Source organism: Stegostoma tigrinum, chromosome 25, assembly GCF_030684315.1.
Source record: "Stegostoma tigrinum isolate sSteTig4 chromosome 25, sSteTig4.hap1, whole genome shotgun sequence".
NCBI classification, from domain to species: Eukaryota; Metazoa; Chordata; class Chondrichthyes; order Orectolobiformes; family Stegostomatidae; genus Stegostoma; species Stegostoma tigrinum.
Genome location: NC_081378.1, coordinates 42,749,537 through 42,811,937, shown reverse-complemented (window position 1 = coordinate 42,811,937; position 62,401 = coordinate 42,749,537). Strand labels below are relative to the sequence as shown.

Sequence of the window (62,401 nt, the reverse complement as noted above, 5' to 3'; positions counted from 1 at the left end):
TAAGTAAAAGAATATTTTTGTATCATGCTGATCTATAAAGTTTAATACAAAAATATTTCATTTGCATCTGACATTTTCCTAATGTAATGTAGCATATTCCTTAATGTTGAAATGTTTGATTTAGAAATTGTTTACATTTGAAAATGATGGAGAAAATTAACAATAAATGCACTCGAGTTCAAAACTTAGTGCTGATGCATTGTTGGTACGTGGAATTTATAGAAAGGGTCTGACGTTCTTGAACTTATGCAGTTTCAAAGATCAAGTCTTTATTAATTGTGACATTCATATGCATTACTATTAGTTATTTTGCAACGACTGGAGCTAAGATAGAATACTACATTTAAAAGCTCAATGCTAATTACAGTTCTGAGTGAACAGTCTGATCAATTACCATTACAGTCAGCTTCTGTTTATGTCTGGGCACTGTCACCATCAGACACCTGTCTTTTTTTCCCCCCTGAAATGTATCAATATGGCTATGCAGAAAACTTTTGATGGCATGTGTTTCTTGTGGCAAGGAGCTATTTGCAGTGAGTCCATCATGATTCTTTAAAATAATATTCTCTCAGTATGTTATCAACTTTCAAGAGAAAGCCACAGTGGTTATGCTTTCTTTCATTAATAATGATGAAATCGTGACTTGGAAGTGTCTTCTGCATTTTTGTGTGTTAGGCATCCTAAGAAATGGTGCATGACCAGAAATGTGTGTTCACTGCTATCCACATCAGAAGAAACCAAAAATTGCATGATTAATTTACAGCATAACAAACTGTGAAATAAATAAGAACAAGGCCCCTTTCAATTACTAATAGGTACACCTAAGACGTATCTAAGGTGAGGCTTCTGTTCAGAAAGGCTTCATGTCACTAAACATTGATATATCACTGTTCCTCCTCAGCTCAAGACATAAATAGAGTTTGTTCTTCAGCTTGCAGAGTTGCTTCTGCACTACATTATTGATCAAGTCATCCGAGTGTCTACATTAGTCAAGGCTTATATATTACAATTAAACAAATTTTATTGATGCAACTGAATCGCTAACAGTTGAACCTGTACAAAGCATGGTGTAAAAAGATGACAACTCATATACACATCAGTCTAGGGAAAATGAAGTAGAACAAAACTGCTGACTGAGCAAATGCTTGTGGCTAAAGGGCACTTGACCTTTGTGGTTGCAAAAATTATGAAGTTAAGGGCACAGATATTTCCTGTTTATCTGACTCCATGATTCCAGGGTCATGAGGATCTTGGGCAGGAAAAGTTCATTAAACATTCTGGAAGAGTGGAAGAAATATATAAAAGGAACTTTAGGGACATCGGTACTAACAACCTGGGAACAACCATCATGGAAGGAAGACTTCTGAGTTTGGAAGTTAGCAAAGACTATGATCCATTGGAACGAACCTGGCCAGTTCATCTCACACGGATATGTAAGACCAAGCCATGAGTCTTGTGATATAGTATAATGTGTTTCAAGCTAGAATAGTGAGTTAAATGCAAGGTTATTAAGTAAACTAACTGAACAACTTGAGTGCTAATAAAGACTAAGTTATGCTGGACATAAGTTTGACTGCTTTCTTATCTACCATATCCATTGACGCCCTATAGAGGCAACAAGGTCAACATTAATCTATGAACAAAATGGCAAAATGATGCACAACGAGGGATTTGGTATTGAAAAGGTTCTGTGAACACACTAAACAATTGTACAGCACACAACGTACCACAAATAACGCAGAAGGTCTATAGTCTTAACATTTTATTTTAATCTCATGATGCAGGTTGAGGGAAGACAGTACACTGGGAGAACACTTCTTTTTAAATAACAGAACCACAGGATCTAATATATCAAACTGAATACTATACTATCTTGCATTGAGCTTAGTCAAATATTACAAAGTTTGGTCAGGAGGTATGTTGTCAGGGGTGTTTCAGAGAGGCCCAGGGAGAAAATTCCAAAAGCAAGTGCCCAAGGAGTTGATCAAATTGCAAAAGGCACAGGGATGTATGAGAGTGGCGCTAGAACGAATAAACACGTGTGGCTCAGCATTTAGCACTGCTGCCTCACAACACCTGAGGCCCAGGTTCGATTCCACTCTCAGGTGATTGTCAGTGCAAACTTCACACATTCTCCGTGTCTGCATGGATTTCCTCCCACAGTCCAAAGATGTGCAGGCTAGGTGGATTTGCCATGCAAAATTGCCCATTGTATTCAGGGATGTGTTAGGGTTTAGGTGGGACACTGAGGGTTGGTATGGACTTGTTGGGCCGAAGGGCCTGTTTCCACAAAGTAGGGATTCTAAGATTTTGCCTGGATGGATGTCACAAGATAGGAAAAGATGAGGCCGTGAGAGACATGAACATAAAGAATGAGGTTTTAAATTGAAGACATTACCAGACTGTAGGAGATAGGAATAAGCAAACACAAAGGGGATGGATTAACAGGATTCAGGACATTAGCAACGGAGTTGTGGATCAGGCTAAGTGTACAGAGATTTGAAATTTCTCCCACAATAAGTAAAACAAATCACACTATTCAAATATCCATGATAAATCAACCCACATTCAATGTGGGGAATGCACAGTAGCTGAACAAATTGTTCCTCAACACAGCACTGTTGCCTAAGCTCAACTATTTGTATATAAATTTCACTAGTTCAACATTTGCAGTTTCCGATCCACTGTTTCATAAAACTCTACTCTTTCAGTTCATTGTAATGGAAGAGGTGTACATGTAGGATAGAAATCATCTGCAAATCAATCGGCACATCTCTTGAATTCTGTCAATGGTGTAGGAATGTAATGTCACCTCCAATAAATTAACTCTATATAACTGGTACCTTGGAATTAACCATTTGGTGACACGATATACTTTGGGGAAAGGTTCAGTGAGGGGTCGATGAAAAAAAATATGTTTCTATACAAAGCAGCACCTCAGAGCCTGCAGACTAACTGGGCATGCAAATGTCCAAGTATGAGATAATGCAAAGGATTCGGTCCAAAATCTTCCCAGATCCCAACACTGAGGGAAGAGACGTTTCCGTCCCGTCCACTCTGTGCCCAAAATTGCCCATTAACACACACCCAAACTGTTTGCCAGATTTGTTTGAAAATCACATTTCTACCCTATCAGGCTATTAACAAACTTCTTACAGAGCTTCAAAACCTGTCATTAGTTGATGCCTGTTTGTTTTTGTCCTCCCCTTTGAGAAACAAGGTACGTCCTGGAGGAAGGTGCCGGGATCCAGAAAGCATCCTCCAGGAACACAGCATTTAAATTATTTCCGCACTTGCTCCTGATCCCATTGACAATTTACACAGCTGGTTGATAACTTCGCTCCAGACAATGGTGAAAATATCTCTGTCCTTTCAATAGTCAGTGTTTCACTGTTTCCCTCCTCTAATTATTCTTAATTTGGAGACTCAGAGCTGTCAAATACTTAAACTATTATTTCCCAATGTGACAACAGAAATAACAAGTCTCTACTGCAGTGCAATGTGAAATACAAAAAGATTTTTGTTTCCCTAAGAGCAGAGAGTACAGGAGGTGGAGGTTATTCTTAGCAAAATTCACATAAAGATGTGTAATGCATTCGCTGTGGTTGGTGATGGGGTTGTCAATGAAACACTGAATTTAACATAAACTTATCAGTAACCCACTACTCACGGGAACATGGTAAATGTGCCTATATAAACTTAGCCAATTGAAATTTTCACTTGGTGCTGCACTGAATCATTTAAAATATCTTTGGTCAAGAAGACACCAAGCACCCATTTAAAGCATTATTTTAATTGAATGTTTCTGCAGGTCAGGAATATTAACACTGGAATTAAAACACATTTGCATGTTAAAATTCAGTCTTAAGGTCAACACTCTCACAGAATCATTGAATCTACACAGTTGGGAGCAGGCTATGCCCCCGATCCGCTCTATCCCTGTAACCTTTCATTTCTATTAAACCACCTAGCCTGCACATTCCTGGACACCATGGGCAATTTAGCATGGCCAATCTACCCAGCCTGCAAATCTTTGGGCTGTGGGAGAAAACCCACGAGGACACAGTGAAATCTGGGAGAAACCTCTGCCAAACTGCATGCAAGCTGTCCTTATAAACATCACCCCACACCTCCATGATAATGCATTCTTGATGTTAAAGCTCTTCCAAAAATGGAAAAACACTATCCTTCTTAGCCCCCTCTGTGGCTGCAATCAGCCTCTTAAATTTGCACTTTAAATAATAAGCTTTAAAAGTTGTTATTACACCCTGTCCAATCTATTGAAGGAGGAAGGTTGTGATTGGGGGTAGAAAAGCACTTTGATGTTGTCATAAAGCTCACCAATGGTGGGAAGCTGGATTGGCACTTTATACAGGATAAGGAGAATCTTGAAATCCAATTCTTTTCCCCCACAATACTTTCTAAAAACATTTTCCAAAACATCAACAACAAAGTCAGAAAAAATTTGCCCCATCATCCAACCATATTTGGTTGACTTAATGTAGACACCTAGAGTAGACTTAAAGTAACCATTCAAGGCTTGTGGGTTTGTAGAGTGGTACGCCACCACAGGCTTAAGCCTTAAGTCTCTTCTGACATTGGCACCCAGCAGCGCAGTCACACAAGCCTTTACCACCATTAAAGCCTGGAGCGTGTGTTTCACTCATCACATGCAAATTGAAAATTTGACCTAAGTTGTAGCCTCCTTGATCAATTTTTTTTCACTATGTGAGGCAATGCCATCGCACACTCCTCGTCTGCACTGGCAGCTTCACACATAAGTTTACATTTGTGAAAAGCATAGCACTGATGGAATCATGTTATAGCCAACACAAGTTTATGTTTTAGAAATAGCATTTTCCGATTCACAAGCCAATCCACTTTGCCGGAATATGCATTATATAGCAGAACCGACTGTAATCTATTGCCTTCCACTCCTTAAGGTAGCCATACTTTTGGATCAAGTGTCAAATTGCGGCATGCATGTCAGAAAGAGAAAGTGTCTTGACTGAAGTTCAAGTTTGAGAGATGAACACAGTGTCCTAACACATTGCATATCTCACTGCCGCTGCACAGAAATGTTTAAAATGGTATTCACGCGTAAAACTAGAGTTGTGCTGTATTCTGTCCTCTGTTTTGAGATGAATGAATTCCGGAATAAGCAGCTTCAAGACAAGCACAATGGGCTGAATTGCCTCTTGCTAAAATTGTGTAATTTCTAGGGCTTTGTGAAAATTTACTCACAAATAAAATGCACGTTATATAACACCCTTTGTTCATAGGATGTGGGTGTCGCTAGCTAGGTCTGCGTGTATTGTCCATCCCTAATTGCCCAGAGGGCAGTTAAGAATTCACCACACTGCTGTGGGTTTGGAGTCACATTTAGGTGCACACCACGTATAGATGAAAGATGTCCTCCCCTAAAGAACAACAGTGAACCAGATTACTTTTCACAACAACAATGGTTATTTGTTCACAACTAGGCAAACCCCTTATTCAAGAATCACAGAATCCCTACAGTGTGAAAACAGGCCCTTCGGCCCAACAAGTTCACACAGACATTCAGAGCATCCCACCCAGACCACCCCACCATAACCCACCTAATCTACATATCCCTGAACACTACGAGCAATTTAGCATGGCTGATCCACCCAGCCTGCACATCTTTGGACTGTGGGAGGAAACCGGAGCACCCAGAGGAAACCTATGCAGACACGGGGAGAACATGCAAACTCCTCACAGACAGTTGCCAGAGGGTGGAATCGAACCCAAGCCCCTGGTTATGAGGCAGCGTGCTAACCACTGAGACGCCCATTTTCTACATACTAAATTCAAATGTCACTATCTGCATCATTGATATTTTGCAAATTATTCTGGCACTTCATGCTAGCTTTGCATGGAGTTGTAAATTCTGCAAGTAGAAGACTACGATTGAACCTTTGAACCAGAAATGACATAATCAGAAATAGCAGGAGACAAAAGAGCTCTGCTGGAAAACCCTGAATATTAAAAGGGCTAAGAATTGATACAGCCTCTTTACATTATTGTTCAAGAGGAAGCCCCAGTCATGTAAGGCAGTTAATTACTTTTGCTCACAACTCCCCTTCCCCAGGTCTATTCTAGCCCCAGTAATTACCATTTTATATTCAGACAGCAGTAATCAAAGGCATTGCCCAAATTATTTTCTTTCCTGCTTTTGACAACGGCCTGGTGACTTCTATAGGAGGGTTGTTTCAATTTCACGCCTATTTTCTCACATTATGATATGGAAGTCTCCCAGATCACTGGGTTCACAAGATTTAGGCTTGAAATGAGGTCGGAGGATCAACCTACCTGTCACCAGCATGTGTTGTGGAAATTCAGTAGCAGATGGCTTTATTCACACCAGCGACACAAACACAGCAAGAACATACTTCAAGACTCTTAAATGGGGCGGCTGCTTCCATGCTGTGATCCAGTACACTGTACTATCAAGAGGCCTGGTTAATGAAGTGCCTGCTCACCCATCTTCCAAACCACACAAACACACCCACCCCAGGATAAACTACTGCCTGCAACATTTTGACAAACCATTCAACGATAGATTCAGGGATAATACACAACCTCAGGTGAGATTTGCAATAATTCCAGACCGGCTTGCTTGAAAAGATTTGAAAGCAATTCGGAGCACAATATTTGATCTCTCCAGAAAACCCAGCAGCACATCAAAACACTGGAGTCACTAACAATTCACTAGTTTAGTACCTGTACTACTGATTTGACCAGATAATCATTGTCCTGAATTCTTTTTGCAGAGATTGGAAGTGGAGCTTATACCAGCACAACATCTTCTCCTTCTCAAAACAACCACTACTTTGACCTCGAAAATTAAATTCACATCTTCACCCCACAGCAAACAGAGTCTATGGCAAACTTGTAAATGTGAGAAGTTGCCATTGTCATAGTTTTGTTCTCACCTCCTATCAGAGTTAGCGAACTGAGAGATTTTGATTAAATTGATGTTGACCAATCCAAACCTGCAATCAAGATGCCTGCAGTCATGATCAAAGTTTTTAATAAAAGCCAGTCACAGGATTCCAGTAAGTCTTGTTAGTAGGTTATACAACAGGTAAGTAAAGACACTTGATCTTGTATCACTACTTTTTCTGTTAATGACATCAAACACTTTGAATGGTTTGAAAGCAGAAGAATTTCAACACCTGAGAATAAAGTTCTTTCTGAACAGTTGCTGTCAATTTGGCAAAGTTGCTAATGCTCTCACAAGCTGCTTAAAACGGAGTAAGTTCAAGTTACATTTGTGCATAAACACTTGGACAATTTTCCAGTTCAATAGCAGGAAAATGGTGCATGATTGTAGAAGCCTTTAGATAAGACATTAAATAGACTTCAGCTCTATAGAAGCCAGCGATCTATATAACGGACCTTCATGAACTATGGAGGCTAGGCCACTCCTTGCATCTAATTCATGAAGAACCTTGAGATTTTATTGTTAATTCACACAGAGCATAACCACTAAAAACCATTTTCTATCACAGGCATCTCCACAGCCTTTGTCTGCAGTCTGCCAGCGGGCCTAATTGGACAAGAATGTCTTTGTAACAAAAATGAAACATCCATTTATCAATTGTGTACATTTTGCAAGTTGCTTTAAAAGTGTTGGTAACAATTCTGTAATGGCTCATGGCTGGAAACTAAAATGGCCTCCTCAAGGTATCTTGCGTAGTTTGCAACTAGAGAATGCAGTTTGTACAAAAACATCTTTTTCAGATGCCTCCAGGTGCGACACACCAGGTGAAAAATGTGATTTCAGGTCATGGCAAGTTAAAATAAGCAGGGATTACAAGAAATGTAAGCATCGCTGGTCATATGTATTTACATTTTGCTTGCCTGACTCCTAACAAACGGCTTCAAATTCAAACAGAAGACATCTTGCAGCATTTGATTATTTCTGTGAACTGTGCCTCTAGTAACAAAGATGGTTGAGCTTTACAGGGAACCACTCTGCACCAGAGAAATTAATTTCACTAGTAAGGAAGTTTGATGGTTTCTATAACGAGTAGCCAATCTGAGAAAGCGGGCTTACCTCTCAGATGGAAACTCAGAATCGCCCTCTGCATCTTGGAGAGAGTGTCATGAATATAGTACAGTATAGCACAGGAACAGGCCCTTTTGGCCGCTATGTTTATGCCGGCCATATTGCCATTTTAAACTAACCCATCCGCTTACAAATAGCCCATATCCCGCTATTCCCTGCCTGTTCATGTCTTTAAATGCCTTTTAAATGTTACTATTGTATCTACTCGTACCACCTCCACTGGCAGTGCATTCTAGACATCTACCATCCCCTGTGTAAACAAAAACTTGCCTCACACATCTTTAAAGTCCCCTCCCCCCAACACTTTAAAACTATGTCTCCAAGTATTTGATATTTCCACCCTGGGAAAAAAGATCAACTATCCACGCTCCTCATAATTTTAAATACATCTGTTAGCCTGCCACCCAGCTTCTCACACTCCAGCAAACAGAATCCAAGTTGGTCTAATAGCTAATATACTCCAAGTGAGGCAACATCCTGGTTTCTTGCATCTATTCTGTGAGATATAGATTCACGTGCTCACAGAGCCAGTGGAGACAAAGTCTTGGAATCAAGTAACCTAAGCTTTATTACGAGTCTGCAGAATCGGGTGCCCCCCACCCCGTTGCCTGAGGCACACACAGGCCAGGGAGCCTGCCCTTTTTATACATCATTTATCCGGCCAGATCCTCCCCTTTTGGCTCCATCCAATCTGAGCTCCAAGGTGCACAATCTTCCCGTTACTTCCCTTGTCCCACCCTCTTCATACATGTTATGCTAATTAAGCAGCTTTGCAAGCATGGGCGTAAAAGTTAATATGCATTCTCTCATTAGGCATGCGCTTCAACTATGTCTATTGTGCAAGGCTTAACCTTTTCACCCTCTGGGTATCTGCTAGCAGTTTTGGACCGGTTCATTCTGGTTTCTAACCACTTGGCCCTCAACTCCTTTTCTTATCATTCGGCTCAGTACTAGATGTCTTTTTGTTCAAAGCTAAGTAATTCTTTTCACTGCAGTTTAATCATCCTTATTTCTCACAATCCACCCTTTTTCTTTTTGCTACGCATTATGATTAAACTGCACCTTGGGATCCCGTCCCTCGAACCCCCGGAGCATCCTCTGAATCTCTCTCTGCTGCGTACTATACTCCGATTGCAGAAGCCTTTGGCGGTGAACCTGGATCCCCCCTTCAAGGGATGTCATCAATCAGCTCAATACACATTTCAGGACATTGAGCCCCACCACCAGACCCACTAGTATCAACAATCCATAAATGGCCAAATTGACCAGCCAACTTCCCCAACCGGTCAATCCCCATTCCCATCCTTTTTCGTTCCGGTACCTGTTACCAGCTTCCCTTATTTTGGCGACCTGGTCTCGCACGTGCTGGGAGATATCAGTAATATTGGGGGAGGCATCCGGTATGTATGTACAACGTTCTACCCCAATTAGGGCACAGGTACCGCCCTTTTCGGCTAGAAGAAAGTCTAGGGCCATCCGATTTTGAAGAGCCGTTAGCCTAGTGACAATCATCTCAGTGGTTATGGCCTCCACCTGGGATAGGGTATCGGCTAACGCATCAGCAGTGTCGTTGGCCAACTCCTCCAGAGAGGCCGCCAGCTTCTGTATCTCTCTCCCTGATTGGGCGGTCCCATACATGGGTAACAGGGTCCAGAGGAGACGATACCCCTCAGTTACTTTTCGGAGGATACGTCTCCCTCCTCCTTGTCTCTGGTTTAGCTTAGGGGCCCGCCCCAGGAGTGTCATATGTGGAACCAAATAGGCTAGATAACAACAGCCACTCCATCCCTTTTGATCATGGAGCAAGGATCTCCCCCACCCGGACCCCTCCTCCCCTCGGTGTTGGTGCATGACCCTGGGTAGATATGGATACACCTTTTTATCGCAAACCCAGTGCGTCCCATTCAAAACTCGGGGTAGGGTGGTGTCTGAGGCTAGAATGTTTAGTTTACAATACAAATTCCCCAATTGGAACGGGGCTCTATCATTCCAGTTACAGAAGCACGTTGAGTTAACCTGTCCCCCAGGTGGCGAAACTCTGAGACCAATCAATTGCAGCTCGGGTCCGTGGGGCCGGCCGAGGAAACCATCCCTTGAAACTATAATTCCCCTTGCTCCTGTTCCACCTTCCCCAGCACCAATTCCCGTATCTAGAATTCCATGCACCCCTGCCCGACTCCCACATATCATTTAAAGTGGAGTCAAATTGCAGCACCTCTCCTACTTCTTCTTTGGTCAGAGGTACAACGGTAAGAGGAATTCCGGACTCCCCGTAATGTGGGATCGCAGCACACACCCAGCAGTTGATACGCCCCGTTTGTCTAGCATAGTTTTGACATAAAGTGGTAAAAATTATTCTTTCCCTCTCCCCAGGCTACGATTGACAATAAAATAACAGTACAGTGTAAACCCTTCATTTTATCTTCTTCTTCAGTTTTAACGTCACTGGGGTAGCCCCCTCCCGTGCCTCCCACTCTTCCTCAGCCGGCGGATCCACTGGTCCCTTTATCCGTGCCGCATGCATCCACCCTTTTTCTTTCGGTCGGACTGCTGTCTCTGTTGTCAGCAGCACCAGGTATGGACCAGTCCACTGTGGCTGGAGTTTTTCTTCCCTCGACAACTTGACCAGAACCCAGTCTCCCACCTTGACCGAGTGGATAGAAAAATCGAGAGGAGGACTCTGCGCCAACAGCCCTTTGGCCTTTAACTCTGTAAGGGAACTAGAGACTGCCAGTAAATAGTTCCTTAGAAATACATCATTACCCTCAATAGTGGGCACCCCTTCTATCTTTCCCATGTATGGGAGCCCGAACAACATCTCGTAAGGGAAAACCCCTATATCTCTGCGTAGAGCGGTGCATATCCTGAGCAGAGCTATCGGCAAACATTTAGTCTAGGGAAGCTTCGTCTACTTCAGTTTCCGTAGTCCCGTCAATGATGGCGTATCCACTGTATCTCTTTCCATCAATGCAGCGGGATGACCCATCTATAAACCACCTACACCCCTCTGCGAAGGGTTCCTCCTCCAGGTCATCCCTGCTTTTTGTCCGTAGCTCTATTACCTCACTGCAGTCGTGCTCCGGGTTCCCAGATTCTTCCCCTCCCTCAGGCGGATATGGAAACTGGGAAGGATTTAAGCTCTTGTCTGTGACGATGGTTAAGTCGTCTTTTTCCATCAAAATAGCCTCATACTTTAACATCCTGGAATCTGTCAGCCATCGATGAGATTTCTGGGCCAGAATCGTTTGGACAGTATGTGGGGTGGACACTACCAGGTTCCCTCCAAAAGTGAGTTCCCGACTTTCCTCAACCAGGATGGCCGTAGTTGCAATCGCTTGAATGCACACCGGCCAGCCGCGGGATACTGGGTCCAGAACCTTCGAGAGGAAAGCCACGGGGTGCCGCTGCCCTCCTCGCTTCTGAGTTAGCACCCCCAAGGCTACCCATTCTTGGCATTTACGAACAAGTGGAAGGGTTGATTGACTGAGAGTAGAGCCAGAACCGGAGCGTTTATCAGGCTGTTTTTTAAACGAGTGAACTCTTGTTGCTCCTGTGGAGTCCATGTTATCTTCTCATCTTCTCCTCCTAGTTTGTCATACAAAAACCTGACTTGTCGGGCGTATTCGTCAATCCACAATCTACAGTACTCAATGAGCCCTAGGAACCTTCTAATTTCTGTCCGACTCTTCGGTAGGGGCATACTAGTAATTCCAGCGATTCTTTCAGGACCTAGTCTTCTTTTCCCTTGACTGATTAAATGACCCAGGTACTTCACCTCCTGCTCAACAAATTGCAGCTTGTTCTTAGACACCCTCAACCCCTTCCTTCCCAGGAAGTTTAATAACGTTATAGTGGAATCTCGTACTTCTCTCTCTCTCTTTCTCCTGAGACTAGAAGATCACCCACATATTGTATCAGTGGGGTACCCGGGGCCCCAAGGTATTCCTCTAATACCTGCTCTAAGACTTGACCAAACAGGTTAGGGGATTCAGTGAATCCTTGGGGAAGAACTGTCCACCAGTACTGTTGCTTCCTCCCGGTCTGGGGGTCCTCCCATTCGAAGGGAAACAGGTCCCGGCCCCTTCGGCGAGCGGGCAACTCCAAAAAGCGTCTTTCAGATCAACCACACTGAACCACTCACGATTGGGAGGAATCCGGTTGAGGATGGTATAAGGATTTGGGACAACTGGATGTCGAGTCTGGACAATTTTATTTAATTCTCGGAGGTCTTGGACGAGGCAGAACGTCCCATCAGCCTTCCGCACTGGTAGGACCGGGGTATTATAGGGAGACATGCATCCTTCTATCAGGCCATCTCGCAAGAGATTTTCAATAACTGATTGGAGCCCCTTCCATCCCTCTATCGATATGGGATATTATCTAACTCGTACTGGACCACATCCTTCCTTCAGGGTTATCTGAAGCGGTGGTATCTGCAGGCCTCCCCTGTTCCCTTCCCCAGACCAGACTCGGTCCTTGATCTCTTGTTCATCTTCCTCCCTTAGGTGATATAGCTGGACCACAATGCGTCCTTCCATGGGGGTGGTCCCTACCCTCAAACGGATTTGTAGATCCCGTCCCATGAGGTTTACCTGGCTTGCGGGACTAGAATCAGGTCCTCTACGGTCTCTCGGTCTCGATATTTTACATGTACTCCTTCAATCATTGGCATCTCCATCACCCTTCCCCCGACTCCAGAAATTTTTATACTTTCCTTTCCTACCGCCAGACCCTGTGGGATTTGTACTACGCTCGATCTTTCAGCTCCGGAGTCCACCATAAACACCATCTCTTCTCCTTGGGGTCCGATTTTTAAGTTTACTAGGGGTTCTTGTTGATATCCCATTGACCCCAAGGAAGGGAACCCCCGACCCCCCTAATCTTCCTCCTCCATCAAGGCATAGGAGCGGGCCTCCCTCCTTAGTTTAGGACATTGCCGCTTGAAATGTCCCTCCTCATTACAGAGATACATTCTAAAGGGTCCCGTCTTCCATATACGTTCTCTGTCCATTTCCCTTCTTTTGCCTCCTGCCGCGCCCCTTCCTCCTCTTCTCGGGGCCGCCCGCTGTTCTTCACGTTCCCACTTCTTTTCAACAACTTGGTCTACCGCCTCCATCATCATTTTTGCTTTCCCTTTTTGTTCCTCGTCTTCCCGTCGGACCCACACTCTTTGGGCCTCCTTCAATAACTTGTCTAGGGGTTTTTCATTCCAATCATCCATCTTTTCCAACTTCTGCTTAATATCAGGCCAGGATTTAGTAACAAAGTTTGCCTTCATAAGTTGTTGCTCAGGCTCCGAGTTTGGATCGATGCCTGGATACTGCTGCATATTCCTCCGCAACCTCTGTAAAAAGGCAGTCGGGGCTTCATCCTTAGTCTGCCTATTCTCAAATGCTCACTCGAAATTCTGACCTTTCGGCGCTGCTTCCCTGATCCCTTTTATTACCAGTTCCCTAAGGTCTCGCATGTTCAGCCTCCCTTCCTCCTGCTGCTTATCCCAGTTCCGTTGAACACCCGGAAATGTGGCCTCGGCGGCAACTCCTCCTCCTCCCATTTGCAGTGGATGCTCTCTCTCCCAAATTCTCATCCCTGCTTGTCGAATCATCTGCCTCTCTTCTGCGGTGAACAGGGTTCTCAATATGGCCTGCATCTCATCCCAAGTATAAAATTGGGGCTCAGGAACTGGTCAAGTTGCTCCGCTAGGCCCAATGGACCTTCCAGGAGAATCTTCATCTCCTTTCTAAAGTTTCTGACCACCATACTCGTAAGGGGAAAATGAACAAACCCCAAGTTTCCATTCCCCATCGGCACTTCTCGGAGGGGAAACATCTGCAGGACTTGCTCTGTTCCCTCACTCCCCTTTTCCATGGGATAGGAGACTAAATCATCTTTCAGAATCTGTACTTCGTCCCTTCTCTTCCTACCCGGTTTCCGTAACGTTTCCTCCCTTATTTCAAGCGCCCTGGCATCTCCTCCCCCTTATGGCAAGACTTGTTCACCTGGGTCCTCTTCTTCGTTGGCTCTATTGGTTTGGGGTGGTCTCTGTACCGGGAGCGCATTTATGGTATTTCCCCCGTCCATCGGATTATAAGGCGGGGGCAGATATTCCAAGGGATCCCAAACGGGAGCTTTTGGTCTCTCCTGTTCGGTAACTATCTTCAATATTTTTGTCATCGGGATCCAACACTTAGCATAATCACTTTCTTCTTGACTGAAGGGATTTTTTTTGAATTTACAATTATATTTAACTTCTGACATACCCAGTCCTCGTCGGAACGGAACTGTGGCCACCACACAGATGATTCCAGGAGGGGCGTTTTTGGCCACTCAAAATAACAATATTTAATCATAGTTTCTTTACTCTTACCCCGAGTCCTTCCTCGCTCCCAGTTTTCTAACATCTGCCCCAATGGACTATCAGGCGGGATCTCGGGACCCCTTTTTCCCGGCCCCTTCTCCTCTTCCCGGGGTCTTTCAGCTTTCACGCGCTGATCCCCCATCCCTGTCGAATATTTTCCCTCGACAGATTACCCCTGATTGCCCGGATAATACTGAATAGTCAATTTTCTGACCCGGGTCTTGTGCACAAGAATTGCTCGATCGACTTTCATTCCAAGGGCTCTTAACCTAAACCCATTTGTTTCCAGAGTCTCCTATCCGGATACCACTCGCTCGAGCTGCCCAACGGCAAGCAAGGACGTCTGGGACCGCTGAACTCAGCGGGGCGCGCCTTCCCTTCTTCCGAACCCACCGCCGGACGACTCAGAGTGTGGATCCCGGACGAGCCCCCAAGCTTGTGAGATATAGATTCACGTGCTCACAATCACAGAGTCAGTGGAGACAAAGTCTTGGAATCAAGTAACCTAAGCTTTATTACGAGTCTGCAGAATCGGGTGCCCCCCGTTGCCTGAGGCACACACAGGCCAGGGAGCCTCCCCTTCTTATACATCATTTATCCGGCCAGATCCTCCCCTTCTGGCTCCATCCAATCTGAGCTCCAAGGTGCACAATCTTCCCTTGTCCCACCCTCTTCATACATCGCATGTTATGCTAATTAAGCAGCTTTGCAAGCATGGGCGTAAAAGTTAATATGCATTCTCTCATTAGGCATGCGCTTCAACTATGTCTATTGTGCAAGGCTTAATCTTTTCACCCTCTAGGTATCTGCTAGCAGTTTTGGACCGGTTCGTTCTGGTTTCTAACCACTTGGCCCTCACCTCCTTTTCTATTCACTCGGCTCAGTACTAGATGTCTTTTTGTTCAATGCTAAGTAATTCTTTTCACTGCAGTTTAATCATCCTTATTTCTCACATACTCCAAAACCCCACATGCCCTACCAGAACTGCTCACAAAATTCCAAATGTGGACCAAGTTTTTATGCAGCTGTAACTGGATTTGTCAACTTATATACTCAACGCTTCGACTAATGAAAGTAAGCATGCCATATGCATTCTTTACCAACTTGTGTTGCCACTGTCAGCAAGCTAGGGACTTGGACCACAAGATCTCTATATATATCAATGCTCTCAAGGGTCCTGCCATTTACTGCATATTTACCTCTTGCATTAGCCTTCCAAAAGCATCACCTCACACTTGTCTGGATTAAATTCCATTACATCATAAGAGACAGGAAGAACTCTGGACAGTTTGAAAGTCAACAGATTGCAGGTAGTATATATGTTGCTTTTATGAATTAGGTAGCTGTAAAGAGAAATACATTCCATGGTTTAACCTGTAGTAAATGGTCAAATGATGCACGATTTCAATTGACAGGAAATACACTTCAGATTCTCCTGCACACTGACTGGGGTTAATAGCCAGGTAAGACTGTGTCAGGACAGCAGATAGTAAAACGTGCAGTTTACAGTTCATAAGGGAAGCAGTTTCTTTTGGAATTGTTCACAAGCAGAATGTACCGTAAAAAGTTCAAGTTGTAACGGACTTGTGTGGAAATCTGGTCAAATCTCCTTCAACAATATTTAAAGTCTGAAATAGGCTAGAAATAGCTACACATTGCACATATTGTGAATGTGTAAAGTTGCAACTCCACTCGAGCATTTGGATTCTTTGTCTACATAGGACAGAATTTCTCGTTCTGAAGAAATATCTTTCTGCACTGCTGCTGAACTTAACAGCAACAGCTGTGTAGATTGCAGGAGCGGTTTGCAGTAGCTCAGAGCTCAGTCAATGGACTCTACACCTTGTCTGTCACAGACATCTGCAGGCACATACCTTGCCAAATACTACTTGTGACAAAAGTATGTTGCGAGAGCAAATCTCCTGAAAGATCAAAGAAGCAGGCCTTTGTGTGAACTGAAGCCGTGGATTAGCACTTGGGAAGAGCACTCCTGCGGTACCAAAGAAACTCCAGGCAACCTTTGTACTAATGTGTCATAGCCATAACCAAGGGGGTCTTACGCCATGTTCTTGTGATTTCCCTAATGAAGTGGGTTACCAACAGAGAAGTTCCAACCTTGTATTTCAAACTGGGAGCTGGCAAGTTAAGGACTCCTTCACCATCGCAGAAGAAAGAATCTCCATGGAAACCAAACAGTACTGGGTTGATAGGTTCAAAGAGTTGGTAATTCGTCATCAGTTGTCTCCAGGAGGAAATAAAACATTTTAGTATTGGTAGTAAATAAACTGATACTATCTAAACATCTTTTAACCAAAATCATTTAAAAATAAAAAATGTACTATTTACATCCTTGAAAAATTCTTTCGTCTGGATAGAGGTTTGAAAGGCCTTGTTTAAATAAAACTAATATCCAACAGTACTGAAATAGACAGTTTACTATTTGTGAGATTAAGGTAAGGAAAGAATAGATTTTAAGAAAACTTGATTGCAAATATTTTAGTAACTTTCATTTTTCAGTTGTGAATAAAATTCCAATCAAAATGTATCAATGTCTGTGGTCTAGTTTACCTGATACTTAGTGCAAAGTTCGTGAAATTGAAAAATGGCTGCAAAGCCTAGCTGACATTAAAAATTTCTCAGACATACAATGAATCCAATCACACTTATTTATTCACTTTGCACACATCAAATCCATGTTTAGGCAGTCCTGGTCCCATGATTAGGCAGTCCTGGTAACAGCTCTGTTGATGGAAATGCTTGAGATCAGAGTGAAAATTTCAATGTCACAGTCCTGCATGCCTATCTTATTGTGGAAGGATCTCCATTTGCAGCATGGGATTAGTGAATTTACTGTATAGGGCAGACAAAATAAAACTATATATATGCACCTTATTCAAAATAACTTTTCACAATACAAAGCATTTTAACTCAGAGTAAAATAAGCCTCTCACGTCACTGTTTGGACTTTGTCAAAAGAAAATTCCACTTTAATACTTTTAGTATAAATTAATATAATCCTGAATTTCTAGAAACTCATCACATTGTGTTTGAATCATTTATATTTTTAAGTATATTGAAGTGCATTAAAGTCAGTTAGAAAGTGTTAAAGTTGATCTTGTGGTTAGGAAGAAAAAAGTTATTTTCAAAATTTCCAGCGAAAGGAACATACACAGAGGTGGAGAAATCTTATAGGGATCATAAATCAGGCCTATTTCCTCATGAAAGTAGCATGTAGTCCTTTAAGCCATTGGCAATTCATGAGCTGCTGCATACCTTCCTGTCACGTGATGGTAGATCTGAAGAAAATTAAACAGAATTCAATATTTTGAGAAATGTGAAGTTCCCTCAAATGTGTTTTGAAAAAAAAAGCATTTAGAAGAAATTACCAAGAAGTGTAGATCCTTTTTTAAAAGCAAAAGTACAAAAATTTCCTGTTGGAATCCTAACCTGTCTTTCAATGTCAGTAAGTAAAGTGCTGGCACCCAGTCGGAACAATTCTGGCTTTAGCCAGCTGTTGCCCAGCTCTTCTTTGATTAGTGACAGCCAAGTCAATGCATCCTTTGCACTGCGGATACCACCTGCTGGTTTAAACCCGACCTGCAAAACAGAATAAAATATTAATGAAGCCACACCAGAAGTTTTATCTCAGGTATGCAATTTCTACTTGGACCATGGGTACAGGAATAGGTCTGTTCTGCTTTTTAATCTTATCATAGCATAATGAGGTAACCTTCCACACAATACCCATTGCGCAGCTTTCACAGAACTCTGTCTTGCAACGGACTCTTAACAAAATAGCCAGGTTAGACTTCATCTAATTCTTTGCCTGGCAACTTGTGATGAAGCTGGCACCAATATGCCAACCCTTAAGTGCAGTGAACTAATCTACATTTTATTTACAAAACATTTTTGCTGAATTGATTCAGAATACAGCTGATGTGAAGTTGTTAAGGAAAGAATATCTGTCAATGCAAAATACAATGCAATTTGTTTAAACTTAATTACAGGCTTAGAGAGGTGAAAAAGTAGCTTCACTTGTTTAAGGCTTACACCCTGTTTTCTGAACTTCACGAATGGTGAATACTAAAATAAACAAAAATCACTCAAGTAGTGAAGGATGAATCATAATAATCAGGTTTTGCAACTAGTCCTTATGTCCTTACTGTAATTAGTTTGCCAGCAACATCTGTTTATACAAACTGTTTATTATAGTATGTTGAATATATCTTACTTTCAGGATCCAACCACTCCAAAGCCAGGACACAGGAAATAATAGCTTTTCTCAAATAATTTATGCATGACTGGCTGATTTAATAAAATTAAAGCTCTTATTCCAGTTGACCAGCTCATCTGTGAGACAGACGGACGACTATGAACTTGCTGTATCATTATCACCCTGGGGAAACTGGGTCAGGGAACAAGCAGTTAGAATTCAGGCCCCTCAGGCTGAAGTAAGACAAACTGGCAGTGCTGAGATCATATACAAAATATTATTAACAGGGAATTATTATTATCCAAAAACATCAATCAATTTTTAGCGGGGAAAATAAATATGATGTCATATTTTAGACATAACACTATGTGGTTGGAAAAATATATATTATTTGTATGCAGATCATTTGACTTATAGAAAGCATAGGTTTGAATCATTATTGACAATTGATTGGGATCACATAAAAAATACTTTCGTATTTCCACGACAGCTAAAATCTCAACAGTAGTGTAGAACAAGGAGTTCCAGTTAAGAAGTACAAAGTAAACACTGAACCATGCTGGCAACCTTCCTTTGTAATCAGAATAAAACAAGCTGGTCTTTTAACTATTAGTCCAAAATCTCTTGTTATTAATATTAATAACTCAATCATATAAATTGAAGGAAACCAAGCAAGTTCAAGAGGGGAATAAGTACTTATTTAATGATTAAATATACTTGCAGCAGCTGCATACAACATACAAATCGAGAGAGGCACTTCATCCAGCTTTTCGAGCTTGCTGCATCATTATTAAGACCATGGCTGACCTGATTGTAACCTCAAATCCATTTTCCTGCCTACCCTGCTAACTCTTCATCTACTTGTTTAACAAAAGAACAACATCTGGAGAAAGAATATGCTCTTTTGAAAGGAATACATGACTCAAAATATTGCAATATTAACAAGCCAATGGCACATAAACACATAGGTGTAGTCTTTCAACTTGAGATGCAAATGGGAATTCAAGTCGAAATTTGCACAAGTTTTGAAGCATATTTCTCTCGTCTAAACGTTTCCACTCAAAGCATACTTTCATATCTGTAAGATTGGGCAGTATCTCATGAATGCAACTTTCTTTATAAAAAAAACTTTTGAAATATTCTTTCATAGATGAGGTGCCAAAAAGGCGCTATTAGGTTTATACAACTGGAAACAAATTTGTCATAAAAAATAAGCACTTTTATTCAGTCAACCCACCACCTTCAAGTACTACCAAAAATGATATTTAAAAAATACAGAACCATTTGCAAATTTTATTAGGGAACAATAATAAGTTTCTTTGTTTAAAAAAACCCAAAAGCTGTCAAAATACACATGTTAATGTGCTTGCACCCAAATGAACTAGCAGGTTTTTTAAAAAAAGTTCTTCCCATAGGCACATAACATTTCCCAATGATTAATGAATTATGCTGGCATGGTCAGTTTTATGCAAAGGAGCACAATTTTGTTTAATAATTAGTACAAATCATCACAGAACCTCATTTTCCAATGAAGTAATTTGTACTTAAAAGTTCAGCAATCTTTTGAATGAGCTACAATGGCAAAATGAACGCAAGGATATGGAAATTCTAAATCTTCCCAATTCAGTCTTTGGGGAAATGACATGAAAGCAAAACAACATAGTAAGGCTTGCAATCCTTTTGAAATGACACAATGTTGAGGGCTAGTGGTCACCTATTTGTTTAGAAAACAATTTGTTACTTCCTTCAGAGTGAATTAAGCCATAATGTTGGGCTACAAATTTGATATTTCCTGGCAAAAATATAGCATTAAGCATAGAGTATGCACCCTAGGAGTCCTTGCTAAGCATTCACATTCCAAGGAAGCAATTATATTATTAATTGCATACAGATTTGACTTGAGGGCTGTTCTATAGCTCTAGTAATATAATTGAAATTTTGCTACAACTGCACTTTCATTCTGTAGCTTTACATGTTATTTCTGTCCAATTTACTTAAAAGCCCATCTAAACAGCACCCTTGATCTTTCAATTAAACCAGAATAGAAAAACTTGATTTTCCTGTATCTTTCACTCAAGTCTGAGTACTCTCATTTGAAGAATTCAATTAATTCTTTCAATCCAACAAATCATTGGCAACTGCCATTTTAGGAAACTGCAGATATTCACTGTTATCGTTCATTACACTGTGCTTACATTGTTAGTCAACAGATTATTTTTATAAAAAATTGAATCATGCTGAACAAGGATGAATATTGGAAATTCTACTCCAAAATATTTTGAAATTGCAAGTATACCTTGTAACCAGTCTTTGAATAAAAGTCTCTGATGGCCCGCACCATCACTAGGGCAACTGGGAATGTCGCATTTACCCCTTCTTTTCCTGTAGACGTTTTAATGAAGTCAGAACCTAATAAATAAATATAAAGAAAATTTAAAGCAATGACATTACTTAATTGAAAACAACTCTCATCATTTGGAGATGAACCTTTAAACAAAAACATCAGGATTTTTGGGTGCAATTCTCTGCCTAAATATTCAAAAAATTTGGCTACAAAAAATGCTTTCTAACAGCAGCAACAAAAGTACTGCTAAAAATACTTTGATAAAATTAAATGTTGCAACGGTGTTTTTCTTTTAAAATAGAAATTCTACAAGAGACTGGTGATATTACAAAATAATCCTGAAGAGAACAAAAACAGAAAACCAAACTATAATATAGAGAAAACAAACAGTCAGAGTCTTACAGCATGGAAACAGACCCTTCGGTCCAACCAGTCCATTCTGACCATGCTCCCAAATTAAACCAGCAAACCCTGCCTGCACTTGGCCCATTTCCCTTCAAACCTTTCCTATTCATGTGCTTATCTAAATGTCTTTTAAATGCTGCAAAGGTATTCAAATCCACCACTTCTTCTGGAAGTTCATTCCACATATGAACCACACTCTGTGTAAAAAATAGTTGTCCCTTATGTCTTTTAAAACCTTTCTCATCTCTCCTTAAAAATATGCCCCCAGTCTTGAAATCTCCACCCTCTGGAAAAGACACTTGCCATTCACCCTATCCACACTCATCATGATTTTATAAACCTCAATATGGTCACCCCTCAAACTCCTATATTCCAGTGAGAAACGTCCCAGCCTATCAGCTTCTCCTTATAACTCAAATCTTCGCGGTGGTAGCAACTTTTCCAGAGTCAAAGGTTGCGTTGAAGCACGATTGTGATTAGGGCAAACAATCTAGGTCATACTTCAGTACAATAGCTTTTGAATGCTACATTGTTTAAGGCATATAACTGAGACGGAAAGTTAAATCAAGGCATTGACTCCTCTCTCTATCCACAGATGTGATCTGACCTGAGGTTTTCCAGCCGTTTTAATTCTTATTTCTGACTGCTCTGTTTAAGTGGATGCAAGAATTAATCATGTCTATGATGTTCAGTTATAAAAAACACAATAAAAGTAATCAAAATGGAAGGACATTTAAAAGAATAATATGCTAGGAATCAGAATCAAATTCATAAATTGCTGGAAAAGCTTAGCAGATCTGTGGAGAGAAAGCAGAGTTAATGTCTTGCATCCAGTTCTGAAGAATGGTCACTGGAGCTGAAACGTTAACTCTGCTGTCTCTCTACAGATCTGCTGAGCTTTTCCAGCAATTTCTGACTGGGAAAGATATTTATTTGGTTGTTGGTGAAGAACAGCAGGAAGCGGTCTTTGTTCTGGCCAATATTTGTCCTTTAACCAATCCCAGTTTAAGCAAACTTAATGGCTTTGTTGTGAGATATTGCTGTGTACATTCAGTACCATATGCATCTATACTGCTAGCTACACTTGCAATAATTAACCGGATGTGAAGTGATACATTCCATGGCAATGGAATTCATTTTCTGAACAACCTGTTTAGAGATGTTATTACACACGCCTAGAGCGAATCAGACTTGAACACAGACCTCTTAGCTCAGAGTCAGGGACATTACTACTTAGCCACAAGTGCCTTTTAAAATGTGATTTAAAGCTGGGCAAAAAAACATGCGCACCAATCAGTCCTGAGCAGAAATACCTTCAGAGGCAACCCATAATGAACTAATAACAAGAACTACTTTCAGTGTAGTCAAACGCATGGCGGCAACCAAAGATTTATTTGAAAAGTAAGCACGCGCTTGCTCGAGATGGTATGTATCATCGACTTAATCCCTGCTGAATGTGAGATTACTGGCACTATAGAAGCATTCCAATCTGAGCAAAATGTGGTATCAGGAAATTCCATGTGCCATTTCTGGAAACATCATATTTTGAAAAACTTGAATTCTGGTCAAGCATCTTGGAAAAGGTCCTAAAACAGCACTATCCAAATTCCAAACGCAATGTGCTACTGGATCCCCGTGCAGGGAGTGAAACTCATTTACTCATCATGCAGAAATGAGCGTAAAGTGACAGATTTTAGTGCAAGAAATGTGAAGTCACGAGAAGCCATCTGTTCAAAAGGGACTATGTCAGTCTGTGGAAGGCAGATTTCAGTTGTGTTGAGGTCTTGTGCTCCCAAGCAACATTCATAAAACACCATTCTGCTGGACGCTGTCCACCAGACGTGCCCTCTGTAGGAAGGTGGAAGCTGACTATGGCTGCCAAGTGAAGCCTTTAAGATTTGGGTGTGATCACTGGAGAGTGATGCTGTCGGGCTGAAGTGATTGGAATTTGGCCACAAATTGACTTGAACGAAATTCTAAAGAAATATTATGAAGAGCTTTTTACTAGCAGCAGGTACACCAGTGTGGACAATAGGAGCAGCTGAAGTGAGGAAGGAATCAAGAAGGTAGATCACATTGTGGATGATAGGTACTGCAAGTACACATTGTGAAAGAAGCAAGATCATGTGACCATCATCATTTTGACTGCAGCCCAAATCTTTGTAAACAAGCAGGGTGAATAAACGATTTCTGGGATTTTGCAACTCGAAAATCAGAGTTGCTCTCTTGTTACAGTTGTTATTCAATACTTTCCATACGCAAAAATTAGTAACACCACTTTAAATATGTACATTACTAATAGATTACAGAGCTACTTCATTTTTTCAAGGTTCAAAACTCTTAAGAGAAGGAAATAAATTAGAATACTTCCAGCACACACGGCTTGGTGGCTCAGCGGGTTGGCACTGCTGCCTCACAGTGCTGGGGACCCAGGATCGATTCCACCCTTGGACAACTGGCTGTGTGGAATTTGCACATTATCCTTGTGTCTGCGTGGATTTCCTCCAGGTGCTCCAGTTTCCTCCCACAGTGCAAAGACGAGCAGGTTAGGTGGATTGGCCATAGTATCCAGGGATGGGCAAGCTAGCTGGATTAATCATGGGAAATGCACGGCTTCAGGCTTGGGGTGGGTCAGGTCTGGGTAGGATGCTCTTCAGCGGTTCGGTGTGGGCTTGATGGGCCGAATGGCCTGCTTCCACACTGTATGATGGTGGTCAATCATTTGTATAACTCTGCTTTAAAGGTGAATGAAATTATTTTTTAGAAGCATACCAGTGGCCAAATATTTCGGAAATTTGAGCTTGAAGTACGTGTTAAAAATATGGTGCGTACATGTCTTAACTGCATTACATGGTGCGCAATGCAGCGATCAACAGACCTCGACATTTTTTTAAAACCCCACGCCTCTTGAGCTCTTCCCAACAAAACATGCAAAGTAGAGCAATGGTCTAGGGGCCTAGGAGTTAAGTTCCATTCTCCCACAAAAAAGACCTCACCTCCATTCCAGATGGGGGAGAGACACGCCAATGGAGGAAGAATCCTGTCAGAATTCACTGAAGGTGGTACAATTCTGAAATTGCAATTACACACCCTCTATTACAAATAATACAGCAAACCACTTGAACAGCGTTTCTGCCTCTCTGAAATCCAAATGTAACATTTCAACTACAAATTAATATTTCTGTTTAAAAAGATTCTTTTGTCAGGGATTTTACAGCAAAAATATGGGATTATTTTTTATGCTGTCTCAGTAGACTCTGTTCATCATTTTTACACAGGCAAATTCATCTTCTATACAGTCTATAATCAGATTTTCCTTATGACTTTTAATAATCAGCTTTTGATGAAAAAGATAGATAACATTCTTATTCTCGATGCTTCACAATGTGTCTTAATTACATCCACTACTGAATTCATTTGCTTCAATTCTCCAAGGATTTTAGCTGCAATTCTGCACTTCATCACTAAACAGGACAAGATTAACATTTTTCAGTTCATTAAAGAAATGTTCTATGTGTTATTTCCTTTGTAGTCATCTTTCTTAATTATCACTTAATGGCTAACGCTTTTTAAATACATTTTCCAGAATTAAAGAACTATTCATTTGCAAACTAAAAGACTGTGCGAAGTGTTATATAAAATTACTGACTCCAAAGATTAATGTATCAAATTATTACTCCAACTTTAAAATTCTAAATCACAGATATTTAATGAGAAAAGACTAGAGTAAAAGAATATATTATTTGGATAAATGTGTTAAAGCAATTTTCAAAGTAGATCAGTATGCAATTAGTAATAATCAGCTTTATCTTCAATTATGATAAAAAGACTGAAATTACATTTTGGTTTTTCTTTGAGGACTTGCTTTCTGTTTCGTAACTGATGACCAAAACACGTGGTTCTGTTCTCATATTGTTGGAAAGAATAAACGTTCCCAATCAGAAATGTCCTGTTTAACCTTACTGGGAAAGTAATAGTGACATTGGTGCTGGGGGTGGAAAATATTCAAAAGAGCACGAGTTCAATGTCATAAGGTTCTACTGACTTGTGCAATTATTAAAAAAGATACAAGATAGTGCAGGGGACAATTAAATTCAACTGTGGGCCAGCATATTAGAAAGTAAAAATGAAAATTATTACATTATGTTACACAGTCTAATGGCAGCCGGCCCCTGTTACATCACACTTGACAATTATTGTTGTTTTATAGCCTATATAAAATGCGTGGTTTGTTGCTAAATCTGAGTCACACTGTAAACATAACACATAACTTTATAAGCATCCCCTTTTTGGGCTATGTCTCGAAAATACCCCCTCCATCCCACTCACAACTCAACTGAATAGTTACCCCACAGGAATGAATGACATGAAACAGGGCTTGAAACTAGATCATCCTCATTTCCCAAACGTCAAGTTAATGAAATTTCACAAAAGATGTGGAATAGAAGTAGTCAAAAACCCAGACGAAGAGCAATTCTGGAAAGCGTAGGATAGAGTCTTTCTGCAAAGAAGTTTGCAGGAACTGGAATTCAAAAAAAGGAATGACATGAAAGTGATGGAAATCCAAAATTAACACAGAAAATGCTGAAAATATCTAAGTCAGTCAAGTATAATACAGGACAAGACATGGTTCAATTTCTGAGGAGTGCATCCTTTACTTGTAGTTTTCTCAGTCTGACCAAAATGCTCACTGACTTTGCTGGTGAAGGTCTGCACACAAAGGTTTAACCTATATTTCTACTTGCACTGACTGACCTGCTGTGTACTCCCTTTAACTAGAATCATGCATCCTGGGCAGAGGAAACATAAATAAGGAAACATAAAACTGCTATTGAGTTGAACATCTTCACAGAAAGTGAAACAATTCAGTCCAAAACTAGGGTGTTAACTCGAAACAAAAGGTTATGAGGAGCGAGTTGGCTGTGAATGACTGTATAGCTTCATTTAAAAATGTAACAGATAAAGTGCACAGGCAATAGCTAGTACTTAAGGAACAAATACATGCATTGCAGCAGCTATACACTCCTTTTGGGTGAAAAAGCAGAACAGAAGAAGTGGCCAACCTTGGTTAACAAAATAAATTGAGGACAGCATTAGATCCAAAAGGGAGTCCTATAAAGTTGGTATAAAAAGGAGCAAGTCTGAGGCCTGGGAGCAATTTAGAATTCATGAGGACCAGGAATGGAGGTCAAATAGGTCACAAGGATTAAATCAGACTGTTCAGACTTCAATAAATAGGCAAAAAGAAAAAGATTAGACAAGAGAAATGTGGGCCTCAAAGTCCAAAAAAGGAAACTTGGTAATGGAGATCAAAATTATGGCAGAGCAACTTAAGATTTACTTTTGGTCTGTCATCAAGATGAAGACATAAAACATATCCCAGGAGTGCTGGGGAAGGAGAAACTGAAGAGTTCATATTATTTTTTAAAAATAGCCAGGGAAATTAATGTAGCTAAAAACAGATAAATCCCCAGAATCTGATCATTTACATCCCACGGTAAAATAGGCGGGATGGCTAAGGAAATAGTGGACGCATTGATTTGTTATACATCAAAATACTGCAGATCCTGGAACAGACCTGGTAAATTGCACAGTAGCAAATGTAACCTCATTGGTTTAAAACATTGAGGGGGGCAATGAGACTAGGAACTACAGATCAGTCAGCCTGAAGTCAGTGAAATGAGCTAAATGCTGCAGTCTTTAACAAAGGAGATGATAACAGGATCTTTAAAAACCAATCAAATTACACAAAGTCAATACAGACACATGAAAGGGATGGTGAGATTTCCAAAAGCTAAAAGTGTCAAGAACTATGGGACATTACAGATCTGTGTTATTGAGACAGAGGATCATCCACGATCATGGTGAATGGCAGATTTATCTTGATTAGCTGAATAATCCACTCCTCCTCCTATGTTCTATGTTTCTAAACTGGAGGACATAACATAGGTTTGACATCAGATTTGAATAAGTATGTTACTGACAGAAAACACAGCAACAAATTAAAATCAGATATTGCAAGCTATCTTGCTAAAACCCTGGAACATGAGTGCATTAAGTGTTAAATACAAGCATCCTTACAATGCAGCAGGAAACATGAGTACATCACATGGCTTTTAAAAGGAAAACCTTAAAGTGGGCAGGAATCCATGAGCCCTTCCCTTCCTATTCTGATGGCAGCACTTGGTCTATGGAAAATATATGAATGTGGAAGTGTGACGATTTCACTCCAGCTTATCCACATTAACATCAAATTAACTTCAACTCTTTAGGTGATCTACAATTTTTTCTATTCATTGTGGGATGTGGGTGTCACTGATTGGGCTAACATTTATTGCCCATGCCTCGTTTCCCTTGAGAAGGTGGTAGTGAGCTACCTTCTTGGGGTCCTGTAATCCATGTTTTACAGTTAGATCCGCAATGTCATCAGGGAGAGAGTTCCAGGATTTTGCCCTTGTGACACTGAAGAAACGACGATTATGTCCAAGTCAGGATGATGCATGGGTTGGAGGGGAGCTTGCAAGTGATGATGTTCACACGTATCTGCTGCCCTTCTAGATGGTAGTGGTATTGGTTTGGAAAGTGCTGTCTAAGGAGCCTTGGTGAACTTGTGAGTAAAACAGATCTAAAGCAAAAGTAATTTTTCACAGAATTGTGATATACTCTTCTGCTCTATTTATAAGTCATAATTTCAACATTTTTCTTTGAGTAAATGAAATCAAGAACTTATTTTCCAAGGCAATTACAGTGTGATTTTTCCTTGACAACAGTTTTATCATTTTCATCTCAATTGGTTTTCCCTTCACAAAAATTCCACTTGTTCATCTGCTCAGGACATGTAAAATGGTCAAAATAAAACTTCAGGCAAACATGAAAGAGTGCAATAAAGTGATATTAAATACGAGATCAGAATTTTGAAAAGCATTTAAAGGCAAACATTTTAGCACTGAACAAACTACAGACTGAGCCTTATACTAAAACAACTCAGGCGCAAAGCATGCAATGGGATAGAAAAAACAGCCAGTGATCTCTGAGGATTAGGATTACAGTTTGGAGAGTAAGAGAAGAGATCCTGGCTCCCAGCTTTATCTCAGAAATGCCATGTTCAGCACTGGTTAGGTGTCTCTCCTGTAGCAAAGAAATAAGGGCCTTGCTTTTATTTTCCTCAGCAAGTCCCAAAACACTCTGACCAGCAGTGTTCCACAGGGATCTTTACTGAGTACACTTTGTCAGTAATATAAATGATTTGGATAAGAATATAGGAGGCATGGTTAATAAGTTTGCAGATGACACCAAAATTGGTGGTATGGTGAACAGTGAAGAAGATTATCTAAGATTACGAAGAGATCTTGATCAATTGGCTGAGGAGGTAGCAGATGAAGTTTAATTGAGATAAACACGAGGTATTGCATTTTGGTAATACAAACAAAGACTTGCACAATTAATGGCAGAATTCAGGGGGTAGTGTTGTAGAACAGACAGACATATTACTTTGAAATTTTCGTGACAAGTAGACAGGGTGGTTAAGAAGGCATTTAGCATGCTTGCTTTTATTGCTTAGACCTTTAAGTTTAGGAATTGTGACATTGTTGAGGTGTAGCAGGACCTATTCTGGCGTACTGTGTATAGTTCTGGTCATCCTCTTATAGGAAGACTATTATTGAACTGGAAAAGGTTCAGAAAAGATTTACCGATGTTGCCAGGAATGGAAGGTTTGAGATATAAAAATATACTGGAAAGGCTGTGCCATTTTTCACTGGAGTATAGGAGAACGAGGGGTGACCTTATCGAGGTTTATAAAATCATTATGGGCACAGATAAGGTGATTGACAAGGGCCTTTTTCTCTAGGTTGGGGGAGTTCAAAACTAGGGGTCATGATTTTATGATGACAGGATAAAAATTTAAAAATGATATGGGGGCAACTTTTGCTTTTTTACAGAGTGGTTTGAGTGTGGAATGAACTACCAGAGAAAGAGGTAGTTGCAGGTACAGCTACAACATTTAAAAGACATTTGGATAAGTTCATGAATAGGAAAGGTTTGAATGGACACGGGCCATGCACAGGCAGGTGGGACTAGTTTAGTTTGGGAATGTGGTTGGTGTGGACTGATTGGACTAAAGGGTCTGTTTCCATGAAGTATGACTCTATGACTTTACAGCAATGAATTGGTGATGTACAATGAGTATTAAGGATCAAATGCAGCAACAACATGAGTGCAGCAATGTGTTATGGACCAGGCCACACCTCCTCACAATAGTTTAATGTAGTCTAGGGTCTAATGTTTTCTTATTTTATAGGTAGATGTGAACTGTGTCGTCAAGATGGTTTGCAACTGGTTAAGTCAACGTTAAGCAAAATACAATTTAGTTAAACACTATAGTTAAAATATAAACACAAAAGGAGGAGGAATTTAGAATAACTTACTGGTTGAAAACTTAACCGAAAAATAGATACAGTGCCTACTGCTAATTAACTGTTTCAATATAGTACCATCCTATAAACATGCCCCTTGGAAAAAAGGTAAATATGGATACACATTCATACATCCAGTTTCCCAATCAAGGAGGAAACGACATCGAGAGGGGTTTCGGAGAAAGTCACAATTAGGAATCACTGAAGCTTATGTCCCTTCTAGGTCCCAAACAGTTTCTAAATGCTACAACTTTTAAAAAAAAGCAAGAAAGCCTGACATGGGAGAACTGACCACTCCCTTTCTATTATGACAACTGCTTTAACAAAATTTAAAGGCCTCAAACTATTGACTGAGGCCAACTCAGTACACACTTTGGTACCTCTTCTTTACAACCTCTCTTCAAAACAAAAAGGGCAGCACAGTGGCTCAGTGGTTAGCACTGCAGCCTCACAGTGCCAGACACCCGGGTTCAATTCCAGCCTCGGGCGACTGTCTGTGTGGAGTTTGCACATTCTCCCTGTGTCTGTGTGGGTTTCCTCCGGGTGCTCCGGTTTCCTCCCACAGTCCAAAGATGTGCAGGCTAGGTGGATTGGCCATGTTAAATTGCCCATAGTGTTCAGGGGTGTGTGGGGTATAGGGGGATGTGTCTGGGTGGAATTCTTCAAGGGGCGGTGTGGACTTGTTGGGCCGAAGGGCCTGTTTCCACACTGTAGGGAATCTAAAAAAAAAACCAGGACAAAATAAACTTTTTTGTCGGGTCATCATCTTCACAAATTTCACAAAATACAAGTAAGCAGCTAGTCTGTTCTTGACTGCTAATCAATAAACGTCAGCGTAGAAATTGAATGAACTTACCTGCACTTTTACAAGTTGTGTTACAATCTTGGACGTGTGCTTGAATAGGTGGTCAACATCTCTCTCTCTCTCTCTCTGTCTTGAAATACCAGTCTTAGTGACCACCCTTTGTTTAGTTATATTAATGCTATTGGGTATATGGAACACAGGCTTTATACAGTCTCCTGCCTAGCATATCCACCAAAAATGCCTATCCTAGTAGCTGGTCTTCACTGATATTCACAACTTTATTTTGGACATTAGCAATTGCACTTTGCTAAATGGCTACAGTAGCTTGATTAAGAGATGTAATGGAGACAGCCGGGAGTGAAGCCACCTTCTTGTCCTTTTGGTTTAAAAATCCATAATAGACCACAATACAAGGCAGGTAGCAGGTGGGCATGGGTTAGTGAAAAAGTGGTAACAAAACATAAACAGGGGTTATAAAAATGCATTTCTCTATCTTGTGTTCACTCCGGCATACAGGTCTTTAATAATATCAATTTCTGACTTACAAGGCACAGAGACCACAAGTAACAGCACCACCTACTGCAAAATTTTAAAACTGCAAAGCTAATTTACAATTACTTAAGTGAAACATTTAAACAATGGCTGATGCATGATGCTCGCAAATTGAAAACAATATCTTTTATACTTCACCTCATGTCAAACTCTCAATATATTTAAATCCAGTATTGTTAATGAGTTTCCGAGAGGCACCAAATAGCAAAATATTAAGATAACCTCTATTCATACAATACCTTTAGCACAGTAAAATGAACTCCATACAACATTTATCAATCAAGCCACAGGCAATTAGGAAGACGACCAAAGATCATGGACATGCAACATTAGTGGTGGAGTATCTTAAAGCAGTGGCTTTCAATTGTTATCCTGTGGCTCACTGGTGCTTCATGTCAAGGTGAGAAGTGTGCTGCAAGATCTTCAAGAAACAGCACTGTTTTACTTGCCTACTGGAGCTGTGTTCATGCTTCAAAAGATCTTCTCCTTTTGGTGAGTATTGCTGAAGGCTGTATCTGCTGACCTTTGTCACTCTACTTGCACAGGAAAAGCAAAAACCACTCAGTTATGAGGCCTGTTTGCACATGTGGAGGGCTAAACATTTAGTATGAGCATGCGCAATGATTGTGTATTATATTTCTGCTCTGAGAAAAAACTATACATGTGCAGTAAAGAGGCACACAATTATTGAATGACTGTTAATCTGGACACGTTTCCACATTAGCACATTTTTGGAATTTGGAATTTTCTTTAGCTATGCCACTGAATTAAGCCTCAGATTCTAGGAAGAAGTGGTGTGGAGGTGCCAGTGTTGGACTGGAGTGTTTGTTTAATAGGTCCTCATCAGTGGTGTCTTTTATCTTTGATCTTTTATTTATAAATTCTGTGTCTGATTCCACCTCTCACTAACACCTGGAGGAAGAGCAAGGCTCAGAAAGCTAGTGTTTTCAAATAAACCTGTTGGGCGATAACCCGGAGTCGTGTGATTTCTGACCTTGAAGCAGAAATGGGTAAGTTTCTTGTTAAAAGAGGCGATTCGATGAAACACCTGAACTCAAAGAAAATCAGTCAATAACTGCTGAAGACGTACAATGAGCACTATCTGGCCTCTGGGTTTTCATGGACAAGCAATGCCACTTGCTCCTTATCTGAATGTCTCACCTGCAGGGAGAAGCTGGCAAACGCTGTGGTGGTACCAAATCACTTAAGACGCCATTCACAGATGAAGCATTCTCCTCTGGAACAAACTTATTCATTACTTAAAGAGCTCAAGGGAACAAAACATCAAGCAGACCCAAAACCTGATGGAGTGTGTGCAAGTATCAGATAAATCTCAAGAGGCCAGTTACCAGGTGTCTGCGCTTTCAGCAAAATCAAAGATGCCCCATATGATTTCCAAAATTATAATCAAGCCTTTACGTAGAAGCCAGGTCTTGGGTGTGATACCAGGGGCTGATACTGCAAAAGAAATTTGCAAAGTTCCACTCTCTCACAAAGATTAACTGGGAAATTGATGACATATCAGCTGACATCAAAGAGGTGCAGAAACAGACATTAGCTACAAATGGGAAGTTTGCTCAAGTTGACGAGTCTACCAATACAAGCAGACACTGCCAGCCACTGGCCAACATTCAGTATGCTGATAAGAATCCCAAAAGGAGACTTTTTTCCCCCTCTCAGGAGCGACTGAGTCATGTGTCTACTGAGAAAATATTTTGGGTAACAGCTAACTACTTGAAGAAAAAATAAACTTATTTGGTCCACATATCGAGCATTTTTACTGATGGAGCAATCTTCATGATGGAGGAAGTCAAAGGATTTGTCAGCAACGTGAAAGAGCAAAATCCTGGCATTCATATCAACCATTGCACTTCCACTGTGAAATCACCAATTACATAAAATTGTGGCCGTTGTAATGACGTTTTTCTTTTCATTATTTTGGGTGTAGAGATGGGAGCCGAGAGTTCACTGTCACATGCAGAGGTGCAATGGTTACTGCTGCTGAATATTCTCTCCCATGTTCACGAGCTCTGGAGAGAAATGATGGCGTTTTCAACAATGTGTGAACTGCTTAACAAAAAGTTACTATCTGATGGTAACTGCTGGGCTAAGCTGGAATATACTGCAGACTTTTCCAGCTGTCTGAACCAGCTGAACACTAAAATGCAAGGGAGGAATGAGATGATTCTGACCATCACTGACAAACTGCAAGCTCTCAGGTCAAAACTGGACCTTTGGCAAGAGACAGTGGTAGTGTGTTCATTGAAGTTGTTTCCACTAGCATCATCAACTGCAGTTGCAGCTGTCAAGATGCACAGCCTCGTATTCAAACATCTCAGTGCAAGAGAAGTTTAAATTCAGCTTCTTCAACAAATGTGGAAGAGTACAACTTCATGTATGACCCATTCAGCCTTCTGATTCATCACAAAAGCTGATGTTAAAAGAAATTCTAGGAATATGCAGAGTTATGGAAGATTGCATAATGAAGCTGAAGTTGGCAGATTGAGTGTTTTTTTTGTATGTGTTTTGGTTGACTGTGGTACATGAATACCCAACGATCTCTGACCACACTATTGTTGCAATCTTGCCATTTGTGACAATATACCTCTGCAAGCTAGCATTTTCAACTCTGGCATACAGGAGAGCATGCTTTGAAAAATGGCCCTCTCATTAATTTCTCCTTGGATGAAAAGGTTCTGTACAAACTACCAGGCCCAGGTTTCCCACTAACCCAGTAAACTGTGATTTACTTAACTTTGCATTTTATTCTGATCTACTGTTCACGAATAACTAGAAACAGTTGAGTTCATCAGATTTTGAAGTTGAAGACGGTGGATTTGAATCATTAATGCTTTTGAATCATCTTTCGCTTGTTGCATGCATTATGTTGCAAACCTCTCCAGTCAGGCTGTAACCGCAGTAAATGCAAGTAAATGTGACATTTATGAAAAATCAATTCAGCTGAAAGAAGTGGGTATGTCATGGAATTTATTGTCTAATTGGAGTGTGCCTTCAAACTGAAAAGATTGGGAACCACTGTCCATCAGGATGGGGAGGCAGAAGGAAAGAGATGATTGAAGGGAAAATGCTTGAGTTTGGGTCCTTGGCCCCTGGAGGTATGGCTGCCAAGAATCAGCAAAATTGGATAAGTGAGATACTTCCAAGAGTTGTAGGGTTGCAGGTGGTTACAAAGATTGGGAAGAAAAACACCAATGAGGGCTCTGAAAACGAGGGCCAACACCTAAAAAAATCAAAGCATGGCTCAATTTGGTAAGGTGAGCACGGAGTGCGACGGGTAAAGGCTACTTGGTGAGATTTGGGATATTGGCAGCAGAGTTTAACTTAAGGAGGGTGTAAGAAGAAAGCCTGATCATAATCAAGCCTAGAGGTAACAAAGGGATGGATGAATGAAGGTTTCAGCTGGTGAACAGAGGTAAGGATGGAGTCAGGCCCTGCAATGGAGATAGAAATTCACGGTACTACTGTGCAGTCAGAAGCTCATTGCAGGGTCAAGAACAACACCAAGGTTGTCGACAATCTGCGTCAACACCCAGCAGTGTCCAAGGAAACAAATGAAGTCAGGGGCTGGAGGACAGAGTTTATGACAGGTACCAAGGACAACAGTTTCAGCCTCCTAGTATTTTGATCAAGGAAATTTCTGCTCATCCAATTTTGGAAATTGGACATGAAATCTGGCCATTTGAAATCACTGGAGGAATTCAGAGGCGGTTGAAGTGCGGAGATAACTATCGTCCACGGACATGTGAGACCTGATAGTGTGTTTTTTGGGTGATGCTGTTCCAGGGCAGAACATTGATGAAATATAGGAGCAGGCCAAAGATAGAACCATGCAGGAGAAGGAAGAGCAACAGTTGATGCCAGCTCTCTGGTTTCTCTCAACAAGGCAAGTGCAGTTCCATCCAGCCGGATGACAGTGGAAACAGGATGGTGTTATGAACTATGTCAAAAGCAGCAGTCAGTCAAGAAGGAAGTGCAGCGATAGATTAGCTTTTCCAGAGTCACATAGGATGTTCCTTGCGACTTTATAAGAGCAGTTTGGTATTGTGACAGGGATGGAAACCTGAGGGGTTCAAACACAAAATTCTGGGAAAGGTGAGCAGGAATGGGGAGACGGAAGGGATTATCAAAACAATTTCAGATCTGCACACGTACCATTAATCACATTTAAAATAATATTTTATGCTACAGAAATTTACACTTATCTTTATATCATATGAATATAGTTTTATACAGAGACTGAAATATCGCATATCTTGCCTTTCTCATCCCCATATGAAAATGCAGACTACAAAGGTGGTGAATTCCAACAGATGACTGGAAACTTTTTGCTCTTGCATCCTGGGTGCTTGCTGCTCTTTCATGGGACATGGCTATTGCCACCAAGGCCAACATTTTGCTTCTGTCCCTGACTGCCCTTCAACTGAGTATTTTGCTAGGTCATTAGAGAGGGTAGTTAAGAGTCAACAACATTGCTCTGGGTCTGGAGTCACACGTAGGCCAACCTGGGAAAGGTTGGAAGATTTCCCTTCCCTAAAAGAATGAGTGAACCAGATGGATTTTAATGACAATCCATGAGAGTTGACGTGGTCACTATCACTGAGACTTGCTTCATATTCCGGATTTATTAATTAAATAATAACCTCCACCTGATACGGAGATGGAATTTAACCTTACGTTCCCAGAGCATTAATCTGTGTGTCTGGATCACTTGTCAGGTGGACATCACTGTTCCACAACTGCTGCCTCTCATATTTCTCCTATACTACAGAAAAATTTTCAAAACCATTTCCTTACTCCCTTTACTCCAAATGCAATACGTTGCTAACTATTTGCTGCTTACGAATGCACTGAATTAATTTACAAGTGTTGTTTAAATTTTCAGCCTCACGGCTGGGCTTAATTCATTATCAGCTCTTAGTCAGGCCCTGAACATCTCTCTCCCTGCTCATATACATACGCACACATACAGTTTTCTACAGGCTTCAAAAAGCAGTCAGTAATTTATAGTAAAAACATTGTCAATGAAGGGTCTTGTCTGTTTATACAGTATAAAAAATAGCCATGAGAATGAAATTTCACCTTTTTCATTTAAAATGTACTGTACTGCAACTTCAATGCTGACACAACTAAAGCTCAAAGTTGGGAAAGAGACAAGAACACGCCTGCAGATTAAAGCAGTGCTGATCGAAAGAATCACAAGACAGACACTTTTTCCCACCATTCAGTAGAAGTGTGAGGGAATGAACACGTAGCACCTGCTAAAAGTTACATGGCATTCAGGTATAAAATCAGGTCTGCCCTGCCACACTATAAAGTAGGCAGAAATAGCTTTGTGGTTAAAGTATTCTCTAGTTACTAACTCACCGACCAATATTCACTACTTTTATTTAGTTTGTCAAAAACCACTCAATTTTGAACACATTTCCTCTTTCACCTCTCCTCTAGGAACAACTGGAATACTCATCCAAACATGAAAATGAAGTCAATGTTTCGGGCCAAAACCTCCTTCAGGACAAAGAGTTTTGGCCTGAAACATTGACTTTCCTGCTCCTCTGATGCTGACTGACCTGATGTGCTTTTCCAGCTTCCCATCTGTGGACTCTAGCTTCCAGCATCTGCAGTCCTTATTGTCTCCAATAAAAATGAAGTGTTGCATTAAAATGACTTCTAATTATCCAAATCACCTGAAATTCTAGCATACTTAAAAGAAAAGGCATTTCTGCTAACCAGGAACAATCGATCTTCTAAATTATGAAGTGAAAATCAACTTACACAGTGTGAAATAAAAGGCAAATACTAAACTTATATAAATAATTGGTCAAGCCACAGCTAAAAATAAAACTACAGAGTGTCTTGGGTGCTGCACTTTAGCATGAATGCCAGAACTGGGCGGCAGAAGAGATTTATTAACATCAGAGAGGAAGAGGAAACTAGAATATCAGAGTCTTTTTCACTGGAATACTGGACATGAAGACATATGGGAAATGTAGAATTGGCTCATGGGCAGGAAACAGCTAATGAGAGAGAATAAGGGGTGAGACCTCATCTGGAGTACTGTGAACATCTTTGGTTCCCGTATTTAAGAAAAGCTATCACAGAATCCCGACAATGTGGAATCATGCCAATTGGTCCATCAAGTCTGCCAACACTATGAGGAGCATCCTTCCCAACCCCTGCCCTATCCCTGGTACCCTGCCTTTCCCATGGCTAATCCACAAAACTTGCACCTCCCTAGACACTGTGGACAATTTAACATATCCAGTCCACCGAACCTAAACAACTCTGAACTGTGGGAGGAAACCCATGGAGACATGGGGACAAATGTGCAAACACTACACAGGCAGTTACCCGAGGCTGGAATCGAACCCGAGCCCTTGGCGCTATGAGGCAGTAATGTTAACCACTGAGCCACCCTATTACAGGTTATTACATTGGAGGCAGTTCCGAAAAAATTCGCAAAGATGATCCCTGGTATGCAGCAAAGTCTAAACAGTTTAGAAGAATTAGAGGTGATCTCACTGAAACATACAGATTATTAAGGGACTTGGCTAAAGCTGAGAGGATGTTTTCCCTTATGCAGTGTTTAAGGCCAGACAGCATTGTCTCAGAATAAAGGGGCACCAGTTAAAGACTGAAATGAGGAAGAACCTCTTTCAGAGCACTGACAGTTTTTGGAGCTCCCAGCAACAGAGTTATGGGGGCAGAAGTCTTGTGTATATTTAAGGCTAAGATAGATAGATTCTTGATCACAAGAGAAATCAAAGGTTATGTGGAAAATGCAGGAAAATGGATAAGGAATGTTGGATCACCCTACAATCCTATTCATTTGATGGAGTAGGCTTGAGAGGCTTAACAGCCTTCTCCCGTTCGTACTTCTATGGCCTATGATCTAAACTCTTGAAATTTTATGAGGTTTGTACAAGCTGAAAATGATTTCCAATTGTGGAATAGTCAGTAATCGGAAGGTAAAATTAAATGAGATGAAGAACAAAGCTTGAGTTTAGAAGTGGTTACAATGCTCAAGGCTATTGGTACATGGATTTCAGTAAGAATTTGTATTTTAACATCATCCTTAAACCTAGCAATGTGCTTTGCCGATCAGCATAGGGGAAACAGATGCTGAGACAGAAATTAACTAAGAAAGACGACAAGAGTTTTGCTAAAAATAATGAATGAGAGTTTTTAAAGACCGAAGTGGGGCCCCAGTTAGTAATAGCGACATTTCAAATACATACTGATGCTAATGAAAAAGACTGAACCAAGTATCGGTTGTCAACGGCAAGGCAAAGGGACAGAGGGGCAGCTCGAGAGTGGAGCCAGAGAATCTCAGCATTCAGCAGAGCATGTGGATTTTAAAATCACTCCAGTACTCCAAAATATTACAAACCTTTCTGCTTCCTCACACCACATCCCCATACTCATCAATCACTGTACTTGAACATAAACTGTTGTATCTCTAAACTTTGCCAGTTTACATGAAAGACAACTGACTGACTTGAAAAATTAAAAACTCACTCATGGGATGTTGGTGCTGCTGGTTAGACCAGAATTTATTGCCCAGCCCTAATTCCCGCAAAGAAGATGCGGAATGAGCTGTCCCCTTAAACTACTGCAGTCCTTAATGTGTAGGGCCACCCACAGTGCTGTTAGGAAGGGAGCTCCAGGATTTTCACCCAACTACCATGAAAGAACAGTGACATGCTTCCGAGACAGGATGGTGTGACTTGGAGGAAAACCTAGAGCTGATGGTGTTCCCATCTTGTGGAGCTGCAGGATATTGGACAGGATGATGTTTATTGAAGAACTATAGGTTGATTATCCTCATGTTTGAACAAATAAAAACTGAAAGCGCTACAGAAACTCAACCTAGCAGTATCTGTAATGACAAAGAGTTAAACACAGTCCAATGTGGCTTTCCTTTGGAACTGAAGAAAGGTCAAAGTGTGATGGATTTTATGTAAGCAGGACAGAAGGGAACACTGAGGGGCTGCAGGAGATTAAGAAAGCAAAGAAGGTGGAGAAGATGAAAGACACATCTGAAAACCCCCAAGAGATTCTTCAAGATAGGGATTAGTTTATGAACAGTCTGGTCTGATTTTGCCACAGATAGGAATTTCAGCAATGGATAGACTGATTCAGGAGCAGAGCTAGATGATACTGCAATGATGTATTGAATATTATTGATGGATGGTACAAGAAGTCGAATTCTCATTTTAGATTCAGATGGAACACCAAGATTGCCAGCAGTTTAGATAATCTGTACTGTTAAAGAAATTTCAATATTACCCTGCAAAAAGAAATAGTGGAAAGTTAAGGCAAAATAGCTTTTAAATAAGTCATAGTCCTACAGCACAGAAGCAGAGCCTTCAGTCCAACCAGTCCATGCTGACCATAATCCCAGACTAAACTAGCCCCACCTGCCTGCACTTGGCCCATATCCCTCCAGGCATTTCTTATTCATGTAATTATCCAAATGACTTTTAAATGCTGTAATGGTACTTGCACCCACCACTTCCTCCGGAGTTTATTCCATACACAGTTATTTAAAAGAAGACAAGGAAATAGAATGCAGAGGGGCAAGGAATCGATTCTAGCCCACTTGCTCTTTCAGAAAGGTGGCACAGTCATGATGTGCAGACGGTTGCTTCTTGTATTCTATATTTCTGTGATCTCTAATCACCGTAAACCGTAGTGGCGGTGGGTACATAGATATTTTTAAACAGCCATTTGTTTTCTTTACGTTCACTCATGAATTCACACAGTTCTTAGCTGACTAGCCTAACTGAAGATGTACAAGCACTGGCTAACTGTCTTTCAGTTTACAGTCTTCCTTTATGAGCAGCGCAATCCGTCTATTTTGGACATTTCTCCACAACTAAAAGTTACACACTTCACAAGGAAACTTTCTAAATTCTTTTTAGACTTAGTAGAGGTGTTGAAAATTATGTATGATTTTGAAAAAGCATGTAAGGATAAACAGCTTCTACTGGATGGAGGGGCAGTAAGCAGAGGGCACAGGTTTAAGATAATTAACAAATGAACCACTGGGGATTTGTTTCCTGCAGAAATTTGCTAAGATCTATGTGCAGCCTGAAATGGTGGTAGAAGTAGATTCAATGATAGCTTTCATAAGAATGTTGAATATAAAAAATTTGCAGGCTTCAAGATGAGCAAGGAGGTGTGGCTCACTGGATCGCTTTCAAAGGGCCAGCAGACACACTGTACTGAATGGCCATGTACAAAAGATACCTTGGAACTCCACAAAGCTGCCTAATCAGACAATCGTGTCAATGCTAACGTTAGACAAAACTACTCGTAAATTTTGCTACATTCTTCTTCACCCTTTTCTAAAAAAAATTAAATCACACCTTTCTTTGTGCAAAATGTCAGACACATGAGAAATCCTCTGAGCCTCTGGCACTGCAGATTTACCAAGCTGCTAACAGATATGAGGCCAGCTTGATTATCCTTTCTCACTCTGTATGGCAGAGCTCTTTGTTACACTGAGAAGTTCAGCTAAACTAAGATTTGGTAAAAGGGGAACATCAGAATCATGATCACATGATTTGCTATCATATGACAGTACTTCCTTCAATTTAATATGATGTAATTCTTGAGAAGGAGAGTGCATATCCTTGGAGCAATTTTGCTAAAACAGTGAAATGAAAACAATATCCAAAAACAGGAAGGTCTCAATGAACTACACGAATGGCCAATTAGTACACAGCAGGATCACTGAAACAGAATTATCTGATTCTAGAACAAGTTGTTGGCCAGTAAAATGGACAGTTTTTCTTCGTTTCTCATTGAACAGGCAAGACTTTTAACACTATACTTGTCCATGAGAAGAGCCAGACTGTTCCTAACTGAATCCCCATAAAGAAGTTCACATCTCTGCCAATATGGCCCTCCCTCCTTACTCTACTGGAGGGACTACCTTAAATAGCAGACTTGAACTCACTATTTTCACACAAGAACAAGTGTGCTACCAATTGAGCTTTATATAAACCTTTGAGATTCCACTAAACAGAGTTTAAAAGTTACCTGCCATCATAGCTACAAGACTAGCCTTGTAGATGTTTGCTAATGATCCCAATTCTCCTGTTCCGAGTATGGTCTTCATATGGGCTCCCCCACAAGCGTCATGACATTGTTGAATCTCGTTATACAACTCTAGAAATACAATAAATGTTGAGAGCTTTAAACAGAAAATTGCAATATGCAAATGTGCTTTTCCATTTTTCTCAATGCCCTATCCTTGATACATCAGTGCCACATTCCCCAAAATGCTATGACAAATATACTCCCCTATTCTCTCTCTGTAAGCTGCTTGCAACTTCCCATTCTGTCCTCCCTGATATTTGCTCCCATCATCTCTCTCGGCTGTGGTCCTACAGTGAAGATACACTGACACACTCAATTTCAGTTTTTTTTTCTTCATGGCATGTGGGCATCTCTGGCCAGGCCAGCAATCTATTACCCTGAAGGCAATTAAGTGCCAACCATACTGCTGTGGGTGCGGAGGTACATCTCAGTCAGACTAGGTAAGGATCACCAGTTTCCTTCCCAAAAGGACTCTGGTGAATGGGAATTTTTCCAACAATTGATAATGCTTTTACACTCATCATTGGATTCCTAATTCCATATATTTATTGAATTCAGATTTCATCATCTGTGATGGCAGGATTTGAACCCAGGTCCCCAGAAAATTACCAGGGTCTCTAAATGAATAGTCTAGTGATAATACCACTAGGCCATCACCTGCCCATTCAACCAATCAGCTTGCTGGAACAATACAGCAGGATAGATAGGAGTCAAACAAGTTGGTGGGAAACTGGAATCACATACTGACTATGCTCCTTGGTTTCCTTCTCTGAAATGAACCAGTTGAGTTTCTTTTTAAATGACAGTTTCTTCTGTTCAAACTGAAAAAAAAATCCCATACTATAATGGCTGTTTCACTATCATAGCCAAGAATGTGCATTCCCAAGCTGAATGGTAAATATCAAGTAGGAAGCACTTTGCAGCAGAAATGAAAATCAACCCAAGTATGAGACACATTCAAGCATCCAAGAGAATATTTACAAATTCTGCAAATACATAAATTAATGTCACACAAGTCACTTCTAATCTTTCCTTTCCTGGTTCTGAGCAAGCACTCTAATCAAAGCCCCCAGTTAGATTAGGATGAAGAAATTACAGAGTGCTTATTAGAACAAGTGTAATAATCACAACTGTCTAACGCATTGCGATTGGTAATAAGCTCTGCGCCAAAGGGGGAGACTCTTCTGGTTTAACAAAGGAGCTTTCCTTGGTGATGACAAACATATTATATAACAGAAGCAAAAGAACCAGCAATTTTGAGAAAACTTGGTTCAAAAGACAATGCAGGCAGATAGTCACAGCAGTACACACGACAATTTATTTTTGAACAAAATATAAACAACATGCAGATAATTCTTTCTTGCAGACAGTTAAACAGCCCTTACCTTCCCACTGGCCTTTCAGCACCAAGGTTCTGTTAATTACAATATCAATTTCTCTAGCACCTTCTGCGACAGCCATTTTTATCTCTTGCAAACGTATCACCAGAGGTGTCTGTCCAGCAGGAAAGCCTGTTGCCACTGAAACATTAAAATAAAGTTATAATTTCAGCTGAACTGAGACAAAGAAGTGAATTTCTGTTGCGTTCATGTATAAGTTTTGCAGCATGATGTGATATAAAGACAAAAGGCATCCATGAAATGTAACTATGGGAGAAAGATCAGGGCACAAAGAGACCAACATGAAAGTGAAGTCACAATCAAAGAATTTAATACCAAAAGTAATGAAGAACTAGGTACAGAGTTGCAGAAGGCAGGAATACAGTTCAGTGGCTGTGTTGCAGATGACCAGAACAGTGTTAGGAAGTAGATGACACATGCAAGCATACATGGTAGCAGGAGATTACTATGTTCAGTGCAGAACCAAACCATCCCTTAAATGATTCAAAATTAACATGCTAGGCGAATAAATCTAGAGGAACAGGAAGAGGACAAGGGTGGATCAATTAAATGTGGAGCATACAGAGCTCTTGTCCTCCACTGAAGTACATTTGGATAAATTAACATTTGAAAGGTTGACGCAAGGAGGCCAAACAAGAAAGCAATGAATAAATCGAGATGAACTAATGAAGAGTCAATTGGCAATTTCAATGGCAGAAGGTGAGAGACACAGGTGCGGGTGAACAGCTGCAAAAGAGGATAAAAAATGTTTCAGTAATGTGGATGTGGGAAGCTGAGCAGAACACTATGATTCACTGTTAATATCAAAAGCTATAAGCTCTTATTTTCCACTTGTCATTATTTTAACAATTAACATGACATAGTTAAAATGACACCGATCAGCAAATCTAGATCAGAATTTTCATTAGAATCACTGCCAAAAAATCTGTTGAATGCATTTATTTTAAAAATTCAACATAATTTACTATCATTGCAAACAAAAAAGGGTTTTAAACTTTCATACCTGAGGCAACAGGGATATTACACTCTATACTCTTCAATGTTTGTACTGCATCAGACACCCGAGATGGGTAAACACACACTGCAGCAGTAGTAATACCTACAAAAACAACATAGATCGCTAATCACTCTTGAATGTTTTCAACAGGATTAAATATGTATACCATAGATATCACAAGAATAACACCAAAAACATCCTCATACAACACAGCTATGGCATTAACGTTTTCTGTCAAAGGAGAAGGATTCTTTGAATTCTACAAAAATCTTCAACTTTAATCAAAACAATTGTGCCATAGATATACAGACTACAGTATTTGGACTACAGACTCTGACAGTGGCTGTATTTGGTAAGGCAAATCAGGGCTGGGGCACAGGTTCATAGTTCCTTGAAAGTAGAGTCACAGGTAGACAGGGTGGTGAAGAAGGCATTTGGTACACTTGCCTTTATTGGCCAATGCACTGAGTATAGGAGTGATAATGGGAACTGCAGATGCTGGAGAATCCAAGATAATAAAATGTGAGGCTGGATGAACACAGCAGGCCCAGCAGCATCTCAGGAGCACAAAAGCTGACGTTTCGGGCCTAGACCCTTCATCAGAGAGGGGGATGGGGTGAGGGTTCTGGAATTAATAGGGAGAGAGGGGGAGGCGGACCGAAAATGGAGAGAAAAGAAGATAGGTGGAGAGGAGAGTATAGGTGGGGAGGTAGGGAGGGGATAGGTCAGTCCAGGGAAGACGGACAGGTCAAGGAGGTGGGATGAGGTTAGTAGGTAGGAGATGGAAGTGCGGCTTGAGGTGGGAGGAAGGGATGGGTGAGAGGAAGAGCAGGTTAGGGAGGCAGAGACAGGTTGGACTGGTTTTGGGATGCAGTGAGTGGAGGGGAAGAGCTGGGCTGGTTGTGTGGTGCAGTGGAGGGAGGGGACGAACTGGGCTGGTTTTGGGATGCGGTGGGGGAAGGGGAGATTTTGAAGCTGGTGAAGTCCACATTGATACCATTGGGCTGCAGGGTTCCCAAGCCGAATATGAGTTGCTGTTCCTGCAACCTTCGGGTGGCATCATTGTGGCACTGCAGGAGGCCCATGATGGACATGTCATCTACAGAATGGGAGGGGGAGTGGAAATGGTTTGCGACTGGGAGGTGCAGTTGTTTATTGCGAATCGAGCGGAGGTGTTCTGCAAAGCAGTCCCCAAGCCTCCACTTGGTTTCCCCAATGTAGAGGTAGCCACACCGGGTACAGTGGATGCAGTATACCACATTGGCAGATGTGCAGGTGAACCTCTGCTTAATGTGGAAAATCATCTTGGGGCCTGGGATAGGGGTAAGGGAGGAGGTGTGGGGGCAAGTGTAGCATTTCCTGCGTTTGCAGGGGAAGGTGCCGGGTATGGTGGGGTTGGAGGGCAGTGTGGAACGAACAAGGGAGTCACGGAGAGAGTGGTCTCTCTGGAAAGCAGACAGGGGTGGGGATGGAAAAAGGTCTTGGGTGGTGGGGTCAGATTGTAGATGGCGGAAGTGTCGGAGGATGATGCGTCGTATCCGGAGGTTGGTGGGGTGGTGTGTGAGAACGAGGGGGGTCCTCTTTGGGCGGTTGTGGTGGGGGCGGGGTGTGAGGGATGTGTTGCGGGAAATGCGGGAGACGCGGTCAAGGGCGTTCTCGACCACTGTGGGGGAAAAGTTGCGGTCCTTGAAGAACTTGGACATCCCCTATTCCCAATTCCTCCGCCACATCTGCTCCCACGATGAGGCATTCCACTCCCGCACATCCCAGATGTCCAAGTTCTTCAAGGACCGCAACTTTCCCCCCCACAGTGGTCGAGAACGCCCTTGACCGCAACACATCCCTCACACCCCGCCCCCACCACAACCGCCCAGAGAGGATCCCCCTCGTTCTCACACACCACCCCACCAACCTCCGGATACAACGCATCATCCTCTGACACTTCCGCCATCTACAATCCGGCTCCACCACCGAAGACATTTTTCCATCCCCACCCCTGTCTGCTTTTGGGGAGACCACTCTCTCTGTGACTCCCTTGTTCGCTCCACACTGCCCTCCAACCCCACCACACCCGGCACCTTCCCCTGCAACCGCAGGAAATGCTACACTTGCCCCCACACCTCCTCCCTCACCCCTATCCCAGGCCCCAAGATGACTTTCCACATTAAGCAGAGGTTCACCTGCACATCTGCCAATGTGGTATACTGCATCCACTGTACCCGGTGTGGCTTCCTCTACATTGGGGAAACTAAGTGGAGGCTTGGGGACCGCTTTGCAGAACACCTCCGCTCGGTTCGCAATAAACAACTGCACCTCCCAGTCGCAAACCATTTCCACTCCCCCTCCCATTCTGTAGATGACATGTCCATCATGGGCCTTCTGCAGTGCCACAATTATGCCACCTGAAGGTTGCAGGAACAGCAACTCATATTCGGCTTGGGAACGCTGCAGCCCAATGGTATCAATGTGGACTTCACCAGCTTCAAAATCTCCCCTTCCCCCACCGCATCCCAAAACCAGCCCAGTTCGTCCCCTCCCCCCACTGCACCACACAACCAGCCCAGCTCTTCCCCTCCACCCACTGCATCCCAAAACCAGTCCAACCTGTCTCTGCCTCCCTAACCTGTTCTTCCTCTCACCCATCCCTTCCTCCCACCCCAAGCCGCACCTCCATCTCCTACCTACTAACCTCATCCCACCTCCTTGACCTGTCCTTCTTCCCTGGACTGACCTATCCCCTCCCTACCTCCCCACCTATACTCTCCTCTCCACCTATCTTCTTTTCTCTCCATTTTCGGTCCGCCTCCCCCTCTCTCCCTATTAATTCCAGAACCCTCACCCCATCCCCCTCTCTGATGAAGGGTCTAGGCTCGAAACGTCAGCTTTTGTGCTCCTGAGATGCTGCTGGGCCTGCTGTGTTCATCCAGCCTCACATTTTATTATATTACACTGAGTATAGGAATTGGGATGTCACGTTGCAGTTGTACAAGACATTGGTTAGGTCACTTTTGGAATACAGGTAGTTCTCCTATAACACAATAGCTGCATTCTTGTGTGACCTTAAACTACAGAAAATCGTGCTACAGGGAAATTGCGATAGAAAATTGTTGTACCTGCACAGCAGAAAGTTCGTGCTATCCAAACAGCATCCACTATTCATCAAGCACGTTAGAGTCAATTTGTGTTAATGAAACACGCATTATAGCAGAGCTACCCGTACCGCATTTAATTCTGGTCTCCCTGTCATAGAAAAGATGGTGTTAAACTTGAAAGGGTTCAGAAAAGATTCACGAGAATGTTTCCAGGGTTGGAGATTCGATCTATAGGGAGCAGCTGAATACACTGGAGTTATTTTCCCCAAAGTGGTGGAGGCTGAGGGGTGGCCTTACAGAGGTTTATAAAATCATTACGGGCATGGATAGGGTGAACAGCCAAAGTCTTTTTCCCCCCAGAACAGGGGAGTCTAAAATGAGACAGCATAGATTTAAGATGGTGGGGAAAAGATTTAAAGGAGATCGGAGGGGCAACATTTTCATGCAGAGGGTGGTGTGTTTATGGAATGAGCTGCCAGAGGAGATGGTGGCAGCAGGTGGGGGTATAGCTACAACATTTAAAAGGCATGTGGATGGGTACATAAACAGGAAAGGTTTAGAAGGATACAGGCCAAATGCAACAAATAGGACTAGATTAATTTAGTATACCTGGTCTCTCCGTCCCTATGCAAGCCCTCAATGTCCAAGTAACTCAATCCTATTCATACTTGTATTTCTCTTTCCTTAGTGTGTGGTATTTGACTTACAGCAAAAATTTATAATCTTGAGCAGATGTCATTCTCAAATCTTGGGATATCTGATGATAATGACAATGTTTGAATTTCCCAGTACTGCAAAATTCCAAAGTCTGTTCTTAGTTTTGCTGCCTCATTTATTGGATTTATCCTAAGATTAGGATACTAAGGTCTATTTGCATGTCTCACTCTGAAAATTCAAATTTAAGTGTGATTCATGAAGACAAAAAGCTGTCTCTTCATTGTGAGAAGAGTTTCAGTTTCAATCATTTTCCATGTCTTTCTCTTGTGAGGCCACTGTTGAGAAGGTAGGCTGATTTAGTCAAACACGCAATTGCCTGGAGACCAAGTCGATTACCTAAGACGATTAGGAATCACTTTATACAACTGTCGTCAAGGTGAACAGAGTCCAAGATTGTGTAGTTTGTATGGTGTGAAAGGAAAAAGTTCAGGTTCCTTCATGGCTTATCTTCACTCTATGCCTCATTATACTTTAAAATAAAGGGAGTTTACAGTAAAGGCCTTCGCAACTGAAGCAAACACAATGATTAATTGCCAGGCAGCTGTATTTTTCAACAAAAATTTACAACATCACAAACTTTAAAATGAAATGTCAGGCAACTATTCAGCATTAATATGTGTCAAATAACTATCACTTGATAACAGGGAAATGGAAGGGGTAGAATCAATGCTGATGAGAAGTGATGATCTCATTCGTTGACCATTCATGAATAAGGCTGACTCCTGGAAAAAAAAGCAATGAGTGTCCAAGGCCAGTTTCAGGAAACAAAACCTCTCAGTGTCCAAAGGCGACCAAACTCTTAAGAAAAAAATGGCTGCTTAATGATGTATGGATGTACTGTTAGACATATAAATTATCCCCATTATGAGTTCTGCTACCTTTATTGTCCATGTTGAGATTTTTGAGCAGGTCTTCTCTGATGGGGTGCTTGGCTTTGTAGCAGAGTCTTTGAACGTTTGATGTTGTGTCGTCACCAGACAATGTGGTGAGGTCAATACATGTAACAGCTTTCAGCAACCATGCAGCCTATGGAAGTAAAGGGGAGTACATTCAGTACAATTAACAAAGAATCAGGCTGCCATGATTTGCCAGAAGAAACGGCACTGTAATATTCATTTTCTGCCTTAAGACTGACATTCTACATTCACAACTGTCACCAAAAGATTTAATTGGCAGGAATACAACAGGGATGACAGCTACATTCCTGATCTGAATCCTGGCAGAAGTTATCTCTCATCAGTGCACCTATTCCTCTCTCTGACAAATATAGGTATCACATTTCTGAAACATCCATGTGGTGAGAATGACATGTAGAGAACATTTTAGTGCTTTTCTGTCTCAGCCTCCAATTTATACTATTAAATGTGAACACAGTATGTTAAACATGGTGGCACAGCTACTGTTAGAACAAATTTTTATAACAGTGAACCACTGCATTCCAATCTTCCAAACATGGTGCAGTTGGTGATAAAGCATTATAAAAACTACCCATTAGACTGAACTTTGGCCTGTTGACTGGCACAGCTCTCAAAGATCAATTCTGACCCAATTGTTTACAAGGCAGATGAAAGTGACATTGAATATAACTGAGAGTGCGCCAAAATAACGCAGGTTTATTAATGTAAATCAGGAATAAGCCAAACAAATTATTTGCAAAAGCCTGTCTATAGAAGGAATTACCATCACAAAGTCTAGCTGAGGGAGCATGTGAATAAAAGAAACTGAATCAGCTGGTCCTTCAAACACAAAGGATATTTGGTAAAGAGGCAGACTATGATAGAAACTTAGAAATTACAACAGAGGCGGCCATTCTACCCATTTTGACTGCTCTGGTGTTTGCTCTTCGGTCAAAGATACCAGTTCTAACCCTATATTCTTGTCAGTTTCACCTAAAATGTCATGGCTTTCAGTGGTTAACAGCTATAATGCGAAAGGAACCTGCTATTCATCAATGTCATACAGACACTACATAGTTCATTGTTAATTTACCAGCGCCTCACTTGCAAGGAGTAAGTGTATTGATTAAATAGTCTACTACTGAGACTTTTTCTGCTTTGCCTGGGATTGCTTCATTTGTCTCAATGCCAGTTATTTAGAAAGCCTAAGCAATTTGCTGACACGTATAGTTAAAACTAACTGTAAAAAGAAAAACATTTGAAATATTTGCTTCAATTGAAGAACAATTATGCAAAAATCAAGTAAACTCTTCCTCGCAGAGGCAAGGAAAAAACCGGAGTCTGTACAGTTCTCAATGGTGTTGATGGTGGATGATCAGTAACAATCAGCAGGTAATCTTTAGCCTCGAACTCTCAACAAATTTGTTGCAAATGTGCTTCATCAAATACTGATACACTTCTGCTCAATTACTGTGCATCATGTTTACAGGGTGTTGAACCAGTGTAGACATTTTTCAACAGCACAGCTCTCCTTCAGAACAGCATTATTAAACTAGTTATTCCGAATCTGCTCCTATGCCAAATGTGATGCTGGGTCAAACTCGGTTTGCTGACTCAGTCAAAACTTTCTGCATGGAAGAGGGAGAATTTTACGAAAATGATTGTAATTTACAGCAACGGCACTGAAGGTAAACAGTGTGTAGCCTGGTGGAAAATTTCTCCTGCTCATAACTCGGTATAAATTGTTGTTTCTTGCTCTCTATGGCAAGCTAATTATTTACACTTCATGAAAGAAACTGAATTTATATAGCAATTATCACATTGCTACGACATTCCTGAGCCTTTCCATTTTTTTTCCTGACATAAATATTTTGGGGTCAAATTATGTTTATAGGTTTAAAAACTATATAAATTTACAGCGTTGACATGATAGAGCACAGGCTGCAGCATCGTCTTGTGAACACAAAGCACGTTTGTCAACAGTGCTATAATGTGGCACTTGCTCACGGATGGCAAGCTCGGGTTCCATCAGGGACCGTCAGTTCCTTCTAGCTTTGGTTGAAAATGGACAATAGAGATATATTTGAGGAACAAAGTTACAGTGACTGCCTGCCTTTGACATCAAGACTGCATTTGTTCAAGTGAGGCATCAAAGAGCCCTAAAAGAATGAGAGTCAATGGGTACTGGGGAGACACCCTTGGTTGGAATCATACCTAGCACAAAGAAAGATGGTTACGGTTGTTGAAGGTCAGTCATCTCTGTCCTAAAACATTGTTGCAGCAGTTGCTCAAGGTAGCTCCCTATCCCAGCCATCTTCATCGACTTCATCAGTGGCTTTTCCTCCATCATAATGTCACACATGGGGATGTTCACTGATGCTTCTATAATGTTCAGCATCATTCAGGACTCAGATACTGAAGCAGCTTATGTTCATAAGCAGCAAGGCCTGGACAACATTCAGGCTTGGGTTGATAAGTGGCAGGTAACATTCATGTAATACAATTGCTAGGAAATGACCATCTTCATCTACAGGAGAATTTAACAATCTCCCCTTGACTTTCAATAGCAATGTCATTCTTGAATCACCCGCTAATATCCTGGGGGTTACCACTGACGAGAAATTGAACTGGACCAGTCATGTGAATAATGTAGCTACAAAAGGAAGTCAGAATCTGGGAACTCTGTGGTGAGTGACTCAACTCCCAACTCCCCAAAGCCTATCCATAAATCGGTAATGTGATGAAATACCTTCCTCTTGGATGAGTCCGACAAAACTCGAGTTGTTTGACTCACTCCAAGTCAATGCAGCCTACTGGATTGGCATCCACATACACCTTCACTTCTTTGATCACTGACGTAAAGTAGCAACAGTGTGTACTGCATACAAAGTATACTATAACAACTCACCAACGCTGCTTTAACAATACCTTCCAAATCCACAAGTCCGATCTCATAGAAGGATAAGGGCAACAGATGCACAGGAAAACCATCACTTTCCAGTTCCTCTTCAAGCCATACACCATCTTGCCTTGCCACTGTATCACGATTCCTTCACTGGCACTGGGTCAAAATCCTAGAACTCCCTTCCTAATAACGCTGGGGATGTACCAACACCACATGGACTGCAATGAATCAAGGCAGAGGCTTAGCATCACCTTCTCAAGGGCAATAGATTCTGGCATGACCAGCAACGTTAGCCTTCTCTGAGAAAATTTTAGAAGTACCCCACCTGCATCTCAAACAGGATCTCCTGTTTTAAAAGCAAAGGACTGCAGATGTTGGAAATATGAAAAAAATACAAAATAATTCTGAAGAAACTCAGCAGATCCAGCAGCATCTCTGGAGACAGAAACAGAGTTTATGTTTCAAGTCCAATATGACTTTGAACACCTATATCAAAACATTAACACTGTTTCTCTCTCTACAAATGGTGAGAGACCTGTTGACGGTCCTGCCAAAGTTGGATTTGTCAGTACACTAGGAATGTAATTGATCCAACTCAGAGTCCTACAGTGTCCACTGCTCCTTGGAGCTTACAACACGAAGATTTCAGCTCACAGCCCAACTTGGAGTCCTGGCTCCATTTTAGAAAGCCGTGCTCTCTAGCCTAGTCTAGGTTAATGATGGGTGTCATTAAGTGCAGTGTCCAGAAAGCAACCACCAAGGGAAATACAACGGTAAACTTCTGTCCAGGGCTAAAGCGTTCAACGCTACTCTCTTCTTTCTGTCTTTTAACTATTTTCATATCCACACAACCTTTAAAGCCATGGGCTTCAATTTCACTAACAAAATTGGTGAGAAAAGTATGTCAAGTTAATTACTTACTTGCCATTCCTTGGACAAATTCCGCCTTGTTTGTAGCTGCTCTGCACGTCTCACAACAGCAGGTTGATTTACACGGACTCTGGATACCCAGCCCAAATCTGGATGGAGAATCAAATCATGAAATATGTTGCTTCATTCAAAACAGCACAACTAACAAATTAAAACAACAGGCTCAAAAACAAAAATTGCTGCAAGAGCTCAGCAGGTCTAGCAGCATCTGTGAAAGGAAATCAGAGCTAACGTTTCGGGTCGAACGACCCTTCCCTCCAGAGCTCTAGAGGGAAGGATCACTCGACCTGAAACATTAACTCTGATTTCTCTGCACAGATATTTCTTGACCAGCTTTTCCAGCAAGTTTTGTTTATGTTTCTGATTTACAACATTCAGTTTTTATTAAAACAACAGATTGTCAAGTTTGCAAGAAAGTTGCATCTACAGCCTTTCAAAACAAAATAATTGCTAATTCTGAAATTAGAAGAGTAAATAACTGACCCAGAAAAGGATTGAGAAACAAATCTAGGTGTGCTCAATATAAGGGGTGTCAATACATTATTTGTATCTCAGTGAACCCAGATTCTACGAGTATTCTATACAGATAAGCTGAAGTGGGCCAAATGAACCCGCTCATCTCTACCTATCATGAGATTTTGAGGACAGGCTTTTTTGTCAGTTCCCACAGAACTGACCTAAAATCTAAAATCTGTCTGGAATCTGGAAGAAAAAATCTGAAAAGAAAGGAAGCAATTGTACCTCAACCGAACAGGTTGAATGTACAAGACAGCACTGTTGATGACTAGTTTGTGCCCAAATGTCCATTGTCAATGGATATCCAAATTACCATAAGACATAGGAGTGGAAGTAAGGCCCTTCGGCCCATCAAGTGCACTCCGCCATTTATATCATGGCTGATGGGCATTTCAACTCCACTTCCCTGCACTCTCCCCATAGCCCTTGGTTCCTTCTGAGATCAAGAATTTGTCGATCTCTGCCTTGAAGGCATCCAATGTCCCAGCCTCCACTGCACTCCGTGGCAATGAATTCCACAAGCCCACCACTATCTGGCTGAAGAAATGTCGTCTCATTTCAGTTTTAAATTTACCCCCTCTAATTTTAAGGCTCTGCCCACAGGTCCTAGTCTCCTGGCCTAGCGGAAACAACTTCCTAGCGTCCACCCTTTCTAAACCATACATTATCTTCTAAGTTTCTATTAGATCTCTCCCCTCAACCTTCTAAACTCTAATGAGTACAATCCCAGGATCCTTAGCCGTTCATCATACGTTAAACCTACCATTCCAGGGATCATCCGTGTGAATCTCTGCTGGACACGCTCCAGGGCTAGTATGTCCTTCCTGAGGCATGGGGCCCAAAATTGGACACAGTATTCTAAATGGGGGCCTAACTAGAGCTTTATAAAGTCTCGGAAGCACATCGCTGCTTTTATATTCCAACCCTCTTGAGATAAACGACAACATTACATTCACTTTCTTAATTACGGACTCTTCCTGCAAGTTAACCTTTAGAGAATCCTGGACCAACACTCCCAGATCCCTTTGTACTTCTGCTTTGCGAATTTTCTTACCATTTGTGTAGTGTCAGCTCACAAATGTCATAAAAACACTGTACCATTTTGGCAACTGTACGATAACTATATTTTTCTAAAATTCCTCGCCTCTCCAAAAATGTTAACATTCCTTCGTAGATACAATGTTTTCTCACACTTCTTCAGATTCTGGAAGCCGAGCTCAATTCTCAATAGCACCTTTCAGGGTTGAACTTTTTTGTACTGTTGATAATTTTGTGTATGTGAAACATAAGATTCACTGTGTGCTAACCAGTTCCTACAACGATTCTGTTCTCAAAATTAACTCAATTCACATGCATTATTGCAGCACAGTAACACTGCATCTTTCAGCTTTCTTGATATATGCTGCTATCAAATTTAAGATAGATCGTAACATCATGGGGACATTGGACAGGGTCGACACAGGCTGCAATGCAACAGACCACCTTGTGAAATAGATTGTACTTTGCATAAAATCCTTGTGACTGACTAACCCTCTACCATTCAGCTTATGAAAAGAACATCATAGTATAAGCTACAGACGGTGCCTGCACAATCTGCTTCTTCATTATCCTTCTTTCCACTTAACATCCTCTGAAATGTCATTTTGAAATAGGATTTGCAAATATGTATTTGTTCTTTCATGCGTTTCACACTTGCCAGAGCAACCACATTTAAAACTAACCAAAAATTACAAAGGTTAGAAAATAAATCTTCTTGGAGGTTTAAATTTTCAGAGATCATATGAAATCCATTATGAATCTAGCTTAGGCTTGGTACTTTGTATCCCCATCATAAGGCACACTTAACAGTGCATAGATGATGTCTGCTGAATATTAGCCAAGAATTCTCTGTTCCCTCACCAACCACCACCCAAGGCATTATACAATTTATTTTTCAATGGTACTTTGTCTTTTCAGACTGGAGAACAGTGAAATTATGAAGTGCTGTTTATGTACACTAGACAGCATTCCTTTGCATCATCAGAAAGAGGCTTCACAGCAGTTTAGGAAGGTTCCTGTGAAACATGTTGCCCTTGCCTTCTTCATACAAAACAGCACAACTAACAAATTAAAACAACAGGCTCAAAAACAGAAGTTGTTGGAAAAACTCAGGTCTAGTAGCACCTGTGGAAAGAAATCAGAGTTATTCTTCCAACGGCAGCTTGCTGTCCCACTGAAAACCCTATTCTTGTATACCCTTGATGACCTGTCAATGTTCTTATGGTAGGATCAGTCTGAGGTTGTCAACACCAGCAGATTTAAGTTTAATTGGTATCTAGAGCCTGGTTTAAAATTAATGGCTGGTATTCAAGCTGGTTGCCTTAACATCAAAACAAGCCTAGGTTGCCAATCACATATCCAATTGATACATACAGTTCAATTTCAGAACTGACTGTGCATCACAGCTGCCTGCAGACATTTTTTGAATCTCCAAACTTAGAGAAGCACATCTCCTCTTAAAGCTCTTCCCCCTTATCATTTTTACATTCTGCCTTCTAATTCACTAGTACTCTACCCAACTTTGCAACACCTAGAACCAGACCTAGGTTACTCGTAATTTATGAGGGTTCATTTTTCTTATTTTCCCAGCCCAGCAAACTTTTAATCTCGGAACAGAATTTCAGTGAGGATTGTCCCTCAGATTGCAGCACAAGCTAGATGACTTTTGTCTGAGAATTTTCACATATCTTGGACCCTTCACCTCTTATTGCCCCATTGCTATTGCAAATGTAAAACACCTGGGAGTACTGTTACAGCATTTAGGATTCTTATTTAACAAATTATGTAAATGCATTTGAAGCATTTCAGAGGTTTTTGAAACAAATGACTAGAATGGGCAAATGTCTTGTGAAGAAAGATAAGACAGGGTAGGCTTGACCCCACTGGAGTTTAGAAGAACAAAGTGCATTTTAATTGAAACATACAAGATCATTTTTCAACCATGTGCAAAGGATGCTTCCTCGTGAGAAAATCTACAACTAGGTACTACTGTTTCATAAATAAGAGGCTGTCTATTTAAGAAAGAGGTAATGAGAAATGTTTTCTCGCAGAAGACCATGTTGCTTTGGGATTCTCTGCCTAAAAAGGCAGCGGAAGCACAGTCCTTATATTAGAAGCAGAATTGAATAGATTCTTGACAACTGGTATCAGGGTTCACGAAATATGGAACAAACAGATCAACCAGAGATAATGGGGACTGCAGATGCTGGAGATTCCAAGATAATAAAATGTGAGGCTGGATGAACACAGCAGGCCAAGCAGCCTCTCAGGAGCACAAAAGCTGACGTTTCGGGCCTAGACCCTTCATCAGAGAGGGGGATGGGGGGAGGGAACTGGAATAAATAGGGAGAGAGGGGGAGGCGGACCGAAGATGGAGAGTAAAGAAGATAGGTGGAGAGGGTGTAGGTGGGGAGGTAGGGAGGGGATAGGTCAGTCCAGGGAAGACGGACAGGTCAAGGAGGTGGGATGAGGTTAGTAGGTAGCTGGGGGTGCGGCTTGGGGTGGGAGGAAGGGATGGGTGAGAGGAAGAACCGGTTAGGGAGGCAGAGACAGGTTGGACTGGTTTTGGGATGCAGTGGGTGGGGGGGAAGAGCTGGGCTGGTTGTGTGGTGCAGTGGGGGGAGGGGATGAACTGGGCTGGTTTGGGGATGCAGTGGGGGAAGGGGAGATTTTGAAACTGGTGAAGTCCACATTGATACCGTATGGCTGGAGATTCCAAGATAATAAAATGTGAGGCTGGATGAACACAGCAGGCCAAGCAGCATCTCAGGAGCACAAAAGCTGACGTTTCGGGCCTAGACCCTTCATCAGAGAGGGGGATGGGGGGAGGGAACTGGAATAACCAACCTTCAGTTCACCTGGGCCATCTCCAGCACATCCCTCACCTTCCTGGACCTCTCAGTCTCCATCTCAGGCAACCAGCTTGTAACTGATGTCCATTTCAAGCCCACCGACTCCCACAGCTACCTAGAATACACCTCCTCCCACCCACCCTCCTGCAAAAATTCCATCCCCTATTCCCAATTCCTCCGCCTCCGCCGCATCTGCTCCCACGATAAGACATTCCACTCCCGCACATCCCAGATGTCCAAGTTCTTTAAGGACCGCAACTTTCCCCCCACGGTGATTGAGAACGCCCTTGACCGCGTCTCCCGCATCTCCCGCGACACATCCCTCACACCCCGCCCCCGCCACAACCGCCCCAAGAGGATCCCCCTCGTTCTCACACACCACCCTACCAACCTCCGGATACAACGCATTATCCTCCGACACTTCCGCCATTTACAATCCGACCCCACCACCCAAGACATTTTTCCATCCCCTCCCCTGTCTGCTTTCCGGAGAGACCACTCTCTCCGTGGCTCCCTTGTTCGCTCCACACTGCCCTCCAACCCCACCATACCCGGCACCTTCCCCTGCAACCGCAGGAAATGCTACACTTGTCCCCACACCTCCTCCCTCACCCCCATCCCAGGCCCCAAGATGACATTCCACATTAAGCAGAGGTTCACCTGCACATCTGCCAATGTGGTATACTGCATCCACTGTACCCGGTGCGGCTTCCTCTACATTGGGGAAACCAAGCGGAGGCTTGGGGACCGCTTTGCAGAACACCTCCGCTCAGTTCGTAACAAACAACTGCACCTCCCAGTCGCAAACCATTTCCACTCCCCCTCCCATTCTCTTGATGACATGTCCATCATGGGCCTCCTGCACTGCCACAATGATGCCACCCGAAGGTTGCAGGAACAGCAACTCATATTCCGCCTGGGAACCCTGCAGCCATACGGTATCAATGTGGACTTCACCAGTTTCAAAATCTCCCCTTCCCCCACTGCATCCCCAAACCAGCCCAGTTCATCCCCTCCCCCCACTGCACCACACAACCAGCCCAGCTCTTCCCCCCCACCCACTGCATCCCAAAACCAGTCCAACCTGTCTCTGCCTCCCTAACCGGTTCTTCCTCTCACCCATCCCTTCCTCCCACCCCAAGCCGCACCCCCAGCTACCTACTAACCTCATCCCACCTCCTTGACCTGTCCGTCTTCCCTGGACTGACCTATCCCCTCCCTACCTCCCCACCTACACCCTCTCCACCTATCTTCTTTACTCTCCATCTTCGGTCCGCCTCCCCCTCTCTCCCTATTTATTCCAGTTCCCTCCCCCCATCCCCCTCTCTGATGAAGGGTCTAGGCCCGAAACGTCAGCTTTTGTGCTCCTGAGATGCTGCTTGGCCTGCTGTGTTCATCCAGCCTCACATTTTACAAACAGATCAACCAGTTGGACAGCAATCACAAGGAGCCAAATGTCTACTATTGTTCCTAATTTGTATGTTCAGTTTTGTGTATTCTGATCATCCTGGGTCTTTAGGTATTTAGGTTAAAAAAAAACTGCACAATCCTCATATCTTCAACTTTCTTTTATTTGGAAGTAAACAAACAATTTAAAAGTCCAACTGTTTTACAAACCAAAATTTTGAACAGAGTGAGCAGACTCCCAGTCTAGTCATGGTTTGCACGGACTGCTACCACTACCTCCAAGTGTAAGCACTTTTCTACATCTTAGCAGTAATACATTCAGCACCCCCTTTAATCTATAGCAATCAAATCACCCACATTCTGTGTTAGGTAGTTTTGAGAACATAATCTCTTTCATTTTATTCTCAAGACCCTGCCCCAAAATGGAATCATCTTATTACAAACTCAAAGAAAGATTGTTAACTCGTAAGGAAATCGATGGCTTTGAGGATAAGGCAAACTGAAATTGAAAATTTATCAAATCAGCCATGATCTCATCAAATGACAGAACAGACTCAATTGACCAAATGGGCTACTTCTATATCTCATGGTAACACTTCCAAGTTATATAGATCATACATTCAGTTTGATTCTTTGAAAAGAGCACAATTTATAATTAAAATCCACATACACGCAACAAAGGATTTCCTATTCTGTTCAGACATTATGTATAAGTTTTTAACAGATCAGAATTATCTCATTGCTAACGATGAAATGGCTGTGCTACTTCTCCATTATTAAGCTTCTAAACGGAGATTTGATCAAATGTGTATTTACAGTGCAACAGTACTACACACACTATTTTGCAAAATTAACATAAAGATAGAAAAATCTGCATTTACACACCATGTTTCGTGAACACAGCTATTGATCATCACTAGTGTTACACAGGAGTTAAAGCAGTCAATATGCAAGCATTATTTGGTCATAACAGTATTTGTTTTAAACAAATGCCAATAAAGCCTCAGAACTGCAAATGGAGTCAACTGATTTCCATTCAAGCTATTTGAACCATTTGTAGATGAAAGCTCAAAACACTGTGCAGAGGTTTTTTTTTCTGTATTATTTAAGACACGGGTTTGCTATATGCTTCTTTTCAGCTTCGAGAATTCAAAAGGCAAAGTGTGATACACATCGGACGACTTAAATAAAATGAGGAGATGCTGACAACACAGCAGCTTTGGCAACATGTGCGGTGGGGGAGGCATAACATTCGAAAGGTCAGCCCAATACAAGTGGTGGCTTCCCCACTGATGCTGCCGGGCTTGCTGAGTATCTCTTGTTTGTGCATACGACAGTTTGACGAACGTTCTTCTTTTGCCCTGGTGACCACTTCTGGGCGGAGCTGCACTTCGTGTTAGAAAGGTTCCTTGTGCCCCCAATCTGGTCGAACAGAGACTTTGACCCCAGGGTGAGGGCGAAATCCAGAGCTCAGTTTCCGGGCTCAGTAAGACCTCACCATCACCGCTTCCTATACACACACACACCCCCTAAATCACCCCTTTCAGTTCACCATTCCACTCTCTCCCTTTGCCAGCTCCCACCAAAGACCATTCCTTACCCATCGGGCAGCCGCAATTCCGGGCCGCCATAGCGTCCGATACACACCTTCCGGTCCGGTCGTCACTTCCGCCAGACAGCAGCCAATCAACTTCAGGTAGTCAGCCCAGCCACATCAGAAGTGGGCTGTACCTCATTGGAAGCCTGGGTCAACATCCATTATCCATTTGTTCAGACCCGAACCCATCTCATTAGCTATAGGCAGATTATCCATTACAATAGAGGTCATCTAATTAGCTCTGTCCTTCAGAAAAATCAGTGTGGATGAGTGCCTTTTTGGAAGTGCCCACTTCAGACAGAACTAGAGTGGAGCCCATCACATCCAGTGTGGATAGAGTGCATACTTTAGAACTCACTCACCAGGTGCAATGACACATCATACAAACCAGGGTCTGGATACATAGAAAAGTTAAATCAGTCCTTCCAGTGTGTGTTCTTGCAATCCTTCTTTGCAACCATTCCCAAACATATTTTTTAAATAAGTGGCAAAAAAATGTGCAGATTCTAATGTTCAACTTAACAAGATAAGACAACTTACACATAGTTTCAAACATCTGATAGCAATCAAAGTAATCTATTCTAGCTGTTTGGTAACAATGTACGCAAGACAGTAAGTTTGAAATGACCTTGGCTTGTTTCAAAGAAAGTTGTAAAAAATTTGAGTCCATTTTAATTCAAGAGTTACATAATCCACACTCAATTCTTAGTTTGGGAACAATATAGCCATGTATTATTTATCACATCTTAAAACCTATCAAAACTACTCATCACATCTCTAACATTCCATATTGTTGCTCTATCTACAGATGGCCAATTTTTAAAAGCAATTCAACTACCATTTGTGTCAAAAGATGAAACCCTTGGAATTAATGCTCAATTGATGTCAGTTATCCACAGGAAATTTTAGCTATATTGAATCATTACTATTCTTGTGTCAGACCATTTAATTGCCTTATCTGGAATCAGTCATGTAGTGAACTCATTTTCATCTGCAGTGGCTCATTAACCCACAGCCAATCAAGGCTCTGGCACTAAAAACACTCAAAGAGCTTGAAACTAAATTGTATATGATACAGAATAAAGTCAGCCATATGATCTCCTCTCATGCATCAAAGCTGTAAAAAAATCTTTTGAGGGTTACATTATCTTGAATTTCCAGACACAAAGCTACTCATCTCTCCCCTCAATTTTTTTCTCTCCAGTTTGTGGTAAGGCCAAAATGAAGATTACTTTGTAAAAAGGAACAGGATTAGACTTTGTTTTAAAGAATTGAGTTTGGGATACAAATTCCACCCCCCATCTTTAGAAACTCAAGGCGTCACTCCCTGCACAAATGAGATTTGGAAACAGAAGGGGTAATTGTAAACTGTTGCATCATTAAGTCAGCAATATGAGGACACCCTTCACCCTTAATGGCATGCCAAAATACTTACTTCTAATGAACTCAAACTTGTATATTGACACCCCTGATGTTACTAAGTAAAAATGAAACAGTATGGCAATATATCCATTCAATCAGCTTCACTATTATTGAACAAACTTCCTCTTCAGCAGCCTGCATAGATGCATCTTCCCCCGCCGCCTGCAACCTCAAGCGCAGTAAAGTGTAGATCATTGATAAATAGAATTCCGAGTGTGGAAACAGGTCATTTGGCCCAACAAGCCCACATTGGCTCTGAAGAGCATCCCACCGAGACTCAAGACTCACATCCCAGCCCCACCCCCATCCCTGTAATTCTGCATCCTTCTTCAATCTACATATCCCTGGACACTATGGGCAATTTAGCACAGCCAATCCACTTAACCTACACATTTTTGAGTGAATTTTGAGGGGAAACTGGAGCACCCTGAGTAAACCCATGCAGAGACACCAGAAGCTGGAATTGAACCTGGGTTCCTGGTGCTGACGGACAGTAGTCCTGACCTCTGAGGCACCCCTAAGGGATCAAAGAGTATGGGGAGAGTGGGAACAGGGCACGGAGTTGAATGTTCAGCCATGATCATACCAAATGGTCCTATTTTCTCTGGTTCTTCCTAATCCCCACAACCTTGCATCCCAGCCCAATTTCTTTAGTCCTTTGGGTCTGCTCCCTTTTCTAAACTCATACTGAAAGCCCAGGCTCCATCTATCAGAAGAAGATGGTGAGTAAAGGCAGTTTTGGATGTTATGGACCAGACCAAACCACCTCGAAACAGGTCAAGGAATTAGCCTACGTCTTAACTTTATCTTACTTTAAAGGCAAATACCGGTCATTGCATTCCAGGTACAATTTGATTGGTCAAACTATCAGGCTTGAAGCAAAACATGCTTTATTCATAAGTTATAGTTAAAATACAAAAAAACTGGCTTAAGTGTAGCTATCAAAACAAAATATTAATGAACTGTTCCAATATAGTAATGTCCCATAAACATACCCTTGACAAAGGCAAAGTCAGTAAAATAATCGTCTCACGTGCAATTCTAACAGGAAGAAGACAACCCCAGCTCTTAGCCATAACAGAAAGAGGAATACTAACTTCTATGTCCAACTTGAAGAGCCCAGCAACTGCAAGCTGAACTAAAAATCCTGTTCCGTGGGAATTTGACCCCACTCATTCAGGCTGCTTCTATTGCTCCAACTTTAAAAAAAACAAGGCCTAACAAGCTGTTTACTTTATTGGCTTTAACAGAGCACTTTTCACGTCTGTCTTAACCTCTCCATAAAAAACAGGAGGACAAAATACATCTCAAAGACATAGTA

The 62,401-nt window shown here is 41.7% G+C and overlaps 1 protein-coding gene across 1 annotated transcript; it reads right to left on the bottom strand.

Annotated features, from left to right (window-relative positions):
• Window positions 1-17,105: 17,105 nt before the first annotated feature.
• Window positions 17,106-59,752, bottom strand: dera (deoxyribose-phosphate aldolase (putative)). Its single transcript, XM_048554597.1, has 9 exons — window positions 59,662-59,752; window positions 52,240-52,337; window positions 48,396-48,543; window positions 43,715-43,810; window positions 42,697-42,831; window positions 41,252-41,380; window positions 20,963-21,075; window positions 17,901-18,050; window positions 17,106-17,749 (listed from the first exon to the last, which is right to left on the bottom strand). The coding sequence occupies exons 1-9, from the start codon at window positions 59,690-59,692 to the stop codon at window positions 17,693-17,695; spliced, it is 957 nt and encodes a 318-aa protein (XP_048410554.1). The 5' UTR covers window positions 59,693-59,752; the 3' UTR covers window positions 17,106-17,692.
• Window positions 59,753-62,401: the final 2,649 nt, after the last annotated feature.

What these genes read in the sequence shown, in the direction of transcription:
- dera (XM_048554597.1), bottom strand. Translation starts at nt 59,692, where the DNA reads ATGGCGGCCCGGAATTGCGGCTGCCCGATGG. An exon ending in ATTCAAAGACTGGTTACAAG is followed by an intron (nt 18,051 to 20,962) that starts GTATACTTGCAA and finishes TCTGTTTTGCAG; the next exon opens with GTCGGGTTTAAACCAGCAGG. An exon ending in TTACTGACATTGAAAGACAG is followed by an intron (nt 17,750 to 17,900) that starts GTTAGGATTCCA and finishes AATTTTCTTCAG; the next exon opens with ATCTACCATCACGTGACAGG.